This window comes from Vipera berus (genome assembly GCF_964194415.1).
Source record: "Vipera berus genome assembly, chromosome: 2".
NCBI lineage: Eukaryota > Metazoa > Chordata > Lepidosauria > Squamata > Viperidae > Vipera > Vipera berus.
The window spans coordinates 235517692-235589780 of record NC_138203.1 but is presented as its reverse complement, the minus strand read 5'-3'; the positions used below and the strand labels follow the sequence as shown (position 1 = coordinate 235589780).

Sequence of the window (72089 nt, the reverse complement as noted above, 5' to 3'; positions counted from 1 at the left end):
CTCTGCATTGGTGCCCTGTCTGTGCTGGCAGACTTCCTTGGGGCAATAGGATCAGGCACAGGAATCCTGTTGGCTGTCACCATCATTTACCAATACTTTGAGATCTTTGTAAAAGAGCAGAGTGAAGTTGGCAGCATGGGAGCACTTCTCTTCTAAACGCAATACCGAGTCATGGACCTAGGGACTGGCAAAGAGTGTTTTTAAGTTTTTTTTAAAAAAAATCAGGTGAAAGAGATTAACAATTACACAAAAAGACACGGGCATACGGCACTAATAGAAACACTTCTTTTAAATGTGTGAATTTTTTTTCCCCTGAAGCACATTCCTTCGGTTCAGACTTTATTGGTGTTTAGTTGCTGTTTTATAAATAGCTGGAAAACGTGTAAAAAAAAACATTTTTAGAAAAAAAACATCTTCTGTTCTTTGTTATTGTTTGAAGCAATTCTCTAAATCGGTTTAATCTGAGAGCCTTTTCTCCCTACTTCAAACTGCACAGTCTTGTCCCTAAATTCCTTGAAGGTTTTCCGGGTTCATTATTTAAATGAAGAGCGGACAGGTATTTGTTGCAGCGTGATATTTGTCTCTTTCCCTGGAGTTGGGGGGGGGGGGCGGGGTGTGTGTGGAAATTCCCCCCTCCTCAAAAATCATCTCCCAAATTATCCATTCTTTCAGGTTGGGGTGTGTGTGTGTTCTTTTGATAAGCACATACATGACTTCTTCCCCCTAGGATACCACACTTAGAGCACACAGATGTCTAGTCAAGCACAGTCTGTGTTTTCAGTGCTGCCTTTTGACTGTTTCTTTACTTCTGCCTGGGATGATAATAGCCTATTGGTAGAAATCTCAGGTCATGTTGCTCTACAAGAAGAATTAAGGTCATGTCTTGCAATGTTGTGCTGAACAGAGGCAGCCAACAGTGCCACAGAGGAAACCTGCTTATAGTTTGTCTTGTATTATTTTTATCTCTTGACAAGTGTTGAATGCAGTATTTCTCTTGGAAGTTACTGTACTCCTAACAAGTTTTATTTGCCATGAGATCAAAATAAATTCTAAGCTAGGAGGTACGATGTGAAACTGTTAAATCTCCTGCTTGATGAGTATATTGAAGCCAGGTACGGTAGGACCTGCATATTGTTCCAAATGCTTATTGTCTGGAATAGTGACTTACAAGCCATGCAAATTCTTGTCCACCTAAGGGACTCCCTTTATCTCCAGATAGTTTCATACGTTCTTCTAAGCTGCAATGATGGTGCTTCTTTAGAGACCAGATAGCCATTGCTTGCTTTCAGGGTATCACCTACTAAATAGGACTAGTAGCCATAAAGTTTTTAAGGGTTATCGACTCCTTGTAAAATTCCTTGAAGGCTTGACATCTGTTTGGAATATATCAGTGGTTGTAAGGCGATTTGTGTATTGTATAGACCAAATTAAAATACCTGGTATAATGAGAAGCATGCGGATAGAATTACTGGTCATGTTGGCCCTTGAAAAGAGAGCCAGATTAGGGACCGGATTAGTGTCCAGTTTTCTTTCTTGGTAAATGTAGAAATTTATGCCTTGCCAAAAACACCACGCTATATTGAAATCAGGTCAGAAACTAGTATTGAAATTGCCAAACCTCTGGCAGTTCTGTCATTTTACCCAGCAATTTGTCCAACGGAAAATCCCAGTGCCGAGAAAATGTGAACATCAATGGCATGGAAGAAGCTGAGTGTAATGCAGTAAAACTGGGAAAAAGCATAGGGCCTACTCAAGAGCAGATACAGATGGGAATTAATAGATACTGAAAAAATCTAACTGATAAGGTCTCCCAAGCCAGCTTTGCTGGAATGGGTTCTTCAGTTAATAGGCTGCTGTAACGTGGATATATTTTGGGGTTTTTTTTATTCCAAAACAAGTGAAAAACATACAGTGCCTTACAGTGCTGTAGTGTGATTCATTTATGTGGTCTTCTAGCAGGCAAAGCTCAAGGAAAAAGTTGTGTTATGGATCAATTGCAAATCTGATTTTGTAAGACTTTCTTTTTAGTACTTCTTTTCAAATACTTATAAATCAGTCTTTAACTTCATGAAATATAGGTCTTTTTAAATGTAACTCAGAAGCAAATATTAAATTTATATTGCATTTTTATCCATCCCTTATCCGTTTTATCCTTGTACTAAAGGGATAAAGGTTTCATTCAATTTCAGAACTGGAGCAGCAAAGCATCAAACTGAAGTGATTTGAAATGTCAGATCAGAACCTTTGGATAGATTGTGTGCATTACTGAAACTATCCCACCCCCACCCATTTGAAATTTACAAATTGTGGAACACTTTTTCAAATGCAATTGCTTTGATCCAAGTCAATGACTTGATCTCCAATAGCCATATTAGAGAGGTTGAATTTATTCTTTGTGGTTGAAGCAAAATTATCTATACTGTGCATAAAGCATTCTTCAAGGATTGCATAAAATATTGTAGTTTTTGCCTCACTTTTAAAAGATGAGTGCCAAACCAGTACTTGAATTGATGGTATTAACATACCATTAACTTTCTGCACTATACACAAATCCCGGTATTTTTATTTGCCCGGCAATAAAAAATTGACATGTCCATCACTGACCTGCTTCTATTTCAATTGAATAGCATTTTAACTTCAGAATAAAATTGTTTCCTTTTGCTACTTCTTGATTAAATTGTTCTTAATAGAGATAAGCTAAGATGATCTGAGATGAATCCTTTTGTAATCTAACTTGGCTTTTTTTGAAAGGCAAAGGTCTGATATAAGAGGGATAAGTAAGGTTTTCCTTTAATTGAATGATTGATTGATTAATCAAATATATATGGTTGCCCATCTCATGAAAAGTGATACTGAGTGATACTGGTTTTTTATAACATAAAAAACAATACATATATACATGAAAATGTAAAAAGTGTATTTAGATATATTGAAATACAGCAGTTATTTGGGATGCATTTGCTGACACACTTCCCATGGTCACTGGTTACCTGAGAAGGGCATGAATACATTCATACATATATGCCCTCACATTCTTCACTTGCCAGTTGGAGAAGACTCCAGTTAAAACTTTAGATATGAAATAGCATCTTGAATGCTGTTTCAGAGACTAATAGTCTAAGCCTCAGTGGATTATTGAAAGGTGTGCTATAAAATGGCTTTAGCTACAAATTCATTTCCAGGCTTGGTTGCCATAAGTAAAACATTCTGTTTTATCACCCAAACAAAATCCTTAAAACTAGAACATAAGTTAAAATGATCATTTCTGGGTTTAAGTAGCGTTTTGAATTACAGGTAGTCCTCGATTTAGAAATGTAGTGACCAAAATTACAATGGACCCAGACAAAAGTTATTTACAATCCAAACTGAAGTTATGACAGCCACACCATTTTGCATTTTGGGGCTTGGCAATTGGCTCACCTTTACAGCCGTTTGCAGCATCCTGTGGTCATTTGATTTTAGATGTTTTTTTCCGTTTTCTGGTGCTTCCAATTTCCAGTAAAAAAATGCCTATTGGGTGTAATGGATTTGCCTAACATCTGTGGTATCTCAGAAAAGGGTATACAGTAAACATCTGGTTTAAGAATATTTTCATGAAAGAAACTTTCAAATTGCAACACTTAAGTATCCACTAGAGGATGCTGTGTATTGCAGATTTAAATTATTTGAATTAAAGTTAACTTGTAAACCACATGCACAGAAGTTACATATGGAAAAATACTAGACATAATATGCACTTGAATTTTTATCCTGTAGTTTTAAAAACACATTTGGAATAGTCACCACAAAAATACTTTTTAGTCTTCCACAGGATTCTTTAGCATCTTTCAAATAAGCAAACACATTATTGCATAGCTCTTCTGAATAAATGTCTATTTTATAAGATGTACAAAGTACTTCCTGAATAAGAGGCACATAAAATGTGTAAGTCACCTACTGCTGCTGTGGAGATGTTGGGAAAGAGTGAGCAGAAAATATCCTGTTCATTGATAGCATTATTGTATATAATAAAAATATTCATACATTTATAAATTGTTTAATAACTTACCATTAAGTAATATCAGAAATCTTGGCCTTTGTTTAATCACTCAAATATAGTGTTAAATCTGCTGATGATTTTGAGTTCAGTTTTACAGTTCTTACGTTAGAAGTGATTTTTCACCTTATAACCATGTCACTTAGTGACAGAGTTGCCAATCCCAAATGTAGTCAGTAAGTAAGAACTACCTTTATACAAAATTAGCTAAAAGCTTGCCCACCTCAAACTTTCATTAAGCTCAACTGTTACCTGGAAGTGTCTTCTCTATTTCCTAGGAAGAGGAAAGAATAGGTTCAGATTAATTAGGCAGATATAATTTGTTTCACAATCTTCTGTGCTGTAAATGGATCTATTGACATGGATTTCTTTGTGGAAAGTAACTGTTGGAAATAGAAAGCTACAGCAAAAGACAGTGCTGTTCTGAAGACGGAAGCTAGACATAAAGCATTCATGTTTTGCTTCTAATAACTCATAAGGACACTGAATCCTGATTTTATTTATTTATTTGTTCAGTTTCTATGACCACCCATCTCGGTCAATGAATCTGGGCGGCTTATATATATTTCCACAAAAGTTCAAAAGGTGCTTCACTTTATAGAGAACTCTTGAATTTATTCTGAATTATGTTTTGATCCAAGAGTGATAGTAGTATCATGAAAGAATTTGATTAATTTTTGCTGAAATAATGGTGTGTTTTAATGAGTACATGAAAAATTCTAAAAGACAGAACAGGTTTATCCCAAATCTGCTGTAATAAAATATTGCTACTTAGCTGAAATTAACTCATTAATTTCCCAATCTAATCTACAGGTTTAGATCACTTGGTGATCATCATCCAAGTCCTAACCAGGTTTATAAAGACATAAGCAAGTTGGCCTTTATTGAACAAAACATTTTCTGAGGCTGAGAATTCTTGATCATATTAATTAATTAATTGTATGCATGAATTAACCAATGACAACTATTAATAAGGGCAAAGAAGCCATCCTGGGTGCCATTTTTTAATGGCTTCAAAAATCACAAATTGTTACAAAGAAAGTGAAGAATGTAAGGATGTTTTGTTTCTCAATTGATTGATTCTAATACAAGCTATAGATTTAAAATTTTCTTATAAAACAGCAATAGCACTTAGACATATAGTTTAGTTTAGTTTATTAGACTTAATATACCGCCCTTCTCCCATAGGACTCAGGGCGGTTCACAAGGTTTTTTGAAAGAAACAATACTACAATTACAAAAGTTAAAACAATTAAAATGATTATATTAAACCTTGAATATAAAAAACCTAGTTAAAAACCAGTTAAAACCCCAATTAATACCCTCAGTCCAGGCCAGAAAGCTCAAAGAGCCAGGTCTTCAGGTCCCGGCGGAATGAACGGAGGTCAGGGGCAGTCCTAAGCTCTACAGGCAGCTGGTTCCAAAGGGCCGGCGCACCCACAGAGAAGGCCCTCCCCCTGGGTATTGTCTGCCGGCAATCTCTTACCGGCGGTACCCTGAGAAGACCCTCCCTGTGGGAGCGCACAGGACGAAGGGAGCTTGATGCCGGCAACAGTGCTTTACAGCCCTCTCTGAGCGGTTTACAGAGCAAGCATGTGGCCAACAATCTGGGTCCTCGTTTTACCAACCTCCGAAGGATGGAAGGCTGAGTCAGCCTTGAGCCAGTCAGGATGGAAGGAATCAAATTCCTGGCAGTGTGAGCAGAGCTTGGCTACAATGCTGCGTTCTCACCACTGCGCCTCCATGGCTCATCAATGAAGATTCCTAATCTAGAACTTTTGCTATGCTGTAATAATACACTTGTGAAAACTTGCTCTCAATTATTGAGTCCAGCAAAAATAACTTGCTCCATCATGCTTCCCAGCTAAGTGAAATAGTTTTTGCTCTACCTGGTGACAAGTGTACTTCATCACAAACCAGCCAAAGCAAAGGATTGCGTGTTAAAAAGGATACTTCAGTAATTGGGGGGAACATCAATGTAAAGCCCACCTACTGTAGATCTCTCCCGCTTGTCTGGGGGGAAAAACATGTATGTTGGTAGAATGTGCAGTTCTGCAAATAATCCGCAACCTCCCTTAGAACAGGTGCAGCAGTTTTTAAGATTGATATAATTTCAATATTTTTGTTATGAATCTGATGTGTTGTAAATAGGCCTAAGCTACTGCAATTACTGAAAGTAAATCCAAAGCTACAGAATCGCTTAAGTAGGACCCACAGAGTTGTGCAAAAGAAGGGATTTTTAATATCCCGGGAACAATGACTAGGCTTGTTAATTGCAGTAAGTCATAAACTGCTTAAACATGACTTGCTGAAAAGGCTAGTCTTGGGAAGAGATGTAATACATATCAAGCTAACCTAAACCTGACAGTATCCTTATATATTGTTATAATTAATAATATTTCCTTTGTCATCTACTCTAGTTTGCATTAATCCATGGTATGCTTGTGATATTCCAAAATGCATCTGTTTTCTCTTTATTCAACATACAATTTGATGAAAAGGCTGCTACTTTAATGATTCCCATTTACAGGGAAAACTAATGTTTGTACCTCTCAAGCTTTTTTCCAATATTTATCCTTCCTTAACTGTATGTAGGTTACAGCACAATGCCAGTGTGATAGCTATTGCCAAACTCTTGTCATTTGTATTCATCTCAGGAAGATCAAGAGTTTTCTGACAATGAAGGGCCATTATGCTGTATTTTCTCATCTATGTGCGTAGAGCGGGTGCAAAGTCAAAACTACCCTTTCCTTGTCACCAGATGTGAAGGGCCCCATTTCCCTCCAGAGCTGTAACAGGCAGTTGGATATAGCCTATGATCACGAACAAAGATCCATTAAAAAGAACTTATAATATGCCAGACCAATATGACTGAAGCTAAGGGAATAACAGTAATACTCAGTTTGAAGAATAGGCTGTTATGTGCAGACTTTCTAATGAGTCTGAAAGTGCAGGAGGAGGATCTTTACAGTTAATGCAAGTTTCATCTGTAGCTCATTGGCAGTATTGGTCTACATGCCTCTCTTCAGGCATTATCTAATGAGAGGGACCTACGCTTGAATACATTATATCCAAGGTTTATTTTTATGTTGATGTTTGGGGTATAAAATCCCTTTCCCCTTCTGCCACTCAATTCTTTTTATCTTATGGTTTCCCATTTATAAGATAAGATAATTTTTATTGTCATTTTTTTTTACTATGAGTACACTGGCCCACGTTAAAAATGAAATTCTGTTGCCTGCTCTCCAAAGAAAGTATACATAACACACACTTACACATGCTATATTTCTTCAACTCTTTAAGGTTTAATTTGGTAATTTCAGCCACCTACCCTTTCTCCTTTAAGATTTAAAATTGGATCATCATTCATTCAATGGACAAGGTAACTTTTCTTCTGAAGGGAACAACCACACTGGAATTTCCTCAACTCTAGTCTGCCTCCAGAGGGACAAGTGGCTGCTTTGACTGGTAAGCCAGTTATGACTCTACCTGGAAGATAATAGCCTAGCCCCAGTGATCCATAACCTCATGTTTGTGATACTGAAAGAGTCTGCCCCTGAAGAAGGTCTCAAAGTTGTAACTTATCCAGATGGATGCATAAGTGGGACAACTAAGTGAGATCGTATACCACCAATCGTAAAAGGACTGTCCAGCCTGCCTATTAAATACAGTAATGGACCCAATATAACTGCCAATGGAACTCCGGACTGCCCCCGACCTTCGTTCATTTCGCCGGGACCTAAAAACCTGGCTCTTTGAGCTATCTGGTGTGGACTGAGGGGTTTAAATGTTTTTAAATTGTGATTTTAATTTTTTTTGGGGGGGCTAGACTTAATTTAATTTTATTTTAATTTTATATTGTATTGTTTTTACATTTTGCCTTGTAAACCACCCTGGTTCCTTCGGGAGTAGGGCAGTATATAAACCAGATAGATAGATAGATAGATAGATAGATAGATAGATAGATAGATAGATAGATAGATAGATAGATAGATAGATAGATAGATAGATAGATAGATAGATAGATAGATAGATAGATAGACAGACAGACAGACAGACAGACAGACAGACAGACAGACAGACAGACAGATAGATGTTAGCACTAGCCTATAAAGGCCTAAGTGACTTAGGATCTAGGAACTTAATAGGTAATTTTCCCTCATGCCGTCCAAGGCACTAACAGCTCCAAGGGGCGTTTTGCTGTACTGGCATAGAGTAGGGTAGCCAAAGGTAGAAGTTGCATCGGTTAAGAGCACGGTCTTCCAAAAATAATGTGTCTATTGACTGCCATGCCAATTTCTTTGAGATTGAAATTTAGAGTGCTTTTAAGACAGTCTTGTTTTATTTTTTAATGTTTTGTAATATGTATCAATTTAAAGATGGTTCGTCTTACTGCTTGTTTATTTTAGATAGCTTTTGCTGTCCTTTTGTAGGCTATTCTTGGCCTTTCTGGGAAAAACAATTTTATTTTATAAAATGAAATAAATAACCTCCCATGGTTCTACTGTTCTTGTTAGCTGCTGTCTCCACTGGTGGAATAAATGGTATCTTGTAGGTTTTACTCACCTCTGACTACCATTATTCCTATCGCTTTAATTCTTTTCCAAGAACTGTTGTGTTAATTTCAGAAAATTTGGAAGGAGATTTAAAGGAGATGGTGGGCTGTTATCATTTACCTCCTCATGGTGGCCCTTCCCTTTTTCATCCTATTTCTGCTTCCTTCTGGCTATATCTTCCATTTCCCATCTTCCATTTCAGTTGTAGGAACATCTCTAACAATGTTTTCTTTCAAAATTTCAGTGTCATATGAACTGACAACCTCAATTCTATCTTTAATAAAGTTATTTTAATTCACTTTTTCTTTACTCCCATTCTCCAGTTCTCTGCAGATTCAAGGCTGTTCACACTAATATTGAAGGAATAAGATTTTTATCAGTCACAGCCCCAAGTGAGTTAGTTCAAGGGGCATCATGACTTCAGCACTTTTGGATTAAGCAGAGTCCATTGGGATAAAATAGATAGAGAGATTAATATTGCAATCCTATGGACTCAGAAGAAAGGAATTCAATTATTTTATCTGAGGCAGCTACGTAAGATGTGCATTCATACTGAATATTTTTTTAAAAAGTCATACTTTCATATAAATGTAAATCCCCCACCCAATTAAATTGACTTCTAATGACTTCAAAAGCATACCCATGTAACAAATAACAGAACTGAAGGGACTTTGGAGGTATTCTAGTCCAACCCGTTGCTCAGGCAGGAAACCCTATACCATTTCAGAGTATTGATTTACCATTGCTTTTTCCAGGGAATGTTTTCAATTTCTAGTCTTGCCTACAGCCCTGGTATTTTCTTGTGGACCCTGGTGTTGTGACTTCTCTGTCATGGTGCCTGCCATATATACCAGTGTTTCCCCCTGAGATCAGCCCTGACCCTCTTGGTCTTTTGGAAGGCCTTGAAGATCTCACTCCAGGGTTTTGGGGACAGGATGTTAGAGGAGCCCAATATATTTGTGTTTTTTGTTGTTATGCAGTACTCAGTTATTATGATTATTTTTAATTGTTCTGTACCTTTGTTTTATTTACAGGGATTTTATTATGTTGTCTCTTCCCCAGTGAATTGGTTGTTAGCTGCCCAGAGTAATTTATTTAAGATGGACAGCCATATACATTTTCTAAATCAATCAGTCAAACAAATACTAGCAAACACAAACTCTTTTTGCTTTTCAGACTATCCACGATTAGTTAGATGCTATTACCTAGCTGAGCAACTCCAGATATACCAAAAGTAGCTAAGTGGGCTATAAATAAAAAGGCCTTCATAGTCCATCATATTATGTGAAAGCTTTTAAGGGGGTATATAGATAGCCCCACTGAATAATGAATGAACAGTACTGTTTCTCTCTTTTGACTATGTTAGTGGAAATATTTGGTCTATATATTCAGAGTCTTTTCCTGAGTGTCTCCCTATTATAGATTTATCTATAAGCTTTCTAAATGAAAATGTGTACATAAGAATGCTGTTGCATGAATGTTCTAGGTGCTTTTGTGGACTTGGGACAGGTGTCATATATTCACAGTGGTAAACAGAAATCCACTAGTCTGCCTGTTTCAATACAATTATGAATGGAAGATTGAAGAGAAGGTTCAACAGACAGGTGGCCAGGGATAGAATTTATGAAACTAATATGCCTGTTTCATAGAATATATGAAACTAATATGTATGGCAATTTATTAATTATAAGACAGTTGCTAGTCAAAAACCCTCATAGCAGGGGTGTCAAACTGCCGGTCTGCGGGCCAGATGCGTCATGGCGAAACCATGGCCACCCCATTGCTGCAATGGAAAAAAAGTCATGATACATTGCAACACATGCCTTATAATCTAAAATCGCTACAGTAAGTAAATAAACTGTTGTTTCATGTATACAGTAGAGGGATGATCTTTGTTGTAACTTTAATTGTAGCAAGACTTATGAACTATCTGTATGAGCAAATGCTCATTGAAAACAGTGAGCGTTCAGGGATTTGTAAAAAGCATGAGAAGATGGCTTATGCTAGAATCCTGGGAGGCAGTTTCATAAATGTGGCATAGGAAGGAAGGAAAGAAAATGAAAGACTTTTAAGGAACAGGAGGACTTTAGATTACAGAAGCTGATAAAGGTAGATGGACCAAAAATAATAATAAGGACTACATTAGATATAGAAGAGGAACAAACAATGGATATGTTCAAAGATTCTGGAAGCAGACAGAGTTTCCAATATAGGAAGGCATAGCTTATTATTTTATAGCAAATTGCCTTACATTCTTAGAACAAATTACAATACTGCTTATAGCATTAATAATAATATCTGCCAAGTTATCTCACCTCATCTACATAGATGATCTGAAGCCTTATGGAAAAACACCATCTGAAATAGACATGCTGTTCAACAATGTTTCTATAGCCAAAATTTAGAATAGAATAGAGCTGGAAGGGACCTTTGTGGTCTTCTAGTCCATCCCCCCGTTCAAGCAGGAGAACTTATAGTACCATCTCAGACAAGTGACTGTCCAGTCTCTTCTTAAAAACCTCCAGTGATGGAGCGCCCACGATTTCTGAAGGCAAGCTGTTCCACTGGTTCAAAATGCTGCAATGGAGTTTGGGCTGGACAAATGTGCCACCCTGAATGGGGGAAAATAGTGAAAACAGAATGAATCAAGATGACCAATGGAAATAACAAGGGTCTGGATGAACTACTGATGGTCAAATAATGATATTTAATCACTACAAACATCTGAGCATCCTTCAAGCTCACAACATCGAGCATACTGAAGTCAAGAAGGTTAGAAGTGAATACATCATGAAAATAAAGAAGATCTTAATGTCTAAATTCAGTGGAGGAAATGCTATCAAGCCAATTAACTCCTGGCCCATTCCAGTCATTAGATAAATTGGAATACTGATCTGGAGTCAAGAAGAACTAAAAGATCTGGATAGCGAGACCAGAAAAAATAATGACAATGAATCATTATTTTTCTCCACAGAGAAAAGTTCATTAATCCTACTTACCAAGGAGCATAAGTGGGTGTGGAATGTTGCCAATATCCCAGACAGTTGAAGAAAAAAAAGGGGGGGGGCATTGGAAGAATATCTGAAAGACCGTGAAGAAGATGCACTGAAGCTAGTTGACCATGGAGACTTACTGAGTACTGGAGACACCAAACTGACCTACAAGAAAGACCAAATGAAGAACAGAAAAGAGACATAGCAAAGCAAGGTATTTTATGGACAGCACATTCAAAAAAAAAAACAACCTACCAGGCAATGTAGCAAACAGGAAGATCTGGCAATGTGCAGGAAAAAAACAAAGAGAAATGTAGAATATTTTTCCTATCTAGAAAGATGAAATAATTTGGAAAGTTTATAATTTGGGAAAGGCTTACAAATGGAAGAAAGTCAATTCCTCTCTCAGGATATAGCAAGCAGTTTTGAACTTGGTTAATATGTAGATCAGCGGCTCCCAACCTTTTCTATACCCCGCACTCCTAAAATGCTTCTGATATATTCTCGCACCCCTTACAAAAGTTCAAAGTAACAACAATGAATTATGCATATACACTATGATTTTGAAAAACCCGTTTTCGCACTCCCTGGAATATCATCTCGCACCCCCAGGTTGGGAACCCCTAATGTAGATGGAAGATTATCAAGAAATACTATTGCTGTATGCTAGGATGGGAGGGGAAAAAAGTAGAACACAAAGCAAGCAACATAGATGTATCTGTGAGGTCATCCGAAGTTTAGCATGACTTGAATATTATATAATACTAGGACTTGGGTGAGCCAGTAAAAATATTGGACAGTTGATCCACTGAGACAAGACAAGAACGATTGGTGCAGACGATTTAAAAGACTGGATTCAAATTTATAGAGGAATTGAATCTGTCTTTCAAATCAGGTTTTTAGACTCAAAAACACCATGTTTTTTACTTTTTTTCCTAATGGGCAGCAATGGGAAACTACCACAATTTTTGTATTTCTCATGTGGATCTGAAGCATCTTGCTTGTCTAGCCTTTGGATATGATGGGCTTCTCACATGACTCTTAGCATCTGAGATATGGAGGCCTGGATTAGGGGGAGCTTTCATCTCCTGATTTTAAATTTGCTACCACCACACATGCTCAGAAAGGAAATCTCTCTCGCTCTCTCTCTCTCTCTCTCTGGAATTGGCAAGTAATTCTTGGCAATGCATTATGTTGCTTACTCTATGAATGAAATATTTGAGATAGGTGGTATAGTACACTACCTCTGAACGAATGCCATAAAATAGGAATCCCAATGGGAAGAACAGTATATTATTGAATTAGCAGCATCGTGAACCTACTTCTTCAAAAGTAAAGATCAGTCTAGTTTCTGATACTGAAAGATCTCCTCCAATCCATTGGGTAGAAAACCACCTTCATATCAGCTTTATTTTAAACAGTAGTTTTTCTTTCCAAACTCCTTCTTTCTATACTTGTTCATTCCAGGCCCACCGTCTCTATCTCTCTCTTTTGCATTGTGTGAATGACAGACTAATAATCTCCCCAGGCCCACGCTGAGCCCAGTAGCAGGTGTCCTAGTACCCACCCTGCATGCCACCTTCTGAAATTTATCAAGCATCTTCCTTCAACAATGATTTATTATTGGCATAATTTGCCTTGATACAATGAGCCGGCTAACATATTTCTGTACTTGGGTGACAGGCATTTATTTGATAGCTCTCTAGGCTTCTACTTTATTTAGTTTTGAACCTCGTATGATTTGGTTACATTTCTCCCCCACCCCCACCCCCTCCCCAGCTTTCTATCCTCCCCACCCAACCTTTTCTCATTTTGTTTTGTTTTGTATGAGTGTGTGTTTCACGTAACCCTGGGCCAGCTGACAGCGCTTGTAAAAACCAGAAGTCGATCTCGCTGTGGCTTTTCACCATTAATCAAGCTGCCTGGAATTGGAAAGTAACACTGACAGGCTTTTATCTTGGAGAGAAGGAGGATGGCAGATGTATTTTATGGTGGATGAGCCTTCACGGCTTCTATTAGGCTAGGACTTCAGTGGTACAAGGTGGTGGTTTGGGGGAAGGGGAGGGGGGGAGAAGGAAAAAGAGGGAGGTGGAGGTTTGGAAAGGGGGAGGGAGCCTGGGGGGGGGGAGCCAGACAGGAGGAGCTGGGAGAGGCCTACAGATAAATAGATCCGTCAGTCAGGCAATGTGAAGGTCTCTAGGCGGCCAGCCATTGTAGGTGACAGAAAAGGCAATCAAAGACAAAACAAATCAAAAGGTACATCTTATCAGCAGCAGGCCAGCTGGACTTCCACAGCACTCACAGGCCCTGCGGAGGGCAGGAGAAATTAATCGTGCTGTCGAGGCCAGAGAAATTGTCGCCGCTGAAGGTCCAAGTTCAGACTAGCAGAGGTGGCCAGCATTAAAGGAGAAAGAGAAGCGGGGTGGGTGGGGGGAGCGAGAGGAGCGCGAAGGCAAGCAGGCAGTCCCACCACCGTCTTTCTCTCTTTCCCTCCCCCCCCCCTCCAGTTGCCTCGGTCTCCTGACAAGTGCATTCATCGTGAGATGATAGCTGGGCACCTATGATTGGTACCTTTAATAATATAGCCCTCGCTCAGCTGTCACCCTGAAAGAACAATTTTTCCTCCCGCTTTTCTCGATGCAAAGATACATTCATAATGAGAAGGGTGACAGAAAGTGGGAGAGCAGCGAGCCAAGGAAAGTTTGGAAGAACATTAATCAAAAAGTGAAGCCGGAGGTGATGGTAGCGTCTGGGAGTGACGGCACCATCAGTACCTGGTATGAGGGGTGTCTGCAGGTGGACCTTGGGGCTTAAACTTCCTGTCATATTTGGGCCACCACGCTGATGATACCCTGGTAGGGAGGAAAGAGTGACTGTCTCCTTCCACTTCGTGAATGTATCAACTTTGCAAAACTTCATTTTTCTTCTGTTCTGAGAGGCAGTTATTAAAAATCATCTAAGAAATATTTGGCGGGGAGCAGATTGTGCAGTAGCTCCCCAACTTGTTGATACTGGATTCTGATCATTTCTTTCTCTTTGGCTTCTTTTGGCTTCTAATTTATGGTGGTGGTTGACCAACGTCCTGCAAGAAAGAATGCCTTCTCCTCAACATCTATGTCTCACTTCCTCTCAACAAATGTTATTCCAAATGTTCATCTCCATCACCGTGGTGATCTTTGCAGCTTCATTCCCATGGACAGTGCTGCCAGGGTGAACAATAGTTTGTCATTTAGGGCTTGGGTTTGTTTAATAGTTAGAAAAGCTCATATTTTAGTGCATTTTTATTGTTAGCTGTTGAGTGTCTCCTTGGCAGAAAGACAATATATATACAGGGAGTCCTTACGACCACAATTGAGTCCAACATTTATGCTGCTAAATGAGAGGTTGTGTTTTGCCCCATTTTACGACTTTTCTTGCCACAGTTGCTAAGTGAATCATAGCAGTTGTTAAATTAATAACCCAGTTGTTAAGTGAATCTGGCTTCCCCATTGACTTTGCTTGTCAGAAAGTCACAAAATTTTATCACATGACCCTGGAATACTGCAACGGTCTTAAATATGAACCATTTACCTAGCATCTGAATTTTGATCATATAACCACGGGGATGCTGCAATGGTCATCTGAAAGATGGTCCTAAGTCATGTTTTTCAGTGCTGTTGTAACTTTGAATGATCATTAAATGAACTCTTTTAAATTGAGGACTATCTGTACTGTAAGTCTAATTAAAAGATAAATTATGCTTTGATAGTTTGACAAATGCAGATTCTATATTGTTATTCCTACATTTGGGATACAATATATTTTTTCACATTGCCCTGAAGAAAACTTTGGAAATCCAGATTTCCTCTTAGACTCCCTATGGAAGACAATGTCTGGCCACAAACATACATTGAAAATGCTACCATTCTCCTAAATAAAATACTGAGATTATTATATGATTGTTTAAATCATTCACATACAGGATGGAACAAATTTCCAACCATATCTCTCTCTGCCTTAGAATAGTGATCTTGCCCAGACCAGATTAGAGATGATCCTAGATTTAATCCTAAACGGTCATTTGCTGAGGGATGGACATAGTATTGTGGAACTGATGCAGGCCATGGTGCTGTTTTATTCAATATGCATATAAATAGGAAATAGCCAGCAAGAACCAGAGAGTTCCATCTAAGAGGAGTTACTGTGAGAGGGATCTTGGAGTCCTAGTGGACAATCACTTAAATATGAGCCAGCAGTGTGCTGCAGCTGCCAAAAAAGCCAACACAGTGCTAGGCTGCATTAACAGAGGAATAGAATCAAGATCACGTGAAGTATTAATACCACTTTACAATGCATGCCTTGGTAAGGCCACACCTGGAATACTGCATCCAGTTTTGGTCACCACGATGTAAAAAAGATGTTGAGTCTCTAGAAAGAGTACAGAGAAGCACAACAAACATGATTAGGGGACTGGAGGCTAAAACATATAGGGAACGGTTGCTGGAATTGGGTATGTGTAGTTTAATGAAGAGAAGGGTGAGGGGTGACATAGCAGTGTTCCAATATCTAAGGGGCTGCCACAAAGAAGAGGGAGGCAAGCTATTCTCCAAAGCACCTGAAAGCAGGAAAAGAAGCAACGGATGGAAACTAGTCAAGGAGAAAAGCAACCTAGAACTAAGGAGAAACTTTCTGACAGTTAGAACAACTAACCAGTGGAACAACCTCCTCCAGAAGTGATGAATGCTCCAACACTGGAAGTTTTTAAGAAACTGGACAGCCATTTGTCTGAAATGGTATAGGGTTTCCTGCCTGAGCAGGAGGTTGGACTAGATGATCTCCAAGGTCCCTTCCAACATAATAATAATAATAATAATAATAATAATAATAATAATAATAATAATAATAATAATAATAATAATAATAATAATAATAATAATAATAATTAATAATAATAATGAGAAAAAGTGAGAGCTCAGGTAGAAGACAAAGAAAGGAAAGTAAAATCTGTCCACAATGTCTTAGATTATTTAAAATTGCAATAATTGAGCATCAGTTGGAAAGTATACCACAAAATGACACTCATCTCCAGGAAAACACCAGCAGACCACTAGCAAGAGTTGGGGGGAAACTGAAAAGTAAAAGGGGTTTCCTTCAGCCAGGAAATAGAATGGTGCAAAAATGTAAGATGATAATAAAGCAGGAAAAAAAATGATGAGTGTATGGCAAAAAGAAAAAGAGAAAGAAAGAAAGAAAGAAAGAAAAAGAAAGAGAAAGAAAGAAAGAAGAAAGAAAGAAAAAGAAAAAGAGGAAAGAAGGAAAGAAAGAGAAAAGGAAAACAATTTTTTTAAAAAAATATATGCATTGCTAACTGGTAAAAATTGAAAGCAAGGTATAGAAATAAAAAAGCATTTTTTTCAGTAGAAGGATTAAGAAATAATATCCTCAAAGGATCTATGCTGGGATCAGTCATTTTTAAGTTAATTATAAATTGTGTTGATTTAAGGGTATGCAATGAGCTGGCTGAGTTTACAGATGATACAAAATGGCGCGGAGAGGTGAAAACTGAAAATGTTTCTGAGAAGCTCCAGAAGGTTTGTTTTAGAATGGATGAACAAGCAATCAAACCAACTGCAATGTGTGAAGTAATGTATATTGCACATCGACAAAAATCCCAAGTTTCGTTTATATCTTGACGTGGTTTGAAATTGGGAAAATATTTGGAGGTAATAATTGGACAATTTACTGAACACATTGGTTCAACGTGCAACCGCTGTAAAAAGAAAAGAAGCGAATCTTGTATTAGGTGTCATTTGGAGAGAAACAGAATGACTGGCAACACGGCAGTGTCCTATGGAGCATCTATGGTATATCTACATCTAGAAAACATGGTAGCGTTGTTTTCATCTCATTTGAAAAAGTATAAACAGAGCTGGAAATATTGCTGAAGAAAGCAAGAAAAAAACTATCAGGAAGCTTGGATATTTCTTCTGTGAGAAACATCTAGAAAGTCAATAGTTCTTCAGCTTCAAAAAATGAATGATTTGGGGGTGAGCAAACAACTGAGGTGTATAAGCATACCTTGTATGGAGAAAGGGGGGCAGAACAAGGGTTTTCTAGGACCCTAGAAACTGGGACCAGAGATCACTAACATAGAGGGGGAAAGCCTATGGGATTCATTAGAAGAACACAAAGGGAAGGGCACTAACGTGGACAGCTTTAAAAGGTTTATGGAAAATACATTGACTGAATGTTAAAGTCTCACTACTACTTTACCTAGGTGGAAGTGTGGATCCATGCATCCACCCCAGTTTCAGGAACAATGGCGAACTCAGGGTATGTGAACTTCCTAGAGACATCTGGTTGTCCATTGTGAAGAATCAAATGATGCCCTGACCTAATCCAGAAGGGATATTATGATTTTACCATTCTCTCATCTGGTCAAGGTGAAACACAGCTCTGTAGAATTATTATTATTATTATTATTATTATTATTATTATTATTATTATTATTATTATTATTATTATTATTATTATTATTATTGGATTTATATACCGCCCCTCTCCGAAGGGACTCGGGGTGGTGTACAGGGCAATTAAAACACTATAAATAACACATAATGTATAAAAGTTAAAATAGAATTAAATCAAATAGCCCTAAACAATAAACACATTCTAAAATTTAAAATTTTTAAAATTTAAAAATCTAAAATCCCAATCCCTCAGTCCAGGCCGGCAAGTTCAAATAGCCAAGTCTTCAGGTCGCGGCGAAAAAAGCGAAGGTTGGGAGCCATCCGGAGCTCAACCGGAAGCTGATTCCAGAGGGCAGGCGCGCCCACAGAGAATGCTCTCCCCCTGGGGGCCGCCCGTCGACATTCCCTGACCGACGGCACCCTGAGGAGGCCCTCTCTGTGGGAGCGCACAGGACGGTGGGAGGTTAACGCCGGCAAAAGCTTATGCCTTATGCCTTATGCCCTCATTAATTCTAGTGGTGTTCGTGGTGGTAAGCAATGCCCATAATCCCTTTCACCGATTTAGGGCAGGGCTTTTCAACCTCTTCACCCTTTGTACCACTTTTAGGATATGGCAACATCCGAGTACACCAGTTGCCTAGCAAGGTGTCAAAAACTTGATCAAAAAAAAAAAAGGAAAAAAGTGATGAAGTACAGGTAGTCCTCGACTTACAACAGTTCGCTTAGTGACTGTTCGAAATTACAATGGCACTGAAAAAAGTGCCCCCCAAGCCACAGCCAAGCAAGACACCTGCCTGCCCGCCCGGCAGCGTTCTTCCTCCTGTCTGAGGTTTTCATTGTTGTGAGCATTTCTGTTGAGGATTGGCAGCGGGGGTGGGGTGGGGTGGGGGTTGGTTTTTATTCCCCCCACCCGCCTACTGGGTGGTTGCAGCAGGTTTTGTTCACTTCACATGACCCTGGGACACTGTGACCATCATAAATATGAATCAGTTGCCAAGCATCTGAATGTAAATCACAAGACCCTGGAGATGCTGCAACATTCCAGCTGATCGGCGCTTTAAAAACTTCAAATGGTCTCCAACCTTCCCTTTTTCAGAAAAACTATAAAGAAAGTTCAGGGAGATAGTAAGGAACCCAAATGAAACAGTGTGGATTAGTGATCAGCAGAGGATGAAAATAATTGAACCCAATGGTTGCTCCAGTGTAGAGTGCTCGGAGTTCTGTTCTCTTCCTGGAAATGTTTAATTCACATTGGATGATATCCAATTTTATATTGCTACCCTGGGCTGACCTAAAGAGAGTGTGCCCATTCTGTCCTGGTAATTGGATGGTGTGAGGATTTGGAAAGGTAGAAACAAGTTCAAACAAAATCCCAACAAGATGGAGTTTCTGATTTTTTTTCAGAAATATCTTGGCTCTGACTGCCCAAAGGTAAACTTTGGATGAGGTTACCCTTCCTCCGAAGCAACAAATGTACAATCTGAGGGTCCTCCTGGAGTCATGGCTCATATTGAACATTAGGTAGATGCTGTTACCCAAAGAGCTTCGGCAGCTGAGATTAGGAATTACCTGGTCTATAAAAGCCTGCTTATACGGACTCTATCATCACCACAGAATTAAATTGCATCATGTATTCTATATGGGCTGTCTTTGAAAAGCAACTGGAAACTTCAGCTGATACAAAATGCAGCCGTCAGGAGATTAGTGAGTGACAGCGGCAACTACAATATTCAGATGCCAGATACATTCTTTTTTTTAAAATTCCATTTATATCCCGCCCTTCTCCGAAGACTCAGGGCGGCTTACAAGCTTAGCAGTAGCCTTCATTCTATGTATATGCCTGCTTATTAGGGCTTTCACACACACCCCCAAGCGGCATTATTACAAAGTCAGCTTAATTGCCCCCAACAATCTGGGTCCTCATTTTACCTACCTCGGAAGGATGGAAGGCTGAATCAACCTTCTTGATGGCTTTCTGTCCAATTAAAATTGTTCAACTTGAACTATAAAAATTCATAAGTTTGGCTCCAAGCCCGAGTGTGGGCTATCCATTTAGGTACAATCTGCCAGGCCTACGCAAAGGAAGGGATGCTCACAGTCCCATTGGGTAAGAAGGAAACATGGACTCATGTTTCCATAATGGTCCTCATATTTCAGAATACTGTAGCTCCAAAGCAATCCCTGAATTTTTTCTTATTGTTTTTTGCAAAGCTGTTGTCTTTCTGCTTTGCTATTTTTATGCAATATAGTCTTGATTGATTGATCTGTTTTATTTTGTCTAACCCTATTGTTGTCAGCTGTCTGGAACTGTTGGAACTAGATAATATATAAATTCTTGTCATTAATAATGTATGCACCTATATATTCATTTGCATAATTTTTTCTGAAATTTGAGTAGACAAATATAATACTGAAAACACATTAGCTGTAGGTTTTGAGTAATTTTCCTCAAGATTAATTGCTAGAGGTCACATATAGAGAACTTTCCAAGGCTTTCTTTTTTCTTTCCTGTTCATTTTCTTATTAATAATCTCTCTTTCCAATAACAGCAGTCTGCTGGAAAAACAATAGCTTGCTATTATCAGTGGTAAACGCCAAGGTGGTTAAAGGCCACTTTAGCATTAGCAGTCAGTCTGTAAAATGGGATCAAGATATTTCTTTCTGTTAAGTGTAAGGTGAGCAGTAAGATGAGTAGCATTATCTCAGAATGTAAATCCAATTAAACAATATTTTAAATCGTATTAGTTTCTGGCTTAATTTCACCTTGTACAAATTTAGAAGTTTAAGTACTTCACTTGATAAGATGGTGACTATAGAAAACAATCCATCCATCAATCAAATAAACGATCAAAAACATTCATCCATATAAAGCAATGAGAATTTCACGAGCAATGAGAATTTCACGAGCCAGTTTATGTAACATAGTTAGCACTATAAGAAAGTTGAAAATTAAATCGGATTTTGTAGAAAATCCAGATGCAAATGTGTGGCTAAAACTTCTCAAGTGCAGATCGTACAATGTCCCATGGTTCTGATTTACATATTGATGTAATGTCCCAATAAATCTACACCTGCCATTTAGAGATGTCACAGAGATGAGGCAAACTTTTCTAGTATGTATAATTGCTTCTCTTCCTAGGTTCAGAGGAAGTTAATAAGATTACATCTAAAAGCTTTGCTTTTTCTGCCCTGAAAATATAAGTTACCGTTCTATTTAAGAAACTATAAATACAGTGCAGGAAGTTTCAATTTCACACATACAATAATTTTTTCCACTTTTTCTCCACTGGAAATCAATATAAAAGGGTCAGTTTCTGCTTTTTAGCATTTTGAATACCTTTTTTTTCAAAGAAGAAACTCCCACTAGGGTTTTTAAAATACATTCTTATTTTGATTTATTTTGTATGTGAGAATTAACAAAAATATCTGAGTGTCTTCTCAGACACTCATTTCTGTCTGAAGTAGTAACAGAAGAAAATAAGGAATTTAAAATTGGGTTCCCCCCCCCCCGGCTCTTTCCTTCGTGCTTTTGAGGACTTCTAAACAACACTTAATAAGTCAAAAATGAGGCCATTATCTAGATGGGTACTGCTTGTGCCCATTCTGTTATATTATGGGCCTTAAGGTTGTTAAATAAAAGGGTATAGCTGAGACTAAAACACTGGATATAACATTCTAAAAATAAAAATAATTTTAGTGCATAAAATGAAAAATATCCCAATTGGAAAGAGAGGACCCCAAGTTTTACCAATTGCTTTCTGACGATACCATTCTACATGCTGTCCTAAGGAGACCATTTATATGCTCAAAAAAGCTACCATATCTTTATGGTAGCATATAAATGGTTACAGCAGGAAAGGCGGGAGTATGTAAAAGCCTCATTGCACAGCTTGCAAAAACAAAGAGGAAATATAACTGAAATTAGAATTATTGGGAGTTCCTATTTTAATGTATGCAAGTAAAGGTATGCAAGTACCTTTAAGATATCTTCTATTTTAAACTTTTGTTTTGGGGTAGATAGAGATCCTTGTACGTCCCTAATTTTATTATACTTGTACAATTTTATACTCAATGCGCAAGAAAAATGAGGTTAGCCTAAAGGGTTGAGATGAGCTGGTACATTAAAAGCACATGAAGAATGCAGTTTTGCCATATGGGTATGTATGCAGTAATCCTTCATGTCTTTTTCCTGAGGCAAACACTGTAATTTGCATATGGGCACATACCTCGGCTTCAGATCTACTTACTTGCTTAGAGACAATTCCCAATAATATCAATGCTCACAACTTAAATGAAACAATCCCAATTGCCGAGCTTATAATATTCATCTGGTTACTGTATCTTCCACCCACTCTAGCTTTAATATTACTACTATTTTTCACACCAAAAGTGAAATAGTACAAAATATGGGCCTGCTGTAATTGTTGTTAGATTATGTGTCATCCTGATAAGATGTAACAAATATTTTCCTACCCAGCAGGGCCCGTTTCCCTGTGGTTAATGGATGGAGAAACTTCTCATAGTCTGCAGGCAATCGGTCGTAAAAACTTCGCTCTGAAGATTAATGCAATAAGGGTGGCAATTCTTGAAAATGGGCAGAGTTGCATTTAAAATAATGCGGCTATGTTTTAACATTTAATAATAAACCTTAACCTATTGCAATGGGATCATTTTTGATTGTTCGCTTTCGGTTGAATATATAAAACAAATCCTTTTCATTTTAAATGAAAATTATAGCTTGACTGCAGAGTGTGATTATTTTTTCAACAATCAGCTGAATATCAGTTATACTATAGCCACTTTCATGGGCAATCTGATATCAGTAAGTATGGTGGGTATCACTTAATACATGGAAGTCCTTGACTTGCAACCACTATTGGGAAAGGACTCTATCCATTTAGCCCAATTTGGAGACCTTTTTTTAATGGCAATTGTTAAGCAAATCACCATGGTTGTTAAGTGAAGCTTTGATAGTCAAGCAAACGTTGTGGTGGTGTGAATCCAGTCTTCTGAATGGGAAACTGGCAAGAGTTTCAAACTGCAGTCATGTGACTGCAAGATGGTGCAACCGGTCATCAAAGCAAGCCAGTTTGGCAAGTGCTAAAATGCAGTCATGTGATCACAATGCATCTGCCACAATAAAACACAGCCAGAAGTACTTTACAGGTTGTAAAGCACCTAGTATGGACCTATCCTAATTTTGAGCATTGATTAAGCGAGGACTAACTATAGACCAAATAAACTTTTAGATATCATTTCGCATTTGACAATTTTAACCTTTTATTATCATTAGTTTTTGTCTTTTCTGGACATTTTACAGCTATTGACTATCTGTGGAAGAAGGCACCACCATTCTCCCCAAAATTCCATTTCTTAATAATATAGTTTGAAAGTCGCATTTAGCAGAGGAAAAAGACTATGGCTAATATTCGAGTCTTCTGGGAAAATAGCACTAAAGCACTCCAGCTACACATTACTTTAACTAGTGATTCTTATTTTAGACATGAAAGCTGCCCGTCCAATTCTCCATACTATATCAACGTGTAGGTTCTAAGCCAAGAAAACTAATAATCAAGATGACCTCTCCTGATGACTTTGGACAGAAGTTAATTGTCAAGAGAAACATTCTAAGGGCAGTGTTTGTCAACTACGTAGTAGTCTCTAGCACCATCATCTAGGGCAGGGGTAGGCAACCTCGGCTCTTTTATGACTCATGGACTTCAACTCCCAGAATTCCTGAGTCAGCATAGTTGAAGTCCATGAGTCATAAAAGAGCCGAGGTTGCCTACCCCTGATCTAGGGATTGCTCAGCCAGGTAAGACTAGACCTATTGTAAACAATGTCTTCCAAGTGCTATGGATAGCTTGGCAAATCGAATTGAATACTATTGGGAGGACAAAAACCACCAACCGGCAAGCATTTTCCTATCTAGTTCCTCAACCAAAATGATCAAGACTGTGTCTGTCTTCATTCAGCTTGAGCCTTCAGTCTGAAATTCACATTTGCACGTCACAGTGTGGAGGAGGAAAAATAAATTGATTCCTTTTTACACAATACATAAAACTATAAGCAAGTGTTCAATAATCTTAGAAAATAAACAGTTTTGCAAATAAAACTAAGGTTAAAGCATCCAAACAGCAAGTGATTATATGATTAGCATTATTTTCTAAGGTTCAGGCACACTATTAAAAATGTAGTAAAGAAAGCCATGTCCTAAGTTTATGAAAGTTCTTTTTAGTGTCCAGAAATTAGTTATTTGCACTAATATTTCCAAAGAATTATACTTAACAGTAGACTGGATCTATTTCTTTTTAAACAAAGCTCTATTCCAACTATTACACATAACCAACTTGATCTGCTGTCTCTTTAATTGTGATACAAAAAAAGGCTAGTAATCTTAATTATAAGAAACCATTAGAGCTACTTGAGAAACTATTACTTTAAAATAATACATTAGGATCTCAAAGGATTTAGCTGGCAAAACCTAACTGGAAATATTGGCTGTATAAACAAAGATCATCGACAGACAATGATTTGATATTTTCAGCAGTTAAAAGTACTTTAAAAGGTTTAGTACCACAATAAACTATGCATTTTTAGTGATTCTAAAATATTATTTCAAGTTCACCAATTGAAGTTTAGGTTTCATAGAGATATACATAGGTCTGTTGAAAACACAGCCGTTTCACATTCCGCATTTGGAACACAACATCCTGCATTTTGACACAAGCTCAAAAAATATATGCTGTATTGTGTATATCCCATTTATGGAAGAGCATTAATCACTAAACCAAAAGGCACACATTTCTACTTCCATTTGCCAGAGGTAGAGGAGACACAGTAGGGAAAGACAACCCAATTTAGTATATTTTTGAAACAGAGAAATATTTTGGAAATCAAGAAAAGCAAGCTACCTGCCAGAAGGGAAATATAATGGCATTTACTATGGAGAAATTAAACGTTCAGGGGTTGTAATAAGTTGTTATACTTATGAGTTTTATGTGTTGTACTTTATTTTTCTGGGAAAATTCGCAAATGTAACAATAAACATTTACAGAATTATGTTCCCATCAGTTCCCAGGTTTTGTAAAAATATACTGTAGATGGGTTTAAGCTTGCATAATAATGTTAATAGAAGCAGTTGTGGGTGGAAAAAACTATTATTTTCAATCAAATGCCCTTTCACTAGAGACTTATAAAAAAAAGCCCTATTTGAACTTCATACAGTGGCATCAAATCTCCCAAAGTTGTTGCAGTGTATATATTTGCAAGGGATCATAAATCATCCAGCTTTAGATGTCTTAGCTCCATCCAAATTGCAAAAAGAATATCAACAGTGAGAGGATTCTTGATATATTTATAAGCAAGACTAATTCCTGTTTTAATTAAGAATATTGCCTCCTTCCCCCACTGTATTAATTTGGCAAAAAAAAAACCTTACCATCCATCTCAATTTTAGTTGCAGAGAATGACAAAACAGGTATCTTTTACTGAGTAAACGTTCTTCTTGAGAAGATCAACATTTGAGTCACAGACAAAAAATTAGTGATTTTTTTTAATTAAGCATCTCCACAATTTAAACACAATATTTAAAAAGTAATATATTTTGTTTAGATTTGAACACATGAGCAATCAAATCTAAAGCATTGTCAGAAGAATTTGCCAGATGCATCCATTTCATATAGCACAAACATAAGAGATATCATATTACCACAAGCCAAGGTATTCCCTCTAAATAATTAGGAACAAAGATTTGATCCTAATGTAAACAAATAATTTGATATTCAAAGTTTTTAGTTCTTAAAGATAATTTCTTCTGCCTCTTTCTTTGAAGAACCTGGAGAAAGTATAACTCAGTTCTGAATGCTAGAAAGCTGAACAAATGTCTTTTACTTCATGTATTTTTCCTGTTGGTCAGCGAGGATTTTTGCTGAGGATTTGGCATCATAGAAGAGCTCATTTATTTCTTCAACATGTTCTTTTTCTATGCTATCTTTCCCATTGATTTTGGCTAGCAGATTGGCTGGGGTGAGTAACTGCACAGCATACCTATAGCCAAATAATAAGAGCAATGATCAAATTAACATGCCAGTTACAATTACAAACAAAAACAGAAAATTTCTCGAGACACATACAAAATTTTTTATTATAAACACAGCAGCCAGGTCTCCAGACGTTACCAATATATTTTGTGGTTGGAAATATCAAAGATTAGGCAAGGCACTAATTATGGAATTATGAGTTACAAAAACAATTTGCAGTAGACAGTGATGTGATAATCGGCGAGACACAATTTAAAAATCTCTTTTCTTTGCTGCAGAGAAATAACTGCAGAACTACAGAATCCTTTTTCAAAATTATTAATTTTTACCGTAACCAGTAGTTTATGTTCCAAACATTTTAGCACTAATGCAGATTTTATGTTATGTGTAGTGGCTGCGCCATTAAAGAAAGCTCTAGAAAGATGGTATAACAAAAAATAGTTGATTCTAGCTGAAATCAGTTAAACTCCCAAGCAATACTCTTTATAAAACAATTACCAAGAAATAATTTTGGCATGACACGTATTAAGGGCTGCAAACATTTCAATAGTTCTGTATCATTTGAAAGTTAAAGTCTTCAACAATCACCTGGAAGCTACAACAGACTTAGGAGTTGATTCTGGTTACTTAATGTAAGAATTGTAAAATGCAGTGTGAAAAAAAGAAACAGGATTCCATTTATTAACTATATGACCTATTTTTATACAATATTAATTTCTGCTAGTACTTTTCAGCTGTAAGTAGTTATTTGCCTAAGAATTGCTGGATTAAGGAAGAGAAGAACTAAACATGAAATGTCAGAGGGAGAAGCTCTAAACTTGGTCATTATTGTGGATGAGATATTTCACCAAGTGTCCTATGACAATTAGCTGCCTCTTCCTGTCCAACTTTATCCCACTTCCAAATTTTGTATCATTATATATTTACATTTTTTATGCTTACCTTAATGTGGTTTTGGTGCCAATTTCCCCAAGATAATTCAGTGCTTCCTCACTAATATTTATGCTCTCTGTTTGGGCTCGAAGTTTTATGATCTAGCAAGAAAAAAAAGATAAAAATGCATTCATAATAAAAATGGCCTTTCGGGAAAAATTTTTTACATTTGAGTATATGGTATTTTATAGCATCCTCGGTTTATAAAATCTTTTCTATGTGTTTTAGGGAGCAGTTTATTTTAATTCTGACCTTGTATCCAATTTGAAATAAAGATACGGTTTTAGTTCCTTTAAACTCTTAATTGGAAAAATACTAGGGGGAATTCAGTGATAATTCAGCGTGTTTCTAAAACATGAAAGAAAATGTACAGACTGACCAAAAGAACTGCAGCTCACCAATTCCCACTTGGAGCACTGAACAGCCTAATTTCTTTTGGAAAGTCACAACTGCCTTTCAGGGCTCAAATGCATATCAAACTTTTTAGCATCCTGATAAATAAAGATGGTTAAAGATGTAAGACATGTTCTTTACCTCCTCCCACAAAACCACTCAGATAAATCTAATCTATCGTGAACAGTCTCAAACTTGTCCTGGTTCGAAGATCTTTACAAAGTTGAAAAAGAAGGAAGTTATCACCAATAAGTCTGAGTACAGAAAGCTCTAACAAAAGTGGCACTAGCCTCCCTGCCGCCCGTATTACCAGCTGAGTGATAAGGGGCAGACTGGATAATGATGTTGTGTTATAGTGTTGAGATAACTCTGGAACTGTGAGTCTCATATAATGCAGGCATTTTTCACTTTGGCAGCTTTGTAAACAAGATATCAAGAAGCACTCGTTTAAATTAAAGCCATAAAAATGCACCAAGAGAATCAGAACATGGAAGAGGAGAAGAGGGGGATGAGCATGCAACTGGGGATCGATGTAAAAGATATCTGGATTATAAGGTAGTTTATTGAGGTTTCTTTCAGAGTGTTCATCGCTGACATAAAGATTAAGAAATCATCTTCCTATATCTAGACTTTTTGGTTTCCTTGCCCAGAGTTAATATCTCTAATTCAAAACTCAACTCAGTTCTTAAAAAAAATTAAAGCAGATGGACTTTGCAATTCCAATCACAGTGATCACACTGGTTTTCAGTTTGGGTTTTTAGATCCATAGTCCAAAACATCTTAAGACAAGTTTACAGAAGTTTCAAAAAGGGCATGTAGTGTACCGTTTCATTATTCTTGAATTTATTTGAACAACTCTTTCTTCTTCAGATTCTAATTCTTAAAGCCAGAGGGTAATCCTTCACTGGCTAGAAGCTGCACTTTTTCTGGCTTTTGTTTCATAATAGAATGGCGTCATGCCTCATAAAACAGTTTACATGCATTTTAAAGATTTGCACAACATTTTAGTTTCTTTCAACCTCAACTATTAGAAAAAGATGCCAAAAACCCTTGGCAGCAAACCACCAAATTTTGGAAGAGGGATCAGAATGGAATATAAAAGAGCAAGACATAGCCTGGCTTAGCTCACCTGTCTCACGTTGTTTGAAGGTTTAAATACAAGACTACAATTTTGGCACATACACGTTCTTCGAAAAAACAATAAATCCCGCAAACAATTTCTGCACAGTAAATATTAGCTGCTGAGATCAACAGTGAGTCACCTCACCACGTTACTTTGCTGTTAAAGCTAGTGAATTGGCTGCCAATTAGCCATCAAGTCATGCTCAAAGTTTTGACTTTGACATACAGTTCTAAACAACTTGGTACCAAGTCTGGGAATGATCCACAACATCATTGGGAAGTCTTGAGAAAGTAGAAAATCAGGAAAAAGAGGCACACCTTTTTTACCTGCACTCTGAAAAGTTTCTTCACTCTCACAATTAAAAAAAGGAACTAAAACTGTGTTGCTTAGATCTGTCTTGAAGATCTACTCCCTCAGCCAGGACTTCTCAATATGAATGGTTTTGCTTTCATCCTTTCCCTTTTCAATTTGCACAGCTCTTCAAGAGTTAATTTGCTGTTAATCTATTACTTTTTAATAGAGTTGTTAAACTGTAAACTGTTTCAAAATACAATTAAAGTATATGGGGAGCAGTATATAAACGAATATTCAATATATAATCTCTATTGGGGCAACACTGAAAAATAAAATATGAATTTAGATTCTATAATAATTATTACTTGGCTCTTTAAAAAGGTGTTAATCTATGGTCTCCACTTAAAATGTTTTTTCACAAGAGTAAATACATCCAGCAATTTCAGTGTCTCTTCCTATGTCTTCATTTCTAGTCCTCTGAAGATATTTAATGTCCTTTGCAATATGCTAGTCCAATTCTTTTGAATACTTCAAAACCCAGGATAGTACCTGCAGTAATGGCTGACAAAAATTATGGAAATTTTGTTCCAACTGAAACATTCTACTTTTCTCTCCTTTCTACTATATAGAGTGAGTCCATTCAAGTTTCCATTTACAAATGTTTAGGAACAGGTTTTTGGTATGAATGCACAGAACATTTTATTTAATTTAAAGTAAGAATTTATTGTTTTCATGAAGTCAATTTCTCCATCTCACGTCCTTGTGACTAATTAATTTAATCAAACGCTACAAACTTCATCTTCTAAATTCTTTAACAAGTCAACAGTTCATAAAACAGGCTTTTAATCATTTAACCACCCACAGGGGAAATTCAGTGGCAACTTAATGTGATATATAAATTATAAATGTTCATAGACGAGACTGACAAATTCTACCCAAATCAAAGCTGCTTGAAGTAATGCAACAGTATCTTTACCATCCTTCATGCCTCTGAAAAAGCAACTCACAATAGAGAATGCAATATAGGAGCATTTGAATTGATTTTCTTGACAATGACACAACTTCTGAATTATCTTTTACATTAATATACAGCTTAAGGCCTCTTTGACACCATCTGTACCCCGTGATCACTTCTAATATAATCTACATTATCCTGTCATATATAGAAAACCATCCCAAAAATCAGTGCTGCTAATTTTATAAAAAAAGCAATATGCAAAAGGAAATGAGGCTTTACTGGTACATTTACGTCCAATAAATGCTTCTGTTCCTCCTTGGCACTTATCCAGCAAGAGGGACTATTATCTGGTGACAATGCTTTCCACCACTGACGCTATCTCTTAAATAATACGAAGAATTGACATGATAAACTGCAGTAGCTTCTTTATGTGTCAATCCATAGTGCAGAGACACTAATGAGGGGAATCTTTGATATTTCATAATGACATTCAAGAATTATAATAAATGTTGCACGCACTAAGATGGATCTGGGAATTTCAGAAATATTATGTTGCGTGCTGGAAAGTCCAGCGTTAACAAAGGTTGTCCTGTCCTCTTTAGAGGATACAGGAGTACTGTAAGGAACTATCAGCAGAAAATGAACTCTAGGAATTTACAGATTCACACTCTTCAAGACACAAAATATTTTAGCATATAGATGCTTTTGTAATCTCAAGAAAGATGAACTCTTAAACACCCATATTCCATACTTGTGTACCTAAGAACATAAATACAGTTCAAGATAATTATTAGAAACTGCTTTGTTAATGTAACTCGCCCACTGTTCACGTTGAGCAAAAATAAAAAACAAACCGGCAACCTTTGCACAGATTCATCTGGTGTGCCAGTTTGGCCCTTTTCTGGATCAGGAGGCCCTATTACTAGATGCTCCTACTAAACTCTTTCTTAGTTGACTACTGCAACGCACTCTGCATAAGATTGCCCTTGAAGACTGCTTGGAAGCTACAGTAGGTGCACAATGTGATAATCTATCTGTATACCTCACTGTGCCCATGACACCCTTCTACCTCATGAACTATACTGGTTATCAATTAGTTATCTGGGTATAACTCAAGGGGCTGAATATAAACCTTTACAGTTCAAAGCCTGGATATCTACAAGACAAACTGTCTACTACTGCCCATCTGGTAAGATCTGGCAACACTGGAACACTCCAAGTCTCATTGCTAAAATAATCTCATCTCATGGGACTTTGGAGATGGGCCATCTCTCTGCCTTCACCCTACCTGGGACAACATTCCCCTGAGGGCAACACAGTTCCCACCATATTGTCCTTTATTAAACGACTGAAGACCTGGCCATTTCAGTAGACCTTGGAATAAAGTTAAGTGATCCCACATCTGGTATTGACTTCATTTTGACTAACCAACATTTATACGTTCTGTAACTGTAGCCACGTTTCCCTGACATGGCCCTTAATACTTTTGGTATTTTTCCCCGTTTTCTGTTGTTTTAAATTGTATTAGTTTAGTATTATGCATCACCTAGGCTTGCTGTGATGATTGGTTTCATAAAAAAAAGCAAATACTAAGTATAGACTTAAGAATAATTTCAGCCAAGACAGTGACTTGTTCATGCATGTGACTAACAGTATACGGTAGCTTACTAACAAATAGAAAAAACTATGAAAAATAGCTTTCAAAATAACTTGTAGTCATATTTTGATAAGGATAGGCTGCTTCATTTTACACTTTAATTACCTGTGAAGTTCCCTAAAATCATTTGCTGCCCATTACCCAGACGTTACGTATGAAAGAATTACCTGTTTCATTTCTTGTGGTGTATATAACATGGTTCTAATTATCATGACCCGGTCCAGAAGATCCAGAGGTATCCCATGTGGAGAGAGAATATCTTCTGTCCCTCTGAAGAAGTATAAAGGAAAGTTTAGGCTTCTATAGAACCATCAGCATGTCAGTGTAATTCCACTATTGCCCTCCTTCCTATCATACTTATTTACATAGCTTAAGGGAAAAAAATAGCAAATTTCATTTCTCCATTAGAGGGCACCCCAGTTTCATATGAAACATCTTTCATTTCAGATTATTACTTAAAAACCTTGATTCTATTTGGGGCTGATATGACAGGAATGAGAAAGTGACAGTGCTCAAGTGCAGTAATGTATCTTTCCTTCCTTCGTTCCTTAAAATGAAGAGGAATTTATTTCTAAAAATGGAATTAAGAGCGCATGCTCTTTTTATAAAATGAGATATATGTTCATAATTGGCTGACACAGAGAACATTTAAGATTGTGAGAGTCTTCACTGTATGAGGCCAAAATACATTCTGGAAAAGTAGGTGGAAGACCCAATTCATAGAATTTACAGAGAAGAAACAAGGCTATATGCCTATTAAACAGACAAAAAGTACAATACAAATATCATTTCTAAAATACCACATTTATTTTCTGTGTCAGACACTGTAGGACTTTTTGTTTGTTTTAGCGTGTGACTCAAGTTTGAAAAATCACATAGTTTTAAGAACAAAGAAGACAGGTCAAAAATTGTACTGTTATTAAGATTTTGCTTTAGCTATTGTTAGGGTAACTGCCGATGCCTTATTCCTAATATTTGGAGTTAACACTATTATAACAGCATTTATATTTTAAAAAAAATGAGAGAAAGCACAACATGTACAGCACATATATCAATGTCAAAGAGAAGGAAAGAGCAGATATGTTCATAGGAAAGGCACTGAAGGATTTTATTCTTTTTTTCCTTGCATTCTCAATCCTTTCTTGATGTAAAGTTTCATTATACTACTTATATGTTGCTTTGTGAACATTTCTTCTATCATGAACAGAAATTGAATAAAATTAAGTTCAAGAGAGAAACACAGTAAAAAGAAACACATTCTTTAATGTCTTTGCTACATATTCATAGACTATGCTATTCCTATAGAAAACGTGATGAGCTGTGAAAACATTCAAGCAAACCACGCTTAACGTCTGGAAGACAAGCTATGAGTATCACTAACATGGGCCCATATGCATCATGGAATAGGGCAGAATCTACAAGCTCTTGAAGCAATAGGGATGTAAAAGCATTTCCATCCTAAAATCAAGTGCTAACAGAAGACTAGAGTAAGCCAGATTACTAATGAGTTTAGTAATTAAGGAATGAGCTTAGTAATCAAGGAAGCCTAATTGTGTTTTTGAAAATTAAATCATGACACCCAAAGACACAAAACGATTTTTCTTGATTTGTATCATATACAGTGAATATGCAGAAAAGGAGGCAAAATTTAAATACACAGGTGAACCCTCAAAAGATTTTGGATAAATTTAAGCAATACCAAAAATGATGGCTAAAAACCATGTCTGGTATTTAGCTCTCAGCAGTATAATATACAGCTAAATCCTGAAAAAAAAACCACCCCAATAATGCTAAAATTAGCGTTAACTATTGTTGTTATACATTTTAAAGTGCAATGCCAAGACATGCTATACCTATATATGCACTGATATTCCATAACATGTATGCTGCATAATGCAATCCCAAAACGTATTTCAATGTAAAATAATTTGAGAAGCAAAGACAAAAGCTGTCAGCATCAAAAAGTTTTATCTATTTCAGGCTATGAAAAATGAGCAAATCAAAAACCGAAACGTGGAAGCAGGCAGGTATAGTAGCAGAATAGCCAGATATTCTGACTTACTAAACAGCATATTGAAAATATTTCTGGGAAAGGAGCAAGGCAAATAAACAGAGTAAACTTGGTTAGTTGCAGGGAGGGTCACAAGAGAGGAGGAAAAAAAAACCCTGGTTTTTTTCAAGAAACTCACTGTTATCTTGATCATTGCAACATGAAATTTGTCTCCCCTCTGGTAAAGGACTAAGCCATGCTGGCTGAGGAATTCTGGGACTTGAAGTCCACAAGTCACAAAAGGGCCAAGTTTGAAGACCCCTGGACTAAGCTTTAAGCATCATACCTGATTACGCAGTTTCCCCGGTTGGAGGCAAAGATGACTATCGGAGCAATAGAAGATTCCAATGCACGATGCAAATATGTGAAGCATTCAATATCCAGCATATGAACTTCATCCACAAAAAGGACTCCAGGGACTAACTCTGCAATGCCTTGATCAATGTATTTATTTACCACCTTGTTGATCTCAACTCGAAGCTTGTCTGAATGAAAAAGAAACAGCAGACATCCGATATCATTTCATCAGTACTTTTTTTCCAAAAATATATCTGTATAAAAATCTATATAAGCATATCTAATGTACAAGACAATTTTTTGAAAATACATTCAAATAAATGATGTCAAGTATTTTCCATAAATGCAATCTGAGTGTTAGCTTTTGGACAAAACAACAATAACAACCAATTGTTTTGATGGATCTAGTTTCTTCACTTTCACTATTATGAAAGGGATTTTGTAAAATTCTTATTTGTTTGGCTCAAGACTTCTGGCAGCAAAATAAACATTTATACTAGTGAATAAGATAAGCCCTGAGCCGATGTTATTTGTTACCTGCCAAAAATTCAGGATTCTTTCATTTATCTGTACTATTCCCAACAGTTTCATACAAGATCAGACTCTTTCTAGTTTTGGTGAAAAACTTTAAAACAGGCTAAGTAAATTATCACTGAATGACAAACTTCTCATTTTTGAAGTATTGCAATTTTGAAAAATCTCTTGTAATGTTGTCTTTTAAATGAATATATATATACCAAAGTATATACCAAATAAACCAAGTGAAATAAATATTTATTAAAGGTAGTCCTTGAGTTATGATGCCAATTGAGACTGGAATTTCCAACACTAACACAATGTGGTTGTAAAGTAGGATATCATGTGACCAGTGGTGGGATTCAAATATGTGAACAACCGGTTCTCTGTGTGGATGCCACTTCCAAAAGTCCATTCTGGGCCTGGGCAACAAAAAATTAGCTACCAGTTCTACCGAACTGGTGCGAACTGGCTGAATCCCACCACTGCATGTGACCACATCTCTTAGTGATGGCAATCCTTGCAGTCCCCATTGCCATTGTTAAGGGAGGACTGTGCCTGGTTAAGCATACACCTCCTTGCAACTTCCTGTCGCCTCCCAACAACAAGTCAGTGGGTGTGCAGTTGGCTGGCACCTAAATGGTTGATGATGAGTGGGAGAGGGAATGGGGTGTGCAAGTGGCTGAAGAGGCACGGCGGAGTGCAATGGGGCTTCAGGATGGTATGCAAGTGGCCAGGGAGGCATAAGAGCAATGTAAGAGATGGCCAGGCTGAAGCCTGAGGGAGGGGTCAAAACGTCGTCAGTCTTGAGTCCCTTCACACCCACAAGAGATTTAAGTCCAGCCCTCTTTCAATTTCACTGACTCTTTATCTACTGCCATTTTGCTTTGACCGTCAGAGTCTTGTAGGGAGTATTAGCATGCAATAAGCTTCTATTCATTTGAACTGCCTTGGCTCCTAATTTTCGATCCTTGACAAACAGTAAAGCTTGGGGAGGGTGCACAAATGGCCAAGGAGGCACTGTGAGTGCAATGAGGCTTAGGGAGGGTGTTTAAGGGTGTGTTTGGTGGTTGGCATGGGTAACATGAGTGAAGAGAATCTGGGGTGGTACACAGATGGAGGAGACTTACCGGAATAACTTGCAACTTCCTGTGCTGACTTCCCCATTGTCTTTATTTGTACGAAGACAGTAGGGAAAGTGACCATGGGATGCTGCAACCATTTTTAGTTTGAACTGGTCACCAAGTGCCCAGGTTGTAAACACATGGCTGTGGGACTGCTGAAATGGCAAGAAGTTCAAGGACTTAATACAGGTAATGCTCAGTTAATAACCGCTGAACAGTCAACATCACTGTACTTCTGAATGGTTACTGAACAAGTGGCTGTTAACTGAGCATTACCTGTATTAAGATATCCTCTACTCGTGGCCATTTCAGAAAGAATACAAAAGTCTATATTGTATCAATATTGTGACAAACCACCTTATACTGCAGTTTCATGTAAGTGTAATCACATTTGTATTAGATTGTGATTTCTATTACACTTTATTAAATCTCATTCAATTTTAATGATCCCAAGCAACACACATCGTTTTCTCTATTCATGAAGTTTACTTTTCCACTGCCTCTTTTAAAAACTCAACGTGATACATTAATCACCAAATTAAATGGAATTACTTCAATAAGAAAAAGATGAGAGAGATATTTGGAGCACCTGTGATTTCAGTTTTCTTTGGTTTCATTAGTTGTCCCATCATGGAGAGGATGTCTTGTCCACCCTACAGAAAATTGATTTGTGAATTAATGAGACTTTTTAAAATTCTAATACAAGGGCTGCTTGTACAGAAATATTTATTAAGAATATAAGAATGTTGAGCTATAAATCAAGTTTTCAAGTTCTTTATATCAACCAATTGCTAGTAACTCATAATTATTTTAAAATTGATAGTCTATTTGAAAATCCATCTATGTAATTGTGTTCAGAATGTAGTGGGGCTAGTTTGTTTTGGAACACATAGCATCCATAAAAAAATATAATGGAAATTTAATCAGTGTTACTAATTTAAAATGATAATGTGCATTTTATGGTCCTTTTAATTTTATTTGTAGAATTTTTCATTATGCAACAAAGTACCATATACAGATAAAATGATCTGAATCCTTTAAATTATCTCAGTGCTATGAGCTAGCGTTGGAGAAAAAAAATCACATCAGACTCTCACCCATTATCACAGCACCTCTTTTTCAGGTTTATATTGATAAATATTGATTTATGTAACTAGTACTTCTGCACAATAACTGTGAGGTGATCATGAAGTGAACATGTTAATCTTGCATCAGAGTATGATTAAAAGGTTAAAGTTTGTGTGTGCTGTTCCACGTAAAGCAGATTCAGCATACAGAGTGATGGATCTGGCATTCAAAAGACTTAACAGCAGTTTCCATTAAAATGCTGAAGGTTGGAAAAAAATGCTTGTATTCAGGTTTGCTTATGAACAAAACAGTGTACTGGGGAAAATGAGCCTTTAATCCTATAATTACCTTTTTACAGAATTTGAATTAAAACAGGGAATAAATATGCTTGTTTTTGCTTCAACCACATGGTTCTGCAAAGGAGCTATTTTCTGGGTGTGTTTGTGTCCTAAAAAAATTCACTGCCCATAACTTCCTGAATTGTACACATGTATAAAGATACAGACACAGAAACACAGAAAGAGGATATTCAGACAGTCTATACATTTCAAAGCCATTTTGCAAAAACAGCCAGGAAAAACTTACATAACAGCTGTTGGGCACTTGGGAAAAAGGTATGGTTACTTTTAAGTATTTCTCTGAACAGGAGATACACACTTGAGTTACAAAACATCTCTTTCCACGAATTTGCAGAGCCCGAATATCCTCTATCTGTGTTTCTATGTCTGTATCTTTATACATGTATACATTTCAGGAAGAAATGGGCAGTGAATTTTTTTAGGACACAAACACACCCAAAAAATAGCTCCTTTGCAGAACCATGTGGTTGAAGCAAAACTAATATTAATAAAAGAGAATTTTCTCAACAGTTTTGTTGTTAGCAGCTTGGCTGTTTTATCAATCCCCAAATGAATTCAGAGTTAAAAGTTAGCAACACAACTATTTTTATTTTCTGTGTGTACATACAGTTTGCCATTAGTACCTGAGGTCGAGCATTGGCTACATCCAAATCATGCAGTGTGACATCCTGGATAATTTCTTTCTTCTTGTGCACATCACCCTTTGGCAAGGGAACATATTCTTCAGCCTCAAGGTCAAATTCAGTAGCATAGGTGTCACACCTACCTTGCCTCTGTGGACAAGAATTTAGAAATCATACACACTATATTTATAGTTAGTGTTATTACAAATATTCAGAGAGTGACATATAGGCTGATAAACAAAGGTCTTGTTTTATAGTTATGCACATGTCAAGCTCTGGTTGACAATTTTGAAAATGCCAGACTTGTCCTTGAAAATGAACAGCTATGAAATTCTACTGTCAGGAGTAGGGGGTTTTTTTCTCCACTGTTCTGAAAATGAAGAAAAATGAGTAAAGGACAAATCCAACCAATTTTGTAGAAAGTGTAGAAATTGATTCAGATTCCTTTGAACATGGATGATTTATTGTTTAATACAAAATATTATGCCCATCCATTAAACACTAAGTATCTCTTTATACTGCATTTTAAATCAGATACGAGCAACATGCTAACTAATGCATTTCCTTCTAGATGCATATATCTTATGACAAAATTCTACAGGGATAAAGATTAAGAGCTCTATGCATTTCTTATGAGCGTGACTAAAGTTACTTTAAATCTTCTTGCCTTGCTTTTATGAATAAGAAACACACAAGCTTCAAGTCAAGTATTAAAAATCAATGAGGAAACATTCAATGCAGTTGTAACCGGGGGTCTCAGACAAAATGACCTTATTTATGAATTACATTACTACTTTCTTTAGCGGTGGCATTCATGTAGGAAAAAAGAGATTTTAGACTTTGAGAAAAGGGTAATATATACTAGAAGGGATTAAGGTTGTTAGGACATAAGACTTTTTACCAAAGGAGACGGGAAGGCAGGTCAAAATACACAGAGCTTCACGGCTACTTTCTTGCTTTACCTTGACAGCTCCACTATTGGCTTCAATATAAATTACATCGCCAGCTTCTACTCTTTCCTTTTGCAAACTTTCAAATATGCTGGGATCCAACTGGAGTTAGAGAAAATAAACAATGATTAACTACATTAACATCAAAAACAGGCAACCTGGTTTTACAAAAGTCATGTTTGATTCCACAAAAAGCCATCCAAGAAGCAATATCTTTAGTACTGGAAGAACAAGCTCTAGGAATTTAGATTTATCTACATTTAGAATGAGCTAATTTGTCAAATTCAACTACCATTTGGATTGAGTTAATGCATTCTGTAAATATAATATAAATATTTTAACTTCAACATTATACTGTAGTATTCAGATGACATTTTCAGTTGCTTTTACATACTGTATTCTTCTTATGCCATCATGTAAACATCAGATACTCTGAAGAGATAAAACTCCAAGATACAACTGTGATTGACATATCATTTAAACCCTGATTAATTGACTACAAGTGATTCAAAGCTGCCATCACATAAGTCATAAACCATGGTTTATAAAATACACTAACTGAATTGACACAAAATGTTAACCTAAACACTCTGTCTACTTTTTAACTCATGCCAAAACACCTTTTTAAATAGACTCCACTGATCTTTAATGACTTACTCTTAATTGTTTTTAACAGGATATTTAACCTTTTTTTGGATTAACCTTTTTTTATATTTTATTGTAAATTATTGTGAAATTTGGTGGCTGGCAAATTATCAGGCTTTGTAGAAAAAAAAGGTGTAAATAAAGGCATGGTGATCAGGCTGCAGACTAGGAAGAAGACTGGGATGTTTTATATCTGTCAAGTAAAACACTGAGATTAGCCTTCCTGTGCCCTGAAATAATAAAAACAGTCAGAGAGAGGCATGACTACCTCATGTCCTTGGGGAAATCTAAACTGCAGAAAGAAACCCTAGGCCCGGGTAGGCAACCTTGGCTCTTTTATGACTCGTGGACTTCAACTCCCAGAATTCCTGGGCCAGCCATGCTGAGGGGAAAGGGAGAGGTTTCCATACTGAGCCATGCTGGCTCAGGAATTCTGGGAGTTGAAGTCCACGAGTCATAAAAGAGCCAAGGTTGCCTACCCCTGCCCTAGGCTATGCTGCTTTAGGGTGCACAGAAAGACTTCAGTTTATAAATTCCAATGCATTCTTGCCCTGTTTGGCATATTAGTCCACATGTCCTGGGCACACAGCGTTGTGTTTTGTTGTTTCCTCTTTTTTTCAAAAGGAAAAAGTGGGAAGAGGTAACCTGGTACACAGTCGGAGTGATGGTAACTAACATTTTAAGTCCCTGGCAATATTGAACACAAATACCTAGAAAAAGCGACATTGACCATAATAGGCTCACTTTCAAGTAAGTATGAATAGGATTTCAGTTTAAATTAATTATACAGTTCTCGAGAAATTATTTAGTAATGTAAAAGGTTAACTTTACTTCACCAGCAGAGGAAATGTTTATTTCAACTGCTTCTCTCAATGGGGATGGACAGCATCTATAAACTCATCAAGTGCATGTACCAAGCTAGCTGGAGGATAATTGAAATTTCTAACTGGAGCTTATATCCATTTGCATAATAAACCTATAAAAGGAGACAAGTAAATAAAACTGTCTAGAATCTCCTGTGTCCCTTTCTTTCTTTTTATTCAAAAGACAGATCTGAGGAACATTTGAAAAATGACCATAGCTACCTTTAGCTGTTTAGTTCCTTTTGCTGTTTTGAGTCCAATAATGACATGACTAATGGTTTTGCCATATCCTCCCATAGGATTCTCAGTTTCACAGGGAGTTAACTCTGTGACTTCTCCTTCATAAACTTCCTTGGTTTCTTTAATTCTTAGTCCTGTAAATATTAAATATACAAGTTACAAACTGCCAGTTTTATTGGATTGTTCCAAGTAGTCACCATATCCAGATAAAGTTGTCAATTCGATGGAAAACTTTATGGAGAATAATGTATTCATAATAATAAATATTCAAACAATGAAGAATTTATGACAAGGGAAAAGAAAAAAAAAAGTTCTATACCTCTGTATGCCCCCACTGTTCACAAAACAATCAAACTTAGTTTGGCAACTAATTTATTTATTCCATAAATTCAATAAACTTAACCATCCCAATCATTGGGGCAAGTTGTGAAAAGGTATAATATCTTTATAATGCTATTCCTTGATGGAAAATCCACACTGTTTTCCATTTCCATTGCTATTTCTGATACTTATCTGGTATATTTTCAGTGCTTCTAAATTCAGTATCAACTGGTAAGAGCTAAAATTATAAGTTGTCTTTTGTAATATTTGTCAAAATTAATTGCTACGGCTTGCATCTCCCACTTTATCATTTAGGAAATTCTTAATTTAAGAGTGAAAATCCATGTGACCGTATAAGAATCAGATTTTTTTTTTAAAAAAAATTATATTACTGGCACCTAAAAAAATGTTTGGATTGCCAATGTTATTTTAAAACATTAATAATTTCTGAAAGAGAAATCAGCCCAATTCAACAGATGTAGAAAAATTTCTGTCACTAACATCAAATACTTGTTTAGCAGCATCTCCATCCTAACATCCAGAAAATGTGAAGCATCAACAATGTAGCTGGCTGTTAAATTATTGCTATCTCTGGGAGTGACAAATGTGTTTGACACAGGTTTCAACTGTTGGTTCAAATTTCCAAATCTGACAGGTAACTCTTCATCACATCAAGGAAATATTGCAGACGGTGCTCTCTCCATCTTTGAACTCTCTCTCCATGAACCCTGCCAATTTAATTGTAACTTAAAGACCATAGATGATTGAAAGTCTCTTTCTTACAGAAATCAATGAGTCACTTTTTTCAGTTGCAAGGACCGATGGAAACATTTCTTCACTTTAATGGTAATGAATACTTAGTTGATGGTCTGTGTTAAATCATAGGGAGCCCAGGGGAATTAACAGATGTTGGACACAATAATAAAAACAATTAAGCTACAAAATGTAAAAGGAATAGTGATATCAACTGTCAGCAGAGAGCAACTAAAGATTTAAGGTGCAAATGTTTGTTCGTGAAAAGGAGCAACTGAATGTATAAATCGAAACTTTAATAATTCAGCTAATAAATTCAGGTGATAAAGAGAAATTTATCCCCAGGAACAAGCTATTCTACCTGTAAACCCCTTAATCCAAGTTTCTTCGACAACATACTCAATTAGATTGAAAAAAAGCACCATTTGTACTATTTTTACTGGTTTTACAGTAGCTAACATACCATAGTATAGAAACCACCAGTGTTTGTACAAAGACACTAGCAGATAAGTCAGTCACCATGCAAGAACACTGAAAAGAGAAGCCAACAAATGTGTCCTTCCAATCAAAAGAATAAATGCTATTCACTGACTATAAAAATGTTGGGTGGTACATAGATTTAATAAATAAATAAATGCTCTCTCACAAACACACATAAATTTGGTTTTTTGCTTTCAGTTGCTTACCAATTGCTCTTCTGAAATTTTCCATCAAGACTTCCGTTTTCTTTATTTCAGTAGAATATACCTCACTTCCAACCATAGGGCAAAAGGGAACCTTACTTCCTAACTCCTGAGCAATAGCTAGAGCCAAAGCAGTCTGAAGACAAGAAAAAAAATCACACACATAAATACACATTTAAATTACCCAACTCAAAATAATTTAAATTAATGCAGAAAAAATAATCCTCTGATTTTAGTTTAATTTCTATAAAATAAATACTTTGGCTTGAATTCAGAATTTGAATTCTTCCTTCTACAGAATATTTTCTATGTCAGCTCAATAAAGCCTAAGCTGGAGAGTCAGAGCTCTTTTGGACCCCTGAATTAGAAAGAAACTGACAAATAACAAATGTATCCTTGTCCCTGTTCTTCTGGTGGGAAACTCTGTTGTTCCCAGAAGGAGCCATTCTATGTATAGAAAAAAGCCTAACCATTTTTATTCTGACCTCAGAGAAAAGAGACACAGAAGCCATCAGGACAAAAAGCGTTGATCTTAGTTGACAGCAAGTTAGCCTTTGAAAGTTACAGCGCTTGGAATATGGTATTACTGATTTATCATGAGGAGAGGTGCAATGAACATAGGAACTAAGTAATTTTTAACATCCCTAATACTGTAGGGATAAGACTGCACAATATTTGTAGTTGGAGGATGTATTTGGATTTTGAATGGCATACCATTTCTCCAAAAGAAGACAAATCTAGAATAATAAACAGGTGAGAATAGGGGAAATGTTATGTCTGATAACTAGATATAAAGTTAAACTAAGTAATATTACTAGGATTAGAAGGTAAAATTAAATAGGACTTCCGGTTTGAAGTTGCGGTGTAATGGGCGCAGGAAGATGAGGCTCCATCTTCCGCATTCGGTTTTGCCCTGCTGGAGACCCTAAAAAGCATCAGAAGTCGCCCCGAAGAGGTGATGGAAAAGGAAGTAACCCTCATTGATCGCGGAAGGGCAGCAGCCCTTCTGTTTGATCTGAGGAAGCCCTCCAAACTGGCGGGGAAAAGACTGGCGATATTCGTGTGGCCAGTCAGAAGCTGCTGACAACTGAAGAAAATAAGCATTAACCAGCAACTTCTGGATGGAACTGGATGGATCCTCTCTTTATGACTTTAAGACTTTTTCCTGGGGAAAAACCACCCAAAGCATAGAATCCTCCCAAATGAGAAAGGGAGGGAATTTCCACCCCAATCCCTCAGGAAAAGAAAAGCGGAAAATTAATTGCTTGGGGGGGGGGGGAAATAGAGAAAATTACAAGATTAATTTGAAAGCAAAACATGTAACTTGGAAGTTTGGGGATTAAAAGTGCTTTTGAGATTATTTTTTTAAGAGACTTAAAAAGCTTGTAATATAAGTTTGGATGTAAAAAGCTGGAAGACAACATCAATGACATCTAGTGGCGATCTACAGCACTACAATTTATTATGCCTAAAGGAAGCTTGGCTGGAAGCCCAGACTCAGATAAGACTCCTGTTGTTTTCAGAAACTTTCACTTTTGAAGACTGAAGCTTGGAAAAGGGGGGTGGACCTCTTGGGCTGCTTATCTGTGTGGCAGACAATAAACTATTTTGAAACTGGTCTGCCTGGACTATGAATATAAATACTAACTGACCTTTAGAGCTGTGTCATGGGAGCTATTTCCCTATAGAAGAAACATGCATTATTGATTGAGATGATGGAATACTTTGGACTATAAACCTTTGATTGATGAACAATTTTAAATTGCTCTTTTCTCTCTGGACTGAAAGGATTGTTTTTCATTGGACAGAAAAATTTAAAATTTACTTATATTTGCTGAGGGGAAACTTAAAGATGGACTGATAGGCCGGCTGGATAATTAGAAGTTCAAATGACAATTGACTGAAACTTTTTAAATCCCTAAATAGATTGGACTATAAAGATTACATACAAAAACAAAATGGATGTTCCATATTTAAGCTTTAAATGGTAAAAAAAACCATCCCTAACATGTTCCCAAAGTCCCCAGCTTGGCATACCAACAAGAAAATGTTGATGAATTTCAGAAAGAAATTCTATTTTAAAATCAATACAAAAGACAATTGCCATAGCTCATGATGAGACTAAAAATAATACAAAGGAGATAAAAGAACAATTTTTAATCTAAATCTACAAACTCAGAAAATGACTACAAAGAAGGAACTAACAACCCAGAAAATAGAAGGAAAATCAGAGGAAGCAGATCCAAAGATGGAGGACATCTTTGAGCCTGGGTGGAGCAGTGGGCTAATGCCTCCTTAAGTAACACCAGCTGCCTGCAATTATTGCAGGTTCGCGTCCCACCAGGCTCAAGGTTGACTCAGCCTTCCATCCTTCCCAGGTAGGTAAAATGAGGACCCAGATTGTTGGGGGCAATTAAGCTGACTTTGTAATAATGCCGCTTGGGGTGTGTGTGAAAGCCCTAATAAGCAGGCATATACATAGAATGAAGGCTACTGCTAAGCTTGTAAGCCGCCCTGAGTCTTCGGAGAAGGGCGGGATATAAATGGAATTAAAGTAAAGTAAAAGACATAGAGAAAGGAACTAACAGACAGACTCAGACAAATGAAGAATTAGAAGACGTAGCAATAATATCAGAAATGGAAAAGAAATCTTACTTGTCAAGATCTCAGAACACACTTGAGGATAAAAAAGAGCTGACTGAATAGAAGCTAGAGCTGTCAGGATAATTGTTGGAATTTGGAGGAGGGAGGCTGTTTAATGAAAATTAATGAGCTGAGCATCCTTCCAAAAATACTTTAATCAAATTGTCTTATTCCAAACAATATACACAAAAATAGAGGAAGAATTACTTGATGATTCAAATGCATTGACTTGGAAAGTTAGTTGGCAAAGGAAGAATGCTAGAAAAGAATGAAGAAAACAGAAGTTTCGACCCATTAGATGGGATATTATACTATTTAATCAGATGTTTGAACAAGCCTGAGAATAAATAATTTTTAGAAATAGAAGCATTATTATAACTAGAAAGATAGGATTTATAACTAAAATATTTTGGTATGAGAAGGGAAATATGAAAATGCTAAGTGGGTTTGAATAAGGGAAGCTTTTGGTTACCCAAATATAACTTATTATGAGAAATTATAAGCAATAGAGACATTTTGAACACTGATGGGAATTTTTTTTAAAAAAAGCGGGAAAAACAGGATATTAATTGAATAAATGGATATTAAGTGCAAATGCAATTAAGATAAATTTTGGTTAGAAGATATTCTAAATCAACATTATTGATATTAGAAAAATGTAACAAAGATGCTGATATTCAATTGTATATGTACTGACAACAATAAGAATTATATTTGGCTAATGTGGGAAAATGTGTGCTACCGGAAGAAGAGAGGAAGCACTGGATGTTGTAATATTGGGCCTAGATTGAAAAAGTTAATATATACAACTGAATTACTAATGGACTAAGGACAACACGTTGTTTATTAATACTTATGATTGTAAAACTAGAAAATTAATAAAATATTTATATATAAAAAAGTAAAGTTAAATCATTTCGTTATTACCAAGTTGGAGGGCAAAATAATTCAAAAGCATCTGCAAGGGTTCTAACCAAACCATGTCAGCAAATCTGAAGAATGACTAAGTGGTCAACAGATAGGAAGAAACTAGTCTACACGCAAATATCAAAAAAGGAGACTTAAGTGAATGTGTAGCTATTTCATAATATCCTTAATTTCACACTAACACTTAGGATCCCCCAACACAGAGGAAAGCCCTACATGGAAAAGAATATGCCACATGCTCAAACTCGCTTTACAAAAGGCCAAGGAATAAGACACATGATGCACCATGGATAATTGAGAAAGCCAAAGAATTCCAAAAACAAGTACATGTCTGCGTCATTGATTATAGAAGGGAATTATATTGTCATCCACATCAAGCTGTGGAATGGGTTTATGAAAATGGAAATATCAGAATATCAGAGTTCTCATGTGAAATCTATCCCCAAATCAAGAAGCCACTCTAGATGGAGTAGGAACCCTGATGGTACAGTGGTTAGAATGAATATTGCAGGCAAACTCTGCCCACAGCCTGGAATTTGATCCTGACAGGGCTCGAGGTCGACTCAGCGTTCCATCCTTCCGAGGTTGGCAAAATGAGAACCAATTGTTGGGGGCAATATACTGACATTGTAAACTGCCAATTTCTGTTGTTAAGTGAGACATTTGTTCAGTGAGTTTTGCCCCATTTTACGACCTTTCTTGCCTCAGTTGTTAAGTGAATCACTGCAGTTGATAATCATGCAGCTAAGTTTTAGTCTGTGACTGTCAACCTCCGCCTGAAATCCCCACCAAGAAACACACCGGAGTCAAAGCATCCTCTAATGTTAACTTTAATGGGTTGAATTATAGTGGCAAGTTAGAAAGCGAAAGCTGGCTCTAAGGAAAAGGCGGGAAGCGATTAATTAAAAGAATTAACTCTCCTCCTCTCTCCTCTGACCAGACAGGTCACATTGTCCAATAGAATTGTAAATGTTTGTTATGAGAAGCATTCTCAGTTCGCCAAAATAGAGCTTTCACTTCTGTGCCTTCTCACGATGATAAAACCATCTGTGGGTTCCACTCTCTCCATCCCCCCCTCCCCACTCTGTAGGCAAGCTAAAGGCATGCAGCAGTCGTAAAGGCAGCTGGGTTCATAGCTTGACAGGGACATCCTATGGAAATGAAAGCTAGGCTTTGGAAAACAGGACAGAAAAAGTATTAGTGTTTTTTGGCGTTATAGAAGACTTCAGAGAATATCATGGACAGCCAAAGAAACTAACAAATAGATCACAGGAAAAAATAATATAGAGTTCTCACTCGAGGCACCAATAATCAGTTCAAATTATCAATCAGAGTGACAATAGATGTGCCACTGGGAGATCTAAAGGACTAGTTTGGAAACAGATTGGCCTGGAGAAAATCTCTGTAGTTACATAAAACCTGACACCAACCTGATGGAAGATAATAAATAAAAATAAATTAGGATTATTCCTTAATGAATTTACTTTTCACTTTTACACTATAAAAATTATTTTACTAATTTCAAGGGATTGTACATAGCCTTTGGTTTTAATGTAATACATCTGATTTGTAAAAGGCATTGGTAAGTAATCTGCTAATCCATTGTGGCTCTAAAATTCTTCTGAGGAATAAAATGATTAGGAAAAAAGCATTTTCATCATACACTTTTATAACTTAGTTTGACATATGTATTAGCAGGGAGAAAAGATTTTTATAAACTGTCTTAAAATTGTCACTTTTTAAGTAGATTCCTGTGTTGTTATAAGAACGAAAAAGAAATTAGAAAGAAATATTATGACAGGATTTGTGTGTGTGTGTTTATACAGGATATTATAGTACTTGGTTTACATGCAATAAGCTGTTAACCCAAGTTTTGTTATGTCTTAGCATTTTATCTTTCTAGTTGGGACTTTTGGATGTTGTAGCTCCAGAAACTACCAAATTCTTGAGCTGCTCCAGAGAGCAATCTCTCTGAAAGTCAACAGATAGCAGTTTGGTGTACTGGTTAAATCATCAGGCTAGATTAGAAACTAGGAGAATGTAAGTTCAGGCAGTTTCCAGCTGAATGGAGAAAAAAAAAGACAGCACTATATTGATTACAGTTTCTTTATTATTACTTTTAAGTTAAAGATTTTTTTCAATTATTTTAGCATATTATGTTTATAAACTTCAAGGAGTTAATAAAAGGATAAAAGGGTACTGAACTCAAGATACCTTACACACAGTATTTTAAATCATCTTTAAAACAAATGTTTTATGTTAAAATTTGGAAGGTATTACATTCATTTTGTTGTTGCTTTATGATCTCTAGTATCTCACCGTGTCTTTTCCCTAATTAAGATAATTTTCATGGCTTTGCATTAGCATTTAAACCTTTTATTACACTGTAAGTTGCCTGGAGTTGCTGTATCAGTGAGATGTGTGGCATGTAAATTTAACAGAGAAATAAGCAAGCAAGCTACTATCAATGTCAAACATAACAATATCACTAAGAGCATAATACTTGAAAAGAAACGTACTTAAATATTATCACATCAAGAATTTAAGTAACCACTAATGCATTTAGAAATCTGCTAAGAAAGAAATGAAGAAAAATGTACCTTACCTTGCCTGTCCCAGGAGGTCCCGCCAGTAACACGGCTCTGCCAGCCATCTTCTTACTTTTGATCAATTCCACAATAACACCACAAGCCTTCAAATAAAATCACAGTTAGTTGGAAATTTCACTGACGAAGTGGAAGGTTTCTGATCTAATGCAGAAGCTTCACGTGTGTGTGTGAACGCGCGCGGGGTGTGTGTGTGTGTGTGAAAGGCACACATTTTTGCTGCTACGGAGACTCGTCAAGGCTTCTACAGAACACGAGTCTGGAATGATGATGATGATGATGTGAAACTGGTGCTAGCGATGGGGAAAAACCGGGCCCTTTGCGGAAGGATTTCCCAGGGAAATCGAAACCCTCTTACCTCCCGCGCGTTCTCCTGTCCAACGAGCCCGGCTGCTGCTGGCTTGGCCGCCCCGCTCTCGTCCAGCCCCAGCCCCTTGACATGGCTATGGGCCGCGATGCGCTGTGTCTTCGAAGTGCTTTTCACCTCCTCGATCTTCATTCCGCTGGCGGCGATTAGAAGCGAAGGGAGCCCCGGGAGACTCAGTCCGTCCCTCTCAGTCGCCCTGGCGGAGTTAATACGAGCACTCGCGTGTTGCCAAGGATCCCGGCGCCTAACCGTTTCGTGCCCACCCCTTCCTGCCTATTGGCTGGAGTTCGAGAAATCTCTCTTTTCTTTGGGCAAAATCTTCTGTCACTCAGGGGGTATAATTTAGGCTGCGTACGGACAGTTTCAGCGTTGTGCTCTTTAGAAAATGCTCCGGTTTCACCATTAACTGTAGAAGGGGAGTACCGCATAAGAAGGGGCGAAAAAGTATTTGGAAAGCGCTTTGGTACATAGCGCTTAATTACTGCGCCGTAGTTATAACACCTTGTAACAACAATGTTACCAGATATATTAGTAGCGTTTGCAGGGTAGGAATCTTTTGATTGGAAAATAAAGTGACGTTAGATAAGAGTTTTTGGCCATAGCAAAAACAATGAAGATGAAAGAGTTTAAAGATGACTGGTCTTTATCGATAGTTGACGGTCGGAAACTCCGTAGATTAAAAGTATAAAGCGTATAGTTTCTTAATTTTAAAACAAAACTAGAGGAAATTGAAGGGGTTTTGTGGAAAAGCATAATAATGAAATTAGACTAAATTATGCAATGATGTTCCTGAATGGATGGCGGGAGTTTTATTATAGGCGTTACAACATGCTAACTCTGATTTTCATATTATAACGCTTGTTATTTACAAAAATAATTTGTATGCAAAGGAAATCTTTATTACAATAATTGGTTTAGATATGTATAGACATTGCACAAATGAACTCCAAAAGATAAGCCAAGGAACATTTTTAAGAGGGTTTAAAAAAAGTGAAAATAGCTATTACAAAGCTACAATGAAAGACCCACCCCATTTATACATATATGTGATCACTATATATAAATTTGATCCCCAAATGCCATAATTAAACTGAAATTATGAACATTTTTACGTTATAATTAATGTTATCTTTTAACAGGATACCGTGCTTTGGTCTTATCTATCATAAATACATGATACTATAAGAAAGAAGACTGCATAAGATATTCTAAATTATTTTGTGCAAGATGACAGTTTTTGCATTAACTTTGCCTATAGTGATTATTCAGAAAATCTTGGACTTGCAAGGGCAAGAGTTAGTAAAATAATTTGTCAGTGTTATATTTTAATTTAAATTATATAATTTCAAGGCTTCATTTCAAGTTGAAATATTATTTTTTAAAATAGAGATATAATTATTCCAATTGAAGAGAATATATGTAGCAGGAATCATCTATTACATACAGTGTAAGGACTGTAATAGCCACCAATAGCAGAAAACATCCATGAACATTGTAGCAGTCAGAAGGCAGAATGAAAATTCCTTAATCTCATAATACAGACTCAGCCATAATTTTAATTGGGAATCTGATCCTCCAAATCAAGATAAATCCAAAAACACTAGGAATCTTGGAAATTTGAGATTCAGACAAATCAGCCATCAATAGACACATTTATACACCATTCAAGAGGCAACAAAAAATGAAAAAGGAAACGAAAAGATCAGTATACATCATCTCCAGCATCCAACACACAGATAAGCAAGGGTTAATACCAAACAATAAATCAGAAAACAATAATCAAGGAACTACTAATCAAGGAGAAAACTACATCCCCACCAAGCTATTGCATATAATTGGGAAAAACCCACATTCAATAGTACTGATGATGTTATCTAGCTTGGTAATGAAATATCTGCAAGCAGTCTACCAAGCTCAGAGAGCAGAAAGACTTCATAGAAATCTAATGCCTGGTTGTTATCATTTTCAGTGCTGCCCCAACGTAAGAAACATTTAAAATTTGATTGTACCATGTTTTAATTATTTTTAGCAGAATATTTATTTTACTTCCCAGGCAGAGCTGATATCTTTGCTAAGTTAATAAATTAAAAATCAAAAGGCACAATTACCTAAGCTTCTAACAGATATTCATTTTTAAATTCATTTAAAGCAAAGCATATTTCTAAGAAGTACTGAATGTCTTTTAAGAAGTCAATAGGATTTGTATCTTAGGTATAGCAATTATACTGCTTGATTTTTCTAGTCAGGCAGATTTCTACATAGTATCTACAATTAGATATTTATTTCTATAGGTATTAAATTGAATGAAAACTTTATGACAAATTTTTCATAGTAGATCAGTATTCAATGTATTTTTTATTTACAAGAACTTTTAGATCAGAAGAAGTTGGATCAGCACTGTGATCATTACCAAGTTGGAAAGGCACAGGAATTATGGAAAATCTACATAAATAAAACAAGCAACCAAAGAGGAACCTATAAAGATTCTAAAACCAAACCTGCAAATCTAAAGAATGATCCTGTGGCAAAGCGATTGTAAGTCTACACTCTGGTATGAAAAAGAAGAGACTTAACTGAATATTATCTAACAATATGCTTAACATGATAGCATAATAATGCATTGGATTATCCTAAGCAATAGAGCCCTACATGATATTGGAGATGACTATATTCAACCTGGTTTTAGAAAAGGTTGTGGAACAAGAGACGTTAATATCAATGCATGGTGGATAATTGAGAAAGCTAAAGAGTAACAAAAAGAAATGTATTCATAGGACAGGAAGCCACAGTCCAGATGAAATGTGGTGAAAAAGACTGGGTCTGGGTTGACAAAGAGGTGAGACAAGGCTTTATACTTGCTCTTTATCTATTCAACGTACAGTACATGCTGAGACTGGATTGAAAGAATATGAGCATGACTTTAAAACTGAAAGAAGAAATGTAAGTAACCTGCACTATGTTGGTGACCCTGGATTAGTATCTGAAAGAGCAAAATGATCTAGAAGCTCTAGTAGTGAAAGTCAAGGAGCACAGTGAAAAAAGTGGAATTCAAATCAAAGAAGATCATACCAGTGACAACAAGTACAGCAACGGATAGGATGGCAATGGAGGCCTTGGAAAAGATATTTAAATGCTGTGACGTGTCTGCATCTATGAAGATCAGAATTGTACAGGCAATGTTTTTTTCTGTGACACCCTATAGAAGCAGAAGTTCCACACTGAAGAAGCAGAATAGAAAGACCACTGACAGTTTTTAATTTTGCTGTTGGTGAAGACTCTTGGGAATGCAGTATACAGACAAGAAAACAAACAAATGGATCACAGAACAAATCAATTCAGAGTTCTCACTCAAGACAGAAATTATGCTCTATTTATCATATTTTGGATACATTCTATGAAGACCTAGCTCCCTCGAGAAGTCTACGTTGCTGGAGAAGGTGGAGCAAAAGAGCAAAAGAGCATACATAGCAGCAACCATGATAGATGTAATACAGTGGTGATGGGTGTGCTATTGGGAGACCTGAAAGGCCAATTTGGAGACAGATCATTCTGAAGAAGGCCTGTCTATGTAGTTGCTCAAAGTTGATGGCACATAATCACATAATCAAATACTATTACAGAAATAAGTATAACCTTTCAAGATACCAAGAAATATATAGAAGAATGGTGTTTAATATAATTTTTAATCTGAAAGATTTAAGATAATTTAGAGTTGCTTCGGGGATATGATGGCTTAGCGGTTAAAGCATTGAGCTTGTCAGCTAAAAAGCTGACAACCCCGGTTTGAGATCTGAGTTCTGCATGATGGGGTGAGATCCCATTACTTGCTCCAGCTCCTGTCCGTCTAGATGTTTGCAAGCATGTAAATGTGAATGGATAAATAGGTATCCTTTCAATACGAAGGTAACAGCATTCTATGCACCTCGGCGTATACTCATGCTGGACACATGACCATGGAGATGTCTTCAAACAACACTGGCTCCCTCGGCTAAGAAACAGAGATGAGCACCCTCCCCTAGAGTCGGAATGACTGGAAAGAGGAAACCTTTACCTTTAGAGTTACTTCAGGCCATATATTGGCCTCATGTTTGAATGTACTGCAGCCATACTGAATCATTCTCATGAATTCAAAAATGACTCGGTGTAATTTCTAAACTGGTTCCTCCCTGTAGTACCCTCTGTAAGAATACCAAGAATGGAGAGGGTGGCATTATAAATTAAAATAGCAAAAAATAAGTTTCCGATCATAAACTTAAACTATATTGCATACATTGTTCATTTCTTAATCGTAAACACTATTGATTTGACCGACTGTGTCAAAGAGGAATCCATTTTACAATAATAGTTCATTATTTCATTTCATATTTTTATATGCTGTTTTTAAAAGCATGTTTCAGACCATACAGGGGTTATTATTCATTTACTAGGCTGTGAAAAATTTACAGCAATGCTTAAGCAAGAACTTCAAACAATCCTTCTGGCATCTGACTTAAATCACATTATTAGGAAAAAAAACCTAATCTGTCATCTATTTTTCTTCTAAATATTGGTTGTGAATAAAATTTAAGTTGGAAGGAACCAGGGAGGCGCTTTCTGAAAAAGAAAAATCAGACATAAGCATTTATCTCTTGTTGTTGTTAGCTGCGAAGTCGTGTCCGACCCATCGCGACCCTATGGACAATGTTCCTCCAGGCCTTCCTGTCCTCTACCATCTTCTGGAGTCCATTTAAGCTCACGCCTACAGCTTCAGTGACTCCATCCAGCCACCTCATTCTCTGTCGTCCCCTTCTTCTATTGCCCTCGATCTTTCCCAGCATTAGGCTCTTCTCCAGTGAGTCCTTCCTTCTCATTAGGTGGCCAAAGTATTTGAGTTTTAGCTTCAGGATCTGGCCTTCTAAAGAGCAGTCAGGGTTTATCTCCTCTAGGACTGACCGGTTTGATCGCCTTGCAGTCCAAGGGACTCGCAGGAGTCTTCTCCAGCACCATAGTTCAAAGGCCTCAATTCTTTGGCGCTCAGCCTTTCTTATGGTCCAACTTTCACTGCCATACATTGCAACTGGGAAGACCATAGCCTTGACTATACGCACTTTTGTTGACAGGGTGATGTCTCTGCTTTTTAGTGTGCTGTCTAGATTTGCCATGGCTTTCCTCCCCAGGAGCAAGCGTCTTTTAATTTCTTGGCTACAGTCCCCATCTGCAGTGATCTTGGAGCCCAGGAAAATAAAATCTGTCACTACCTCCATTTCTTCCCCATCTATTTGCCAGGAATTGAGAGGGCCAGATGCCATGATCTTGGTTTTCTTAATGTTAAGTTTCAACCCAAGTTTTGCACTCTCCTTCTTCACCCGCAACAAGAGGCTCTTTAGTTCTTCTTCACTTTCTGCCATTAGAGTGGTATCATCTGCGTATCTTAGGTTGTTGATATTTCTTCCGGCAATCTTAATTCCAACTTTTGATTCATCTAGCCCTGCCTTTCTCATGATGTGCTCTGCATATAAGTTAAATAGGCAGGGTGACAGTATACAGCCTTGCCGGACTCCTTTCCCAATTTTGAACCAATCAGTGGTTCCGTGTCCAGTTCTCACTGTTGCTTCTTGACCCGCATATAGGTTTCTCAAGAGACAAATAAGATGGTCTGGTACTCCCATCTCTTTAAGAACTTGCCACAGTTTGTTATGATCCACACAATCAAAGGCTTTAGCATAGTCAATGAAGCAGAAGTAGATGTTTTTCTGGAACTCCCTAGCTTTCTCCATGATCCAGCGTATGTTGGCAATTTGATCTCTAGTTCCTCTGCCTCTTCGAAATCCTGCCTGTACTTCTGGTAGTTCTCGATCCACATACTGCTGAAGTCTAGCTTGTAGGATTTTAAGCATGACTTTACTAGCATGAGAAATGAGTGCAATGGTGCGATAGTTTGAACATTCTTTGGCACTGCCTTTCTTTGGAATTGGAATGTAAACTGATCTTTTCCAATCCTGTGGCCACTGTTGAGTTTTCCAAATTTGCTGGCAAATTGAGTGTAGCACTTTTACTGCACTGTCTTTTAAGATTTTGAATAGCTCAGCTGGAATACTGTCACCTCCACTAGCTTTGTTGTTGCTCAGCTTTTCTAAGGCCCACTTCACTTCACATTCTAGGATGTCTGGCTCGAGGTCAGTGACCAACTCATTGTGATTATCTGGGACATTAAGCTCATTCTTGTATAGTTCTTCTGTGTAATTTTGCCACCTCTTCTTAATCTCTTCTGCCTCTGTTAGGTCCCTGCCATTTTGGTCCTTTATCATGCCCATTTTTGCATTAAACGTTCCCTTCATCTCTCCAATTTTCTTGAAAAGATCTCTGGTCCTCCCTATTCTATTGTTTTCTTCTATTTCTTTGCACTGTTCATTTAAGAAGGCATTCTTATCTCTTCTAGCTATTCTCTGGAATTCTGCATTCAATTGGGCATATCTATGTTTTTCTCCCTTGCCTTTTGCTTCCCTCCTTTCCTCAGCTATTTGCAAAGCTTCCTCAGACAGCCATTTTGCTTTCTTGCATTTCTTTTTCTTTGGGATGGTTTTGGTTGCTACCTGTTGTACAATGTCGCGAACCTCTGTCCATAGTTCTTCAGGCACTCTGTCTATCAGATCTAATTCCTTAAATCTATTTGTCACCTCTACTGTATATTCAACAGGGATATGATTTAATTCATACCTGAGTGGCCTAGTGCTTTTCCCTACTTTCTTCAGTTTAAGCTTAAACTTTGCAAGGAGAAGCTCATGATCTGAGCCACAGTCAGCTCCTGGTCTTGTTTTTACTGACTGTATAGAGCTTCTCCATCTTTGGCTGCAGAGCATATAGTCAATCTGATTTCTGTGTTGACCGTCTGGTGATGTCCATGTGTAGAGCCGTCTCTTGGGTTGTTGGAAAAGAGTGTTTGCTATGACCATCGTATTCTCTTGACAAAATTCTATCAGCCTGTGCCCTGCTTCATTTTGCACTCCAAGGCCAAACTTGCCTGTTATTCCAGTTATCTTTTGGCTTCCTACTTTAGCATTCCAATCCCCCATGATGATAAGGACATCATTTTTTGGTGTTAGTTCTATAAGGTGCTGTAGGGCTTCATAGAACTGGTCAATTTCATCCTCTTCAGCACTGGTGGTTGGGGCATAGACTTGGACTACTGTGATATTGAATGGTTTGCCTTGGATTCGAACTGAGATCATTCTGTCATTTTGAGGATTGTATCCCAGTATTGCTTTTCCTACTCTTTTATTGACTATGAAGGCTACTCCATTTCTTCTGAGGGATTCTTGCCCGCAGTAGTATACCTGATGGTCATCTGAATTAAATTCACCCATTCCTGTCCATTTTAGTTCGCTGATACCTAAGATGTCGATGTTCAGTCTTGTCATCTCTTGTTTGACCACGTCCAGCTTTCCTTGATTCATGGATCTTACATTCCAGGTTCCTATGGAGAAAAAATCTTTACAGCATCGGACTTTCCTTTCACCACCAGACACATCCACAGCTGAGCGTCCTTTCGGCTTTGGCCCAGTCGCTTCATTCTTTCTGGCGCTACTAGTACTAGCCCTCTGCTCTTCCCCAGTAGCATATTGGACGCCTTCCGACCTGAGGGGCTCATCTTCCAGCGTCATATCGTTTTGCCTTTTGGTACTGTCCATAGGGTTTTCATGGCAAAGATACTGGAATGGGTTGCCATTTCCTTCTCCAGTGGATCACGTTTTGTCAGAACTCTCGGCTATGACCTGTCCGTCTTGGGTGGTCCTGCACGGCATAGCTCATAGCTTCATTGAATTACGCAAGCCCCTTCGCCACGACAAGGCAGTAATCCATGAAGGGGATTTATCTCTTACCAAAACTTTATTAAAATGATGATGATAGTTTTGCTATTTTTTTAGCACTTTACTACTAAAAAGAAAAATAATGGTATTCAAAAATGTGATCCTTGCTCTATAGCTTTATAATCAATTTATTTAGCCAATGTATCTTCTGCTATTCCCCCTGCAAGCTAACTCACTTATGGTACATGTGTGTCTGAACAACCCACCTGTTACTGAGCACAGATGTCATGTGATAGCCAAGGAGGGACTGGAAAGCTCACTTTTTACTAGACTAAAGGTTTGAGGTTACAGGACATAGCCTAGAGTCATATAAGCTTCCAAATTTCAGTGGGACATACTGAACTCTGAAACTGTCAAACAGTATATTATTTTTGGAGAAAGAAGGTTGTGTGAGTGATCTTCACATTTTTAACCTATCCCAAAGGTCTGACTTCCTGCCCTTTCTCCCATGAGGTTTTGAAAATGTTAGCAATAGCAGTATTTTACAAAACATACAGGAAAGGAAATTGGAGAGGTAAGATATTACATCAAATTAACAAAAGAGAAAAATGTTTTTGTGACCTCTTTTTGTTTTTTTATTTGTGATTTGTAAGGTTGCACTTTTTAAATCTTACCAATATCAAGTTTTCTTTTCTTTGGTCTCTTTCATATCTTTGCTGGAGGTCGATTCTGAAGAGTCTAGAATGGTAAACTTGAAATTTCTCAGGCTATAATATAATATAATCTATATAATATAGAACTATATTGCTAATTAAATAGCAATGAGGAAAAAAAGGAATATGTTATCAGCTCCTGTTTGTGTTTTATTTTTCAGTTTTGTACATTCATGAAATAGTTGAATAGTTCTGAAACCAGGTGACTGGTGTAGCATAGCATTAATAAACAGATAATTTGTACAATGGGAAATCCTTCAGCAGTTAAAAAAGATAGCCCATCCAGACTATTTGCAGTTGTGCAAGCTGATGAAATGAGAAACTGGTGTTATATGTTTCTATTCGTGCTTCTTTAAGCTAACTTCATTTTTAATGACCCAATTAAAGTAATATTGAATAGTTTTTGCATGTTTTTCCTGGCATTTCCTTAAGTGCTGTGCCAAAGTTTACTGAACTGCACAGAAAAATGTATGAATATGTATGGGAAAGTATATAGGTATACGAATACAGGTATTCCTTCAAAATGAATTTTATAAGAACTTGATGGACAGTGCATAGCTGAGTTTTATTCGGAAGCCACAAAGATGCTTTTGACAAAGCCAAGCACATCGGCAAGCTTCCCGTGTTCCTATTGCTGACTTCTTGGAAAGAGCTTTTCCCACTGCGCCTGCCGCTTTGCTGGAACTGCTTTCACACGGGCTGTGTTGCCGCGGGGGTGCTAAAGGGAAACGGACCAGTTTGGGAAGCGAAGCGAGTAGAGAGAGGTATCTATGGCCGGTGCGACTGCGGCTTCTGCTGCCCCCGGCGGCCCTCGCCGACTGAATGTCAACGTGGGAGTCCTGGGCCATATCGACAGCGGCAAGACCGCCTTGGCCCGTGCTCTCAGCACCATCGGCTCCACCGCCGCTTTCGACAGGGCCCCGCAGAGCCGAGCTCGGGGCATCACCCTGGACCTGGGCTTCTCTTGCCTTTGCACCGAGCTGCCTCCGCACCTGGGCCCCGAGCCTGGGCTGCTCCAGCTGACCCTGGTGGACTGCCCGGGACACGCCTCCCTTATCCGTACCATTATCGGAGGTAAGGAATGGAGGCCGGCGAAACTGTTCAGGATTTAGCCCCATTTCTTCGGCTTGGGCAGGGGTAGGCAACCTCGGCTCTTTTATGACTCATGGACTTCAACTCCCAGAATTCCTGAGCCAGCATAGCTGGCTCAGGAATTCTGGGAGTTGAAGTCCATGAGTCATAAAAGAGCCGAGGTTGCCTACCCCTGGGCTTGGGCTCATTGCCGTCTACTTTACTCCCGCCGGTGGGGAGAGATTTGCAGGCCTTTATCCCTGGAAGAACTTGAGTAAAAGCAACTAATCACCAACGTGATGTAGTGGTCAAGCTGCTGGATTAGGAAACCCAGGTTTTGGTTCACCTTTGCTCATAGGATTTGTTTGGGCCAATTCCGTCCCTGTCCCCCCAGCCCAGGGAAGATATTGTGGGGAGTTGTAGGTCTTGTACTGCCTTTAGATTTAAGGGTATGCGAGTTTAAAACTTATTAAATATTCTCCAGGAGCTGTTATTGCTCTGTAGTGAGTTCTTGTTCACATGCTGAATTCTTTAGTGCCCAAAGTAGGGTCCAATGGTTCCTATTGTGTTTCCCAAAGAGAAAATGTCAACAAATTCTAGGAAAGGAGGGTCAATTATTTTTACAAGAATCAAAGCTGTTCTGATTTTAGATGTTTTTCTTGGACATCTCAAGAGTGATTTGATCCAACAAACCCAGCCCTCTAGTTGCATTAAACAGAGAGCAAGCAAAAAAAAGATAAGTGGTGGCAACAGTTTTCTTTATGGCCAGACCTGAGTACTCAATTTTTATGCTGCTCAGAAAAAGAGCATACTATTCGTTTTTCATTCACTTGATAGTACTTTTTTTCTGACTAGTGTAGCACTGGGATGTGTTGATAAAGCACCATTGCTTTTGTATGAAAAAGGCTTCTGTGGTGCTATCCTAAGCATGTTTATTTAGAGGTGATTAACCTAAATAGAAATTACTTCATGTAAAATTCTTATTGTTGTCTGAATTTAGAAACAATTATAGCAGGGCTATAGCCTTGCATTCCGCTTATGGATAGTCTGTAAATCACACATAATCTCCCATCTGAAGTTTTTTCCTGCAACAACTAGTGCTAAGGAAGGTGGGCAGGACATGTCATCTCTTCATACATTCCTCTTCATGAATGGCATGGGGAATTTCAAAGAGAAAGGTGCTAAGGCAGTCTATCTGCAAAATATATCCTGTTTTCTGGAGGCCCAAATTCATCAGCAGCTGTTTTTTTCCCCACTTGAAAACTGTTGAGATCGGTTCACAATGTATCATCCTGCTGCAACATGAAAGGATTGGTATAATAATCCTACTTTGGTATTAGAAAAAGAGGAGGAATTGAGCATGCTCTTTGTAGAATATGCCTGAGTTCCTTCCAAAGGTATAAATAGGGAACAGGTGACCAAAATACTAGGGATTTTTCCCTGCACTATTTTTCCCAAATGTTGTTTTATACCAGAGGTCTCCAACCTTTCCGGGCTCGAGGACCAGAGGGAAGGAGAGCAGCTTTAAAATTGGTATGCGCCTGTGCGCGCAAGGGGCCGCACACACTAGCGCAGCACTAGCAGCCCTGTTTGTGCATGTGGCATGCACTGGTGCCATTCACATGCACTAATGGCCGTGCACCCCCATGGTGGCTAGCGCAAACGGGCCACACAAACTGCCCGGGCTGCTGCCGTATGTGCAAACGGGCTGCAGACACCTACCCCGTGCTAGCATTCCCATTCACACCCGCGCATATCTGCAAACGGCCATGGGCGCTAGCACGAGTGGGGGGAAATGCACCCCCATGCATGTGCGTATGGCCAGCCATTTCTGTGGCCCGTTGGCCAGGAGGCCACAGCCCGGTCCTGGGCTGTGGACCATAGGTTGGGGACCCCTGTTTTATACTACAATGTAATTCCCTTTATCTCGTTTTCATGTTTTTGCTGTGAATTCCTTTTTGAATTCCTTTTTTGAAATTTTAAAATTTTGTGACACTCAGAGTCATTTTTGGAGTTGGATGGCTTATAAATAGGATAAATAAATATAAATTAAAAAAATATCTGGGATGATATAATAGGCATAGGGCAATAAGAATGTGCTTACTACCACTAATTGGATCTGAATTACTGAGAGTCTGCTGCAATAAGCATTGATCTTTAACCTTGAGTTATTAATTGGGAGAAAAGTACTTCTTGTCTTGTGATAATAGAACATCTTCTGTTGGTAGATTCCTTCTTTGTCATTGTATTAAGGCTATTTTATCCTGATTAAGGATTTATTATTATTATTATTTATTTTAATTCCATTTATATCCCGCCCTTCTCCGAAGACTCAGGGTGGCTTACAAGTTTAGCAGTAGCCTTCATTCTATGTATATGCCTGCTTATTAGGGCTTTCACACACACACCAGCGGCATTATTACAAAGTCAGCTTAATTGCCCCCAACAATCTGGGTCCTCATTTTACCTACCTCGGAAGGATGGAAGGCTGAGTCAACCTTGAGCCTGGTGGGATGCGAACCTGCACTAATTGCAGGCAGCTGGTGTTACATAAGGAGGCATTAGCCCACTGCTCCACCAAGGCTCTTTATTTTGTGATTATATTGGTTCATTTATTGTTAACCATTATTTAAACAAATGCACTGGAAAAATGGACACACTTCTTTAAATAAATACACATCTTTCAGACTTGGTGCCTCAACCCCATTCTCATTTAAGAGGCCAGTGCTACATAATCACATTTATTACTGTTCTGTGAACAAAGTCAGTGGGGATGACAACAGTTAGACTTTTCACATTTCTGGTAATTGTTATGTTGCAGCCTCTTCCTGATTGCAAAGTCCAGGTAGCTTGTAGCATTTGAAATTATCTTCAGTATACCAAGCATCCAAAAGACAGTAAGTGGATCACTAATTTTTGCACATTTACCGGTAAATTCATGATGTAAAGCAGCTTTTTGTAATAGGTTACTAAAAATATTTAATAATTCTAAAGTTGGAAACTGTATTTTCAATTTCTGGATTTTGGAAAGTGCTAAGATAATATAGAGAACATTCGGAGAGCAGACTTATTTTTTTACATTTCCTAATTGAAATGTTTCATTAAAAGTAGAGAGAAAGAATTAGATTATTTTTTTTCAGGATTTTGTCTTGATTACAGAACTTTTTTTTAAAGGAAGAAAAATATGAATGTCTCCATTACAAGTAATATGTTGACACTCAGTTGTGATTGTATGTCAAATATTGAAGAAGGATTTCAAATACTTGAGAACTTGAGTTTTGAGTACTTGAGAAAGACAGGGCAGAAGTGAAAGAAATATTATTAAATAATTATATTCCTTTTATTCAGAATGTTCTCTGTTTATCATACCAATCTATAGGCAGTCTCCAGGTTAAGAATGAGATGTGTTACTAAATCTAATTAAATTTTTATGTAAGTCAGAACAGGTTATTTAGTCTGAGTTCCAATTTGTTTGACAGATATTTCTTCAGTAGAAAAAAGTATTGTTGTTGTTGTTAGCTGCGAAGTCGTGTCCGACCCATCGCGACCCCATGGACAACGTTCCTCCAGGCCTTCCTGTCCTCTACCATCTTCTGGAGTCCATTTAAGCTCACGCCTACTGCTTCAGTGACTCCATCCAGCCACCTCATTCTTTGTCGTCCCCTTCTTCTCTTGCCCTCAATCTTTCCCAGCATTAGGCTCTTCAGTGAGTCCTTCCTTCTCATTAGGTGAGAAAAAAGTATACTTCACTGTAAAATGGAGATCAACAACACCTTCTGACTATAATCTAGCTGTAGAGTTGAAGATAGTTCTTCGAATATCAAACTGGAATTGCAAAAACTCTAGAAAGAAAGAACATGTAGAGACCTCTGAATAATTTCATAAAAAGAGCCTGCCTGTATTTTATGGAAACCTGAAGGTCTATGAGTGCTTGTGTTAAAACTGGTTCAGTTAAAATTCAGTTCAATTCCGTGATCCCAAATGAATTAAATTTGTATGATTCATCTTTCACCGTCCTGAATGATCTGACCCAAAACAACAAATGGCATTTTTCATCAGGGTGATGAACCTCTGAAGCTGCACAGTGCTTTCATGAACTGCTGAAAACATTGAGTGGCTTGAGCAGTTCATCAGCTTGAGGAAGGAGAATGAGTTGGAACATGTGGCTGGTCAGCTGTCTACCATTTTAAGTACCGGTAATAGGTGGCCAGTTTGTAAGTATGTATTGTCCATAAGTTGACATTCTTAACCTCAAGAATACCTGTGTGTTGAGGAAAACTTTTTGATTTATATTTCTTGAAATATGAATTATTGTTACTTCACTGTTGGAAAGTGTATTTAAATATTGCTGTTTTTGTAAGTTATTGGAGTTACAATTTTAGTTCTTGTCATGATATCAGAACTGCTGTTACACCTATAGAACAAGATTTTTGGACTAAATTGATTTTTTAACATGTTTCTAATATTTTCATACTTCAGACACAAACTTGTTTAAGATAGTAGTTTCTTTATTTACATATGTGATTAAAAGCTCCAGTTTTTAAAATCATGTTGTCTCTAGATACCATTATTTCATTATGCTGGGCAGTACTTGACCTTGCAGATAACTTTTCAAAATATCAGAAAGATACTGCTTTAGGGATAAAACTTTAGCTTTAAATAAATGCAGAATATTTGAATAAAATTGAAGAGAAATGGAAGATGGAAATCATATTTCATTCTCCATGCTTTCATTTTTCTTAGAGACTTCGCCCTTGAAAAAAAAGTATGTCATACATTAAATCAAAATAATTTTTTACTTATATGATTGAATAGAGAATGCTACAGATAGATTCCATCCCCATTTCTAAGATGTTGGGTGCTAAGATTAAGCTTACAGTCAAGTTTGATTTACATGTTAAATTTAGCCAACACTTCTGTTCCCATTGCATTTCTGTCCCAGAGTTTTTGTTTTGTTTTGCTTTTTGAGATGCACTTCAGAATGGCCAGTGCTAAAATATATTATTATTCAAGGACAGCTGTCAAGGTAAGGCTTTTTAGCCAGTCTGGTTTTCAGAATTATTCTATAAATGCCTGCAAAATGTCTATATTTCCAATTAACCCTGAGTGGTTTTTGCTAGAGTTCATTGATAGGGAAAGCCTGCTGAGAGGTTATACAAGTTAATCTTTCAGAAGAAATTCAATCCCTGTATTTTACTTTAAGACCACTCTGTGTAGCAAAGTAGTTTAACAAGTAGCAGATTTTTTACTTGCTGATAGTTAATTTCATGCCCTACAAAGGGTCAGCACACTAATATAGAAGAACATGATTACTTCACCTTATACTCCCCCCTCATGCCCCCCACACACAGAGCACTAGCTGCTGAATTGTTTGTTTTAAGCTATCTGTTTTTAAGATGCTGTTTATCTAGCTGACTTTGAGCAAACTTTTATAAGTCTGTTCTGTTATGTCTCTCCAATTTATTTTTATGGAAGTTTTAAAAAAAAGCAAACTCTTACAATATTCTATTCAGAATATGGCTTGACACCGATTGTCTGAACTCGGGGTAGGATCATAGACAAATGTGTAGTTTAGTAATTCCTTAAACTTGTCTGAACCTTTGACCTTTTTACTCTTGACCATAGCTTCAATGTCACCACTTGTCCCTGCAGTTCTTTTCAAAGGCTGTTGCCTCCCAATGTCTGTTTCTACTTTGTTGCTATGTTCTTTTAAGGAAGGGTATTAATTTATACCTGCTATACTGAAAGGGCCAAGACTTTTGAACTTTTGCAAGGAGTTGGGGGAGGAAGTGGGTACTGAATATAACAAAAGCGAGCTTTGCTCTTTATATTACTGAAATGAGCATCTTGGAAGGACAAAGAATTAAAATTGATGAGAAAACTGAATTTAAGATTATCATAGAAGATTCCCCCCCTCTTCACTGATGGTTGTAGGTTATCTCTGTCATTGTTTTTAAAAACCTATTGCCTGGCTTACATGTCAAGCATTTTAATTTCGTAATTTCTGATTGGTAGTGGAAGAGTGAGAATTTTTCCTACTATAAACATCATAATGAAAACAGACTCAGTTGTCCTTTTTTTTAGCCTTCAAGATACGCTAGATTCTAAAACTACTAAGAATTTCTTACATACCAGTGCAATCATTCACACCCAAATATGTTTAGAAAAAGATACTTTCTAGGGGAAATTATTTTTTTAAAATAATCTATTATCTCTGTGATATTTTGCAGTGATTTGGAGGAATTTATTTGAAATGAGCTCATATGGCTTTTATTACATAGCCATGCATATGTAGAACCTGAGATGATGTTTGCCTCTTGATCATTGTTATGCAGAGGGTGCGATATTCAGAGAACTTGTGATAGTCATATTCTTAAATACATTACCCATCTTTTGCTTTTCTCCTGCATGTGCACTTTTTTGCTCGGCTGCTTTGTTTCTAACTCAAGTCTTTACGATATTAAACTAGAAAAACGAAATTGAATAGCTGGCAGGATAAAACATCTTTTCTGTTCCTCCGCATGACGAAAATTGTAACCTCCAGTTCAGTCCTTTTTGTAATGAAGGACTTTGACCTTCCAAGAAAATAAAATAAACTTGGAGCACAGTTGGATTTAATCTTCAGAATAAACATTTCAGGTTAGCTCTGTGTTGCAATCCCAAGCAGTGACTTTTGAGTAAAACTGGTTACACATTCTGTCTTCACTGAGTTCTGTCTCCGTTGAGCTGTTGAGACTTAAGCAGCCAGTCCTTAGATTGTGTTTCCCAGTTAATCGCTCTTATTGGATCAGAAACTTTTATGAAGTATTTTATTGCTTTTTAATTTGTAAAGCCATTTGCCTCCTCTATTTAACATTTATCTTTAAAAATTGACAAGATCCTCTGCTGGAAATTCTAGTGCACAAGAGGGCAGTGTTTGCTTGCAAAGTAAGATCTTTATGATAAACACATGTAGTAAGAGATCATTGAGTTTGAATTAGGACAAAATAAATTGTAGAATCTGGATAACCTGGAATTCAGTCATGAATATTTTTGTTTTCTATGATTTTTAAAAGTTATCTTATTTGATTAAATTAAAAAGTGTCCACACTTTGTCTGACTAATTTTCTTCCATTTGCTTGTCTGAAATATACATCTTTCTTTTTCCTGGGAAAAAACCTCTAACAAGGTTTGATTAATATATATATATAATTAGCCTTTTACACTAAATTAAAAACTAAATTAAATTCATTTAGAAAAAAATAAAAATACAAACTATTCATATAGAAAAAATAAAAGTACAGAAAAATACTGTACTTTTCTGAAGTACAATATTGATATATATACCATTACATTGTTTAGGGGGCATCACCTTACAACTATGAGGAGAAATGAAACAGAAAATGAAATAAACGAATTCCTTATTCTGTACCTTTATGTATAATGCGTATGAAACCTTCAAATAAGCTAGACACAAAGAAAAGAAATTAGAACAGTATTGTTATGTGTAACAATATGTAGAAATTTTAATGGCCTAAAACTAAGCTAACTTTTAAAAGCACATTTTCTGTTTGGTTTTGATGGCCACTGTGATACCAATATTTCATATTTTCCTCTAAAAATGTTAGATTGTACCATTCTAGGATAAATTGGTGCTTTAAGAGGAACGCTAAAAACTGTAACCCAGTTCATGGATATGAAAAGATACATTCAAAAGCTTATATTTCTGAAAGTGTTAATCTAATCCAGGTATGTCAAACTGCTGGCCCGCGGGCTGGATGCGTCATACCAAAACCACACCCACCCCATTGCTGGCAATGGAGAAAAAGTCGCAATACGTTGTGCGATGTCATGTGATGTTGCAAGTTTGACATGCCTGGTCTAATCTGATACATCAGTGTAGCTTACCGTTCTTCAACATTTGTGGAGCAACTGACATTAGGGAATTAGATGAGATTTTAAATGTAACAGAAGTCCACTGGAAGCTAGTTGCTAAAATAGGGGAAAATAATAGGGGAAAATAATAGGGACGCGGTGGCTCAGTGGGTTAGGACACTGAGATTGTCGATCAGAAGGTCGGCAGTTTGGCGGGTCGAATCCTGAGTGCTGCGTACCAGAGTGAGTGCCTGTTACTCGTCCCAGCTTCTGCCAACCTAGCAGTTCGAAAGCACGTAAAAAATGCAAGTAGAAAAATAGGGACCACTCCGGTGGGAAGGTAACAGCGTTCCGTGCGCCTTTGGCGTCTAGTCATGCCGGCCACATGACCACGGAGACGTCCTCGGACAAACGCTGGCTCTTCGGCTTTGAAACGGAGATGAGCACTGGCCCCTAGAGTCAGAAACGACTAGCACACATGTGTGGGGGAACCTTTACCTTTAATATTCATCAGTTGACATGTAATAATATTATTTCACTTTGCTTTGGTAAGACCTCATGTGATTTGCTGTACCAAACTGGGCATTGCATTTTGTAAAAAGATTGTAGCAAAGTAGAAAGTGTATAGAGGAGAGTAACAAAAATGATGATAGGCTTGCCAATCATAACTTACCAAGAAAGTGTGAAAGCTGAGTATGTTTAAGCTGGGGAAGACTCATATTAAATGCAGTATGATAACCTTATCATGCCAGTGATTGTTTTCTGTTTTTCCAGTGTAAATTTATAAACATGGAACCTTCCAATTTAAACCTCACTTATCATTGGGTATCACCAGCTTGGCTAATGACAAACCATAATGGCAGCTGTGTTTCAAAATATTTAGTGAACATCAAATTGGAACCATCACTGATTCCATTGGTTCAGTTAGAAGGAAGATTTTTTTTATTAAATCTTGCGAAGAAAGTCCTAATGATCACCTGCAACACAAGCAATCTTCAAATATGTTTCTGTTAGGTGTCTTGTTAACTTCTGGAATATGCTCAATAGGTTAACCCTCAAGCAGTCTCTCTTAACACACTGATGCTATGCAGTCCCTTGATTTATTGAGTAGTTCTGTGATATGAAGTGATGCTTGAATAGGAAGCAAATGTGACCAGACAAAGTAAAAATCCAGTTTGGAGCCTAGTCTTTGGCAATAAGGAAGGCAGTGTGAAATTACTTCACCTTTGTTGTATCTGTGGAATGTCAGCCATTCAATGTGTCCTCGATTTTTTTCAGGAAGGATGTCCCCGAAGAACCAGTCAGTGTAAGTTGTGGTCACCTGGTCAAGCATTTTGTAATGTAGATAACATTGTTCATGTTTAGTCTGAGTTGGGAAGCCAGAGATATACTAGTTATAATTTTATGTTTCTAGATGTTCACAGATTTGTTTTTTGATTATTTTTTCCAATATCTTCCCAGGTATTGATGTCAGGCTGATTGATCTGTAGTTTCCTAGTTTACTGTGCACTGTTCATGATTACAAAAGACCTGAACAGTGTGACAGTTAGAATTCATTATCCACTCCCACTTATCTCAGAGTAGTCAGAAAAGTATGTATTGTTTCAAATCTAGAGAATTGTCTAATCAGAATGAAAGAAGGAAATGAATCTATACAAGAATACACAAACTTAGTTAACTATACTGTTTTTTCCAGATTCATGAATGACATATTTTCAGAAATTTTAGCCTAGTATGTGATGGTGTACTTAGAGGACATGTTAGTCTATTCCAAAGTTCAGCCTTTCCATGTCATCCATGTCAGATGTGTATTACAAAAATTACAGGGCCACAAACACTTTGCCAAACTAGGAAAATGTGTATTTGACCTGCCTCATTTGCACCACAGAATCTCCATAGCAGGCATGCAGATGGATGCAGCAAAGGTAGAGGCTATTCTATCATGGCGCGCACGCGCGCGCACACACACACACACACACACACACACACACACACACACAAATGGTAATGTGAAAGATGTACAGCACTTCCTAGGTTTCACTAACTTTTATAGGAAATTCATCTCTAATAATTCCTCAGAATGAGTTGGTAACTCTCCTGTTTGACCCAAGAGCAAGTGGCATTTCAAGAGTGAATGTGCCCCAGGAACTTAGGGAGAGGGGGAGGGGGTAGTGAGCCTGAAGGAGAGACTTCTTTGTTTTATTAAACTCATATGCCAACCATCTTACTGATAAGGCGACTCTGACCGGCTTACAAACAGTAAAAAGATAAATAGAAAAACAATTAAAATTTCAAGAACTATGTAAAAAAAACCTAGAACTAAAGAGACGGGCAGCACAGGAATGAGATCTTCTTACCCTGACAACTACTCCAGCAGCGAGCACCTCTCTCAGGTCCCCAAGTTAATTGGCAGAACCAAATTTTAATATCTTTCGGGAAGGCCAAAAGGATAGGAACAGTTTTCACTTCCAGTGCTAGAGTGTTTCACAGGACTGGAGACATAGTAAATAAGGCTCTTCACTTTGATTTTGCCTGTTGGAATTCCTTAGCAGATGGTGTCCATAGCAGGCCCCTTCTCCTGGAGTGAGTGGGGCGGGCTAGTCCCATTGAGGTGAGATGACTCCTCAGATGACTTGGTACTGGTATATGGGAAAGACCCTGGGAGATGGGGTGAAGAGATGCTTCCTAGGGAATGGCCAGATAAGAGAAAGCACAGCCCAGAGCTGGATAGTGGGTGGACAAGAGGCTCAGAAGGCACCCTCAGTAGTTTGCTGTAGGTTATAAAGGGGACCATGGGAGATTTGTACTTTCAGACGTGCAAGATTCTTTTAATGTAACCTTAAAATAGAGTCGAATTATCTGCTCATGTTTCCTATCTCGTCTACCTGGTAAGGCTGAAACCTTTGGAATAGCTTGCTCTTGAGGCAATAATAGCTCATAGCTTTGTGGGCTTCTGGGGACAGCTGGAAACATGGCTCTTCCAGAAAGGCTCCAGGGATTAATTATACCAGTGGGGCCTCGTTTAATAACTACAATAAATTCAACTTACTACTTTTAACTTTAATTAAATCCAAACTTAATTGAATGACTGATTTAATTAGTATTATATCAAGTGGCATTTTATTTATATGTAAATTCTGGAAGCTGCCTAGAGTCTTTTTGGTTTCAGGTGATACATAAATCTTATATATAAATAAACAAAATGATGAGTGTGAGTGTACATGCCCAGTCCAGCCCCATGGTGAGATGGGTGGCAAATATATTTAAATAAATAACAAATAAATAAAATATACAAATGATAATGTTGAAAAACACTTTTGAGTGACACTGACTTTTTTCATTGTGGTTTTAGTTTTACCTGCTTAGGCTCTTCCTAAGCCTACGTCATGCTGCATGTGCAATGTTGTATGAAGTAGTGTTACAGGTACTGAACCAGGAGCAGAAAAACCTGGTTTTAAATCCACCCTTGCCCATGAAAGTTCACTGGTTGACTGGGCCAGTCACCCTCCCTTATTTGTTTTGTTTCTCAATTTGTAAGCCACCACAATTGTCTGAACAATTGATGTAGAAAGTATTGAAACAGTAACAAATAGAAAACTGTAACAAATAAACAAAAATAATATACATTAATGTTTGGGTTAAGAAAATTCAAAGAATCAAGGAATAAAAAATACAGTATCAGTTGCAAAGTCACAAATAGCCCTGTCCCAGGGACTGGTGAAAAAGCCATATTTTTAAGGGCTTTCTTAAATGATAAATGATAACAGCACTGAAAGTAATTGAGTGGTACATCTATTATATAGATAAATCAGAGAGTTTTAAACTTTCCTCATTCACAATGCCCTTAGTGTTTCAGTAAATTTTTCACAGCACTCCTAGGCCAACTGCATACTCAAACTGCGCTAACTAACGCACCTCAGGCTGCCACAGCAAACTCACAGGGATGCCATGGAATATTTTACTATTTAACAAAATGTTAACATTTTATTAAATAGTAAAATATCCTGCAGCACCTGTTTGAGTTAACTTCGTAGTTGTGGGAACTGGGAAGATAAATGTTCATTATAATGATTCCAACTTATTTACTATGTTTTGGACTCATATCTTTTGTTGTTTTTGTAAAAGCAAAATTTTAACTATATTCTTGAGCATTACTTAAAGTGATTGCCAGAGGAAAGAAAAACCTGCCAACAGATGACCATGAAAGATATTTTTTTGTTGTTGTTAGCTGCGAAGTTGTGTCCGACCCATCGCGACCCTATGGACAACATTCCTCCAGGCCTTCCTGTCCTCTACCATCTTCTGGAGTCCATTTAAGCTCACGCCTACTGCTTCAGTGACTCCATCCAGCCACCTCATTCTCTGTCGTCCCCTTCTTCTATTGCCCTCGATCTTTCCCAGCATTAGGCTCTTCTCCAGTGAGTCCTTCCTTCTCATTAGGTGGCCAAAGTACTTGAGTTTTAGCTTCAGGATCTGGCCTTCTAAAGAGCAGTCAGGATTGATCTCCTCTAGGACTGACCGGTTTGATCGCCTTGCGGTCCAAGGGACTCGCAGGAGTCTTCTCCAGCACCACAGTTCAAAGGCCTCAATTCTTTGGCGCTCAGCCTTTCTTATGGTCCAACTTTCACTGCCATACATTGCAACTGGGAAGACCATAGCCTTGACTATACGCACTTTTGTTGACAGGGTAATGTCTCTGCTTTTTAGTGTGCTGTCTAGATTTGCCATGGCTTTCCTCCCCAGGAGCAAGCGTCTTTTAATTTCTTGGCTACAGTCCCCATCTGCAGTGATCTTGGAGCCCAGGAAAATAAAATCTGTCACTACCTCCATTTCTTCCCCATCTATTTGCCAGGAATTGAGAGGGCCAGATGCCATGATCTTGGTTTTCTTAATGTTAAGTTTCAACCCAAGTTTTGCACTCTCCTTCTTCACCTGCAACAAGAGGCTCTTTAGTTCTTCTTCACTTTCTGCCATTAGAGTGGTATCATCTGCGTCTCTTAGGTTGTTGATATTTCTTCCGGCAATCTTAATTCCAGCTTTTGATTCATCTAGCCCTGCCTTTCTCATGATGTGCTCTGCATATAAGTTAAATAGGCAGGGCGACAGTATACAGCCTTGCCGGACTCCTTTCCCAATTTTGAACCAATCAGTGATTCCGTGTCCAGTTCTCACTGTTGCTTCTTGGCCCGCATATAGGTTTCTCAAGAGACAAATAAGATGGTCTGGTACTCCCATCTCTTTAAGAACTTGCCACAGTTTGTTATGATCCACACAATCAAAGGCTTTAGCATAGTCAATGAAGCAGAAGTAGATGTTTTTCTGGAACTCCCTAGCTTTCTCCATGATCCAGCGTATGTTGGCAATTTGATCTCTAGTTCCTCTGCCTCTTCGAAATCCTGCCTGCACTTCTGGTAGTTCTCGATCCACATACTGCTGAAGTCTAGCTTGTAGGATTTTAAGCATGACTTTACTAGCATGAGAAATGAGTGCAATGGTGTGATAGTTTGAACATTCTTTGGCACTGCCTTTCTTTGGAATTGGAATGTAAACTGATCTTTTCCAATCCTGTGGCCATTGTTGAGTTTTCCAAATTTGCTGGCAAATTGAGTGTAGCACTTTTACTGCATTGTCTTTTAAGATTTTGAATAGCTCAGCTGGAATACTGTCACTTCCACTAGCTTTGTTGTTGCTCAGCTTTTCTAAGGCCCACTTCACTTCACATTCTAGGATGTCTGGCTCGAGGTCAGTGACCACCTCATTGTGATTATCAGGGACGTTAAGCTCATTCTTGTATAGTTCTTCTGTGTAATTTTGCCACCTCTTCTTAATCTCTTCTGCCTCTGTTAGGTCCCTGCCATTTTGGTCCTTTATCATGCCCATTTTTGCATTAAACGTTCCCTTCATTTCTCCAATTTTCTTGAAAAGATCTCTGGTCCTCCCTATTCTATTATTTTCTTCTATTTCTTTGCACTGTTCATTTAAGAAGGCATTCTTATCTCTTCTAGCTATTCTCTGGAATTCTGCATTCAATTGGGTGTATCTTTCTTTTTCTCCCTTGCCTTTCGCTTCCCTCCTTTCCTCAGCTATTTGCAAAGCTTCCTCAGACAGCCATTTTGCTTTCTTGCATTTCTTTTTCTTTGGGATGGTTTTGGTTGCTACCTCTTGTACAATGTTGCGAACCTCTGTCCATAGTTC

At 37.5% G+C, this 72089-nt stretch overlaps 3 protein-coding genes and 1 long non-coding RNA gene across 8 annotated transcripts in view; 3 read left to right on the top strand and 1 right to left on the bottom strand.

Moving 5' to 3' along the window:
- SEC61A1 (SEC61 translocon subunit alpha 1) overlaps window positions 1–2130 on the top strand; it is a 16519-nt gene extending 14389 nt beyond the window's left edge. Inside the window, exon 12 of the mRNA XM_081321112.1 lies at window positions 1–2130. This exon is cut by the window's left edge and continues 31 nt beyond it. Within this exon, the coding sequence (XP_081177238.1) occupies window positions 1–156 (156 nt within the window). The 3' untranslated portion in view covers window positions 157–2130.
- A 13770-nt stretch (window positions 2131–15900) lies between these two features.
- On the top strand, window positions 15901–33794 carry LOC308662193. The gene is made up of 4 exons (XR_014025124.1): window positions 15901–17611; window positions 17842–18007; window positions 27819–27957; window positions 33672–33794. It is a non-coding gene; the product is annotated as an uncharacterized lncRNA (long non-coding RNA).
- RUVBL1 (RuvB like AAA ATPase 1) lies at window positions 25577–48704 on the bottom strand. The gene is made up of 11 exons (XM_081317741.1): window positions 48461–48704; window positions 48102–48188; window positions 41930–42062; window positions 40152–40303; window positions 38434–38523; window positions 37472–37621; window positions 36011–36074; window positions 33771–33969; window positions 31602–31704; window positions 27019–27110; window positions 25577–26083 (listed from the first exon to the last, which is right to left on the bottom strand). Exons 1-11 carry the CDS (start codon window positions 48599–48601, stop codon window positions 25924–25926), a joined length of 1371 nt encoding a protein of 456 aa, XP_081173867.1. The 5' UTR covers window positions 48602–48704; the 3' UTR covers window positions 25577–25923.
- A 9011-nt stretch (window positions 48705–57715) lies between these two features.
- Window positions 57716–72089, top strand: part of EEFSEC (eukaryotic elongation factor, selenocysteine-tRNA specific) — a 170752-nt gene continuing 156378 nt past the window's right edge. For all 5 annotated transcript variants that reach the window (XM_081317729.1, XM_081317731.1, XM_081317730.1 and 2 more), the window contains exon 1: window positions 57716–58043. In XM_081317729.1, coding sequence (XP_081173855.1) covers window positions 57740–58043 — 304 coding nt within the window. In that variant the 5' untranslated portion in view covers window positions 57716–57739. The remainder of the gene's footprint in view (window positions 58044–72089) is intronic.

Bases quoted from the DNA above. Each gene is read 5' to 3' on its own strand.
- RUVBL1 (XM_081317741.1), bottom strand. From the start codon at position 48,601: ATGAAGATCGAGGAGGTGAAAAGCACTTCGAAGACACAGCGCATCGCG. The intron at 36,075-37,471 runs GTACTAATGGCA...AATTTTCTGTAG, and splicing joins TAGCCAATGCTCGACCTCAG to GGTGGACAAGACATCCTCTC. The intron at 26,084-27,018 runs GTAAGCATAAAA...ATTTGGCTATAG, and splicing joins GGCACCAAAACCACATTAAG to GTATGCTGTGCAGTTACTCA.